Here is a 72,089-nt window from a genome sequence, read left to right as displayed (position 1 = left end):
TTTGTAGTCAGGCCTAGTCATAAAATGTAAACAATCATTAATCAACATGCCCAGGATCAAGTTCGATATCTGACACATTCATTTTTTACAATGTAACTGTATACAGTAGAGTTTCATTGGATTACAGATAAGACCTACTATTCTGTATACTGTAGTTTGTGTCATTATTTTATTTCTTTATTATTCTGACTTTTACTGTTTTGTATACCCCTGCTGTCAACAGCAACACACCCGCTGCATGTGCAATATGATATTTTCTCTGGAGGGTGGCACCTGCTTTATTTTCTGTAGCAATTGTTTCCAGGGCCTCTCCCTATGGTCTTGACATTTTTGTGCCGAAGTAATGTTTCCTTGCTTTGATAGGGTAAATAGCTGCCTGTCCATTGTGCTCAATGTTAGCTCCACATGGAATCATAAAAGAGAAGACCGGACCTCGACAGGAGGAGGGGAATTCCGGGGAATTCCTGTAGCATTCCGATTGTCTTCCGAGTTTGACTATTAGTAATCATTGTAGGAAAAGCTCAGTGCCATGGAGTCAAGTGATTGTACTCCTCACCTCCATGTTTACATTACCAGTTGTAAAGCTTTTAATGCCTCTGTGTTTACTGTTCAGAGGAACAACTGATGTTCTATAGGAAGAGTCCCTAAAGAAACACAATCTCAGAACCTTGGGCAACTTGTAAAAATAGTCCTGCAATTCATTTTCATATTCTTTCACTCTCAACAATTAACACATTCCATTTTTGCCTCTCCTGAAGAAAAGCTATAATGAAGAGCGAGGGGACCTGATGGATTGGGTTTCAGCACGTTGAGGAAAGAATCTCAGAAAAGTGCCAAAGAGTAGTGCTCCTCGTGATCTTATCGACAGAGAAAAAAAAGACAAATAAACCGATGTGGGCTAAAATGCCTCTTATCTGTGTTTATAGTCACAGAGAACTGAAAGAGCAGAGGGGAACAGCTAAGGAGCTCCAGGAGCTCTACAAGGTGTCGAAAGCATTCCACAGGGGTGCTGAGCCATTTTGACTCCAATGCTTCCCACGGTTGTGTCAAGTTGTCTGGATGTCCTTTGGGTGGTGGACCATTCTTGATACACACGGGAAACTGTTGAGTGTGAAAAACCAAGCATCGTTGCAGTTCTTGACAGAAACTGCTGCACCTGGCACCTACTACCATACCCCTTTCAAAGGCACTTAAATATTGTCTTCCCCATTCACCCTCTGAATGGCACACATACACAATCCATGTCTCAATTGTCTCAAGGCTTAAAAACCTTTAACCTGTCTTCTCCCCTGCATCTACAATGATTGAAGTAGATTTAACAAGTGACATCAATAAGTGATTATGGCTTTCACTTGGATTTACCTGGTCAGTTTGTCATTGAAAGTAGAGGTGTTCTTAGTATTTTGTATACTAGTGTATATATGTACAGTATCAGTCATCCCATCTGCTTTGCGCTTAGTAAGACTATCATATGTTTTTCAACAGGACAATGACCCAACACACCTCCAGGCTGTGTAAGGGCTATTTGACCAAGGAGGGGGATGGAGGGCTGCATCAGATGACCTCGCCTCCACAATCACCTGACCTCAAAACAATTGAGATGGTTTGGGATGAGGTGGACCGCAGTGTGAAGGAAAAGCAGCCAACAGGTGCTCAGCATATGTGGGAACTCCTTCAAGACTGTTGGAAAAGCATTCCTCATGAAGCTGGTTGAGAGAATGCCAAGAGTTTGCAAAGCTGTCATCAAGGCAAAGGGTGACTACTTTGAAGAATCTCAAATCTCAAATATATATTTTTATATATTTATATATTTGTTTAACACTTTTTTTGGTTACTGCATGATTCCATATGTATTATTTAATAGTTTTGATTTCTTCAGTATTATTATACAATGTGGAAAATAGTAAAAATGAAGAAAAACCCTTGAATGAGTAGGTGTGTCCAAACTTTTGACTGGTACTGTATATACAAAGCGCATTGGTAAAGTATTCAGAGCCCTTGACTTTTTCCACATTTTGTTACGTTACAGCCTTATTTGAAAATGTTTGAAATATTTTTTTTCCCTCATCAATCTACATACAATACCCCGTAATGACAAAGCAAAAACAGCTTTTTAGACATTTTTGCTAATTAATTCAAAATAAAAACAGAAATACCTCATTTACGTAAGTATTCAAGCGTCACGACTGGAGGAAACCAGGCACCGCTCATTACCTGGCCAATACCATCCCTATGCTGAAGGATGGTGGTGGCAGCATCATGCTGTGGGGATGTTTTTCAGCGGCAGGGACTGGGAGACTAGTCAGGATCAAGGGAAAGATGAACGGAACAAAGTACTGAGAGATCCTTGATGAACACCTGCTTCAGAGCGCTCAGGAGCTCAGACTGGGGGCAAAGGTTCACCTTCCAACAGGACAACAACCATAATCAGAAGGCAAGACAACGCTTCGGGACAAGTCTCTGAATGTCCTTGAGTGGCCCAGCCAGAGCCAGAACTTGAACCCGATCGGACATCTCTGGAGAGCTGAAAATAGCTGTGCAGCGAAGCTCCCCCATCCAACCTGACAAAGCTTGAGAGGATCTGCAGAGACGAATGGGAGAAAGTCCCAAAATACAGGTGTGCCAAGCTTGCAGCGTCATACCCAAGAAGACTTGAGGCTGTAATTGTTTCCTAAGGTGCTTCAACAAAGTACTGAGTAAAGGATCTGAATGCTTATGTAAATGTGGTATTTCATTTTTTATTTTTTTTATAAATTAGCAAAAATGTTTGTCATTATGGGGTAATGTGTGTAGACTGATGAGGGGAACAAATTATTTAATACATTTTAGAATAAGGCTTTACCGTAACAAAATGTGGAAAAAGTCATTTAGAACTACATTTATAATCATCATAGTGAAATTACACCATCCCTGCCTTAGATCTGTAAAGGTGCCTGGTTTTAGTCATTGTCTGTGGAGCCTTAGATCAATTTCCCTTTAACCGTTGTCTTCATATGACGGTTATGGGTTAATACTTTTGAAGTGTCTGTGTGTGTTTGTATGTGTGTGCGTACATGAGGTGTATGTGTGTGTGTGGTCATGGGGACTGCGGTGGGGGAGGCTGGGTAATAATAAAGCACATAATAAAAATGTCCAACTGCTTGTGGAGCCACAGTTCGGTTGTCTGGGTTGGGCAGCCACGTTGGGCATTGTATTTGGGTCCTGTGTATCACTTCCTTAGTGAGATTGTGGATTGTTAGGGGAACAATGGTGTGTTTCGCCTTGAAAGGACACTTCAATCACTCGCTATGCTATAAACCAGAAGTATACAGTTGTTCTGAGACAAAAAAGTACTTTTCCCACTGTTATCATTTGAATGCAGCTCATACAACAATCGTAAAAAATTAATCATAATGCATATATGTAATATATATAGATTTGGATGTTACCGAACAATTAGTAGTCATAATTGTGATCTGTTTCAGGAAGCTAAGCCTATGTCACGTCACTACTTCACTGGAGAGGCATTTAAACTTTTTGTAATAGTTTTTTTAATCAAAATGCGTTTTTTGGCAGAAATGCCTTCTGGAACATGTGAACTTTCATGTGCCTTAATAAGAAATGTGCATTCCTTCTGTAAATACAAAAACAAAATGTTAAATTACGAGCATAGTTGGTTTAGCCACGTAAAAAGACAGGAATCTTCCCACTAGCCATGATTGGCTGAGATAATGGTTGGGCTGGACATGCCGGTAGATGTATTTGGATTGGTCTACCATGTAGCGCTCTTCTGTCTATAACGTGAGCTGCTCAGTATGCGTTGATAATCCTTTCTACTGTGGCCTTTTTGAAAGATATAACGTTAGCCATCAAAAACAACTAAAGTTTTGCCACCTTTTCTCAACAACATTGATGCTCTTAATTTAGCAGGAGCTATCGACAGATCAGTTGGAAAAGTTGTGATGGGCTACTTTCTGCACATGCCACGGGAAGTGTGAAACGGAGAGATTTGATGCAATGCTGGTCAAACAAGATGTAGCTACAAACAAAACATAATGCATGTGTTCAGGTAAGAGTCTAGCTACATTCTGAGATATTGTATGCTTTACATTTTTGTCAGAAAGTGGTTTTCATTGCAAGTTAGAGCGTACTGTTCGCTAGCTAGAGAACATTAGCTTTCTGACTCGCTATGATCTGTATAGTAATAATATTCTAATCAGAAATCCATTTGCATTGCTAGTTATAGCCTAATGTTTTTTTAATGTATTTTTTTTTTACCCCTTTTTCTCCCCAATTTCGTGGTATCCAATAGTTTTTAGTAGCTACTATCTTGTCTCATCGCAACCTTGGTTAGCGCGCACTGCGCTCGGCCCGCCACAGGAGTCGCTGGTGCGCGATGAGACAAGGATATCCCTACCGGCCAAACCCTCCCTAACCCTGACGACGCTAGGCCAATTGTGCGTCGCCCACGGACCTCCCGGTCGTGGCCGGTTACGACAGAGCCTGGGCGCGAACCCAGAGTCTCTGATGGCACAGCCATTAACCACTGCACCACCCGGGAGGCCCGTTATAGCCTAATGTTAGCTAGCTTGCTCCCTCTCTTCCCCCTTGGCACTCGAGGGCGCCAAGCTCCCCAGCATTTTGCACTCCTGCCACCATCATTACGCACACCTGCCTTCCCCCCATCACGCGCTTCAGTGATTATTGGACTCACCTGGACTCAGTCACCTCTATCATTACCTTCACTACATATGTCTGGTTCCCCGCTCTGTTCCCTGCTTCAGCATTGATTGTTGTCCTTAATGATCTATTTGGCCTTCCTGTGCTTTTAGTGTCCTGGAGGGCAGGTAGTTTGCCCCCAGTAATGCATTGTGCAGACCGCACCACCCTCTGGAGAGCCCTGCGGTTGTGGGTGATGCAGTTGCCGTGCCCAAAAGGTTTGTGAGGGTTTTAAGTGACAAAACACATTCCTTCAGCCTCCTGAGGTTGAAGAGGCGTTATTGCGCCTTCCTCATCACACTGTCTGTGTGGGTGGACCATTTTAGTTTGTCCGTGATGTGTACGCAGAGGAACTTAAAACTTTCCACCTTCTCCACTGCTGTCCCATCGATGTGGATAGGGGGGTGCTCCGTCGGCTGTTTCCTGAAGTCCACGATAATCTCCTTTGTTTTGTTGACGTTGAGGGTGAGGTTGTTTTCCTGACACCACACTCTGAGTGCCCTCACCTCCTCCCTATAGGCTGTCTCGTGGTTGTTGGTGATCAGGCCAACTACTGTTGTGTCATCTGCAAACTTGATGATCGAGTTGGAGGCGTGCACGGCCACACAGTCATGGGTGAACAGGGAGTACAGGAGGGGACTGAGCACTTACCCTTGTGGGACCCCAGGGTTGAGGATCAGCGAAGTGGAGATGTTGTTTCCTACCTTCACCACCTGGGGGCGGCCCGTCAGGAAGTCCTGGACCCAATCGCACCGGGCAGGGTTCTGACCCAGGGCCTCAAGCTTAATGATGAGCTTGGAGGATACGAAGGTATTGAATGCTGAGCTATAGTCAATGAACAGCATTCTTACATAGGTATTCCTCTTGTCCAGATGGGATAGGGCAGTGTGCAGTGTGATGGCAATTGCATCATCTGTGGACCTATTGGGGCGGTATGCAAATTTCAGTGGGTCTAGGGTGACAGGTAAGGTGGAGGTGATATGACCCTTGACTAGTCTCTCAAAGCACTTAATGATGACAGAAGTGAGGGCTACATGGTGATAGTCATTCAGTTCAGTTACCTTTGCTTTCTTGGGTACAGGAACAATGGTGGCCATCTTGAAGCATGTGGGGACAGCAGACTGGGATAAGGAGAGATTGAATATGGGCAAGGGATGGTTCTCTGTGATGGGTATATGCTAGCGCACAGATTGCCTCAAACCTGGCAATGGGAACAAACAAATACAATAGCCTAGTTTGTAGCCAGCTATTGCCTGACAAAAGTAGAGCAGCAACATGGTTGATCCTCACAATGAATGACATCCCCACAGCAGACAAACATTGCAACATGAGCATCTGCAATGACTCGAGCGAGGTTCAAACAACTAGTGAATATTCGCAAAGAACGTTCTTAGCAGAAACAGCAAGCATAGGGAGTAACAGCTACTAACAGCAGCAACACAGCAAGAAACACCAGCGCATGCATGTGCTTGAAATCTGGCATTGAGGAATCATGTGTAGAACTGGCCAACTTAAATAGACCGCATGTATATAGAGTGTAAATCCAATACCGGCGGTGCAATAAGATGGCAGCCCCCATGCACTAAATTCTTTGTTTTGCTAAGTTGTACATTGCTCTCCTTTACTCTTTTTTGCATGGTCATTATCACAGTATGCATGATCCGAATTCTAGCTTCAAGATGCTGGCGAAGAAAAAAAAAAAAATAGAATATGTTGATTTATTGGCACATTGAAGTATATCGCGCGCCATAGTTTACAAACTTAGTGGATGGTGCTAAAACAATTAGGTCGTATCTGAATTCAGCCATATTTATGCACGTTTCCATTCTGAATTGGCTACACTTTATGACATTGATTGATTGATCCATTGTTTTGACAATTGACTCATCATTTAATGTAGAATGAAGTCGTTAACCTCTCTATTGAAGTGGGAATAGCAGAGTAATGCTTAAAGAGTAGGATTGACACCAAACTATCCAAATCCCTGGGAATGGATTATGTAATGAAGGCCTAATATCAGGCCAGTCTGTTGGCTCTCCTAGCTTGTATGTGAGTGAGTTCAGACGAAATAGTCTGCTCTGAGTGACATAATGTGCATGACAAAGGAACAGAAACGAGGGGATGGATGGAGGGGACATGTGAACATTGGCTACTGGAGGGTGATTATATTGTTTAATAGGTTCATCGAAGTGCATTATTTGGCTGTAGACACATCATCACCCAGACCAAGGCTGTGTCCTATTGATCCTCTCATCTACCACCTGCTAACACAATAGACCAGGAGGAGCTGCTGGATCCTTTAGACCTGCATTTGTTTGGATCACGTGACTGCAGTTCTTTGTGGCTCCAGACCTTTGGATCCCCCCAGCACCAGTTTTAAGGGTGTTCCCTTAAAACTGAAGTATGTGATCAGGCAGGGTAGTCTTGTGGGCAGCACACCAGTGAAACTGGGCTCTCATAGGTAGGACCTTGGATGAGGTCAGGGTTCAGGCCAGGGCTCTTGCTCTGGGGTTTGGGTTAGTGGTGGGATAGTTTAGGAGCTCTCTTTTCCAGAGAGAATAAACCAGGTGGGAGAGGTTGTTGAGTGGAGTGGTCACCTCCAATGCCTTTGACCCACTTAGCACAATGCTAGCTGGCTCTTAAAGCCCCTCCAAACTCATGCATCCTTTACTTCTCCCTCTTGGTCATTGTATCCAGTGTCCTCTCCCCACTGGAATCCCATCATAGTGAGACTCTTTGGAGCACAGTCACAAAGGCTGGAGAAAGTAATCTGGCAACCCCCTCTGTTGCCCCTGTGACAACTCCCAACCACCAATTATCAACAGTACTGCACTGCAAACCTGTCTTTCAAAGAGTTGAGATTGTGTATGGTGGTGTGTGCATGCGTGGATGTGTGCGTGCACGTACAGTGCCTTAAGAAAGTATTCAGACCCCTTGACTTTTTCCACATTTTGTTACGTTTTTTCCATATTTTAGCGTTATTCTAAAATGTATTAAATTGTTTTTTTCGTCATCAATCTACACACAATACCCCATGATGACAAAAATTTGTAGAAATATTTGCTAATTTATAAATAAAAAAAACTGAAGTATCACATTTACATAAGTATTCAGACCCTTTACTCAGTACTGTGTTGAAGCACCTTTGGCAGCGATTACAGCATTGGTGATTCTTGGGTATGACGCTGCAAGCTTGGCACACCTGTATTTGGGGAGTTTCTCCCATTCTTCTCTGCAGATCCTCTCAAGCACTGTCAGGTTGGATGGGGAGCGTTGCTACACAGCTATTTCCAGGTCTCTCCAGAGATATTCGATCAGGTACAAGTCTGGGCTCTGACTGGGCCACTCAAGGACTTGTCCCGAAGCCACTCCTGCGTTGTCTTGGCTGTGTGCTTAGGGTCGTTGTCCTGTTGGAAGGTGAACCTTCACCCCAGTCTGAGGTCCTGAGCAGGTTTTCATCAAAGATCTCTCTGTACTTTGCTCCGTTCATCTTTACCTTGATCCTGACTAGTCTCTCAGTCCCTGCCGCTGAAAAACATCCCCACAGCATGATGCTGCTACAACCATGCTTCACAGTAGGGATTGTAACAGGTTTCCTCCAGACGTGACACTTGGCATTCAGGCCAAAGAGTTCAATCATGGTTTGATCAGACCAAAGAATCTTGTTTCTCATGGTCTGAGAGTAATTAATGGACTTTTGGAAAACTCCAAGCTGGCTGTCATGTGCCTTTTACAGAGGAGTAGCTTCCGTCTGGCCACTCTACCACAAAGGCCTGATTGGTGGAGTGCTGCAGAGATGGCTGTTCTTCTGGAAGTTTCTCCCATCTCCACAGAGGAAGTCTAGAGCTCTGTCACCTCCTTGACCAAGGCCCTTCTCCCCCGATTGCTCAGTTTGGCCGGGTATCCAGCTTTAGGAAGAGTCTTGGTGGTTCCAAAAATCTTCCATTTAAGAATTATGGAGGCCACTGTGTTCTTGGGGACCTTCAATGTTGCAGACATTTTTTGGTACCCTTCCCCAGATATGTGTCTCGACACAATCCTGTCTCAGAGCTCTATGGGCAATTCCTTCGACCTCATGGCATGGCTTGGCACTGTCAACTGTGTGACCTTATATAGACAGGTGTGTGCCTTTCCAAATCATGTCCAATTAATTGAATTTATCACAGTTGGACTCCAATCAAGTTGTAGAAACATCTCAAGGATTTTCAGTGGAAACAGGATGCACCTGAGCGCAATTTCGAGTCTCATAGCAAAGGGTCTGAATCCTTATGTAAAATGTCTACAAACCTGTTTTCGCTTTGTCATTATGGGGTATTGTGTGTAGATTGCTGAGAATTTATTTTTATATAATCCATTTTAGAATAAGGCTGTAATGTAACAAAATGTGGAAAAAGTCAAGGGGTCTGAATACTTTCCGAAGGCACAGTATGTGCTGGAGACGCAGCAAGAACTTCTGTCTTATCTTTTAAAGCTTTTCACGGTGTACAAGAAGCCCCTAAGCCTTTGTGTGCTGTGTGGGTATTAATATGAGGTGATTACCTTACTTTACCTTTGCAGGGACTCCGTGGTGGAGCAGCAGCTCCTGGGCAGCAATCACTGCCTGAAGCTTAATTGACAGTCTGTCTGTGGGGGGCTGCTGGTTTGTTCCTGGCTGTGTTTTATGACAGCATAGCCTCTCCACCCCAGTGCTTCGTGAGATGTTTACATAGAGTAGTGTGTGGGAACGGGGCCCATATGCTCCAGCGTTAGATGACAGGGACTGGGTTTGAGGAGTCAAATCAAATTGACTCCTCAAATTCCTCCGTCCGTACTGGTGACTCTCTTTAGAACTAGTCAGAAAGCCACCTTTTCTGTACTCATCGTAGCCCTGGAGCTTCCACTCTTATTCTCCCCTCTCCTAGGATTCACCATGCTAAAGTTGTAATGTCTGCTTCCAACTCACACTCTCAAACACGTAGATCCCCTGAACGCAGCTCACTTTCCAGCTCACATTCTCAAACACATAGATCCCCTGAAAGGCAGCTCACTCTCCAGATCCCAATCTCCTGAATTCTGATCACCTGTTCACACACCTGTATGTCATTTACACAAACTATTTAGTTTAGTTCTTTGCACCCCATCAATGTGAGGTATTGTTTGTTTTGATACACATTTCTATTCGGAGCTTTGTTTTTCCCGTATTAGTCCTCATGTGTATCATAGTTTTTGCCATTACTAACAACGCTTTTTTGCCTATTCACTGCCTGTACGTTTGCCTATTGGATTTCCTGTCATCAACCTCTTCCTGATCTCCCTACACTACATTACTAGCCTTTTCCCTGCCTGTATCGTTGCCTTTTTGGACCCTCTATGTATGACCTTCTCCCTGCCCTGGACCCAGCTACCTGCCTCCTCCTGTGGTCCTTTATAAATAAACACCTGCGCTTGAAACCAGCTCTCTGTCTCCCATCGTATTCATTACAAAAGTAATGTACTTAATGGGAGGAAGGACTTCTATTCAATGTAATAATTTTCTAGAAAAAGCTTTTTGGATTTCATATAAAACAATGGTATTCAACGTTGTTGGTGGTTTCATTTGTTTTGGGTTCAGCCACTCCTAATTTCAAGAATTGTTTGATGTAGACTTATTGTGCTATAAAAATGTTTTTAGAATTCATTGTATATTCTGTGGATTAAATTGGGATTTTGTAGTTCATTTAAAATAAATGTTTTGCTGCATATTTTAGGATACATGTGAAATAAAAAAAAGTAAAATAACGTATAAAAAAATATTTCTTACATTTGAAATACATTCCAACATAAATTACGGAAATAATGGCACCTACAGAGAGGGCTGCCATGCTTGTAGCTCTTAGGAAACTTAGCAGTATTTTGTTTTTTTCTGTATTATTTCTTACATTATTAGCCCAGAATTGTTTTTGTGTTATTACATACAGCCGGGAAGAACCATTGGATATCAGAGCGGTGGTAACTCACCAGCACTACCAGCATTACGACCAGGAATACGACTTTCCCGGATTGGTTCCTTTGTTCGCACCCCCCAGGGCAATTGAACTTATTCCAGAGGCCAACCCAAAACCCCGCCCGCAGAGGTGAAATACTCAGAGTGGTCTTCTTGTCCGACTTAGGATGCGCACACACCACCCACAGCTTCTGAGTATATTACACGCTAATGTTCAGTCTCTGGATAATAAAGTTAATGAGCTCAGGGCGAGGATTTCTTTCCATACTCTGTTTCACGGAAACATGGCTCGCTCGGGATATACTGTCTGAGTCCGTCCAGCCAGTTGGGTTCTCAGTTCATCGCGCAGACAGGAATAAATATTTCTCCGGGAGAAGAAGGGCGGGGGTGTATTTTTCATGATTAACAACTCAAGGTGTGATTGTGATAACATACAGGAACTCAAGCCCTTTTGTTCACCCAACCTAGAATACCTCACAATCAAATGCCGACCATATTATCTCACAAAACAATTCTCTTTGGTTATAGTCACAGCCATGTATATCCCCCCACAAGCTAACACCACGACGGCCCTCAAAGAACTTCACTGGACTTTATGCAAACTGGCAACCATATATCCTGAGGATGCATTCATGGTAACTGGGGATTTTAACAAAGCAAATTTGAGAAAAAGGCTGCCAAAGTTTTATCAACACATTGACTGTAGTACTCGCGCTGCTAAAACACTTGACCACTGCTACTCCAACTTCCGGGATGCCTACAAGGCCCTCCCACGCCCTCCTTTCTGCAAATCTCATCATGACTCCATTTGGCTCCTCCCGTCCTATAGGCAGAAACTCAAACAGGAAGTAGCTGTGCTAAGGACTATTAAACACTGGTCTGACCAATCAGAATCCATGCTTCAAGATTGTTTTAATCACACGGACTGGGATATGTTCCTGGTAGCCTCTGAGAATAATATCGACAAATACACTGATACAGAGACTGAGTTTATCAGGAAGTGTATAGGAGATGTTGTACCCACTGTGACTATTAAAACCTACCTTAACTAGAAACTGTTGATAGATGGCAGCATCCGCGCAAAACTGAAAGAGCGAACCATCGCATTCAACCATGGCAATGTGACTGGGAATATGGACGAATACAGACAGTGTAGTTATTCCCTCCGTAAGGCAATCAAACAGGCAAAACGTCAGTATAGAGACAAAGTGGAGTCGCAATTCAACGGCTCAGACACAAGACATATGTGGCAGGGTCTACAAAGGGAAAATAGGGAAAATGCTTTGAGGTTAACACAGTGCCACCGACGAGGCCCGCTACCAAGGACTGTGGGCTATCTTTCTCCATGGCCGACATGAGTCGGAAAGCAAAGGTAAGAAAGCAAAGGTAAGAAAGCAAAGGTAAGAAAGCAAAAGTAACTGAACTAAATGACTATCGCCCATAGCACTCACTTCTGTAATCATGAAGTGCTTTGAGAGACTAGTCAAGGATCATCAATCAATCAATCAAATTTATTTACAAAGCCATTTTTACATCAACCCATGTCACAAAGTGCTATGCATAAACTCCAAACCCCAAACCGCACGCAATGCAGATGTAGAAGCACAGTGACTAGGAAAAACTCCCTAGAAAGGCAGGAACCTAGGAAGAAACCTAGAGAGTGTCGAAATCAACAGGTCCTGGAGAAGGTAGCACATCCGGTGAACAGGTCAGAGTTTCATAGCCGCAGGCAGAACAGTTGAAACTGCAGCAGCACGACCAGGTGGACTGGGGACAGCAAGGAGTCATCAGGTTAGGTAGTCCTGAGGCATGGTCCTAGGGCTCAGGTCCTCCGGGAGGGGAGGGAGAGGGAGGGAGAGAGAATTAGAGGGAGCATACTTAAATTCAAACAGGACACCGGATAAGACAGGAGAAATACTCTAGATATAATAGACTGACCCTAGCCCTCCGACACATAAACTATTGCAGCATAAATACTGGCTGAGACAGGAGGTGTCAAGAGACACTGTGGCCCCGTCCGACAATAGCCCCGGACAGGGCCAACCAGGCAGGATATAACCCCATCCACTATGCCAAAGCACAGGCCAACACCACTAGAGGGATATCTTCAACCACCAACATACTACCCTGAGACAAGGCTGAGTATAGCCCACGAAGATCTCCCCCACGGCACAAACCCATACAGTGACGCACCCCTCCTAGGGATGGGATGGAAGAGCACAAGTAAGCCAGTGACTCAGCCCCCAGAACAGGGTTAGAGGCAGAGAATCCCGGTGGAAAGAGGGGAACCAGCCAGGCAGAGACAGCAAGGGCGGTTTCACGCTCCAGTACCTTTCCGTTCACCTTCACACCCCTGGGTCAGACTACACTCAATCATAGGACCTACTGAAGAGATGACTCTTCAATAAAGACTTAAAGGTCGAGACCGAGTCTGCATTTCTCACATGGATATTCAGATCATTCCATAAAAATTGAGCTCTATATCACCTCTACCTTACCTGACACCCTAGACCCACTTCAATTTGCTTACCACCCCAATAGAGCCACAGACGATGCAATCGCCACCGCACTGCACACTGCCCTATACCATCTGGACAAGAGGAATACCTATGTAAGAATGCTGTTCATTGACTATAGTTCAGCATTCAACACCATCGTACCCTCCAAGCTCATCATTAATCTTGAGGCCCTGGGTCTGAACCCCGCCCTGTGCAACTGACCAGTTCTACACATGCTTCCTCAATGCCGGATTTCAAGCACATGCATGCGCTGGTGTTTCTTGCTGTGTTGCTGCTGTAACTAGCTGTTACTCGCTATGCTTGCTGTTTCTGCTAAGAACTTTCTTTGCAAATATTCACTAGTTGTTTGAACCTTGCTCGAGTCATTTCAGATGTTCATGTTGCAATGTTTGTCTGCTGTGGGGATGTCAGTGATTGCGAGGATCAACCATGTCGCTGCTCTACTTTTGGCAGGCAATAGCTGGCTACAAACAAGATAGCTAACTAAGTAGAATTAGTCTCGGGAGTAGGCTATTGTCCATTGTCCCTTGCCCATATTCAATCTCTCCTTATCTCAGTCTGCTGTCCCCACATGCTTCAAGATGGCCACCATTGTTCCTGTACCCAAGAAAGCAAAGGTAACTGAACTGAATGACTATCGCCCTGTAGCACTCACTTCTGTCATCATGAAGTGCTTTGAGAGACTAGTCAAGGGTCAAATCACCTCCACCTTACCTGTCACCCTAGACCTACTGCAATTTGCCTACCACCCCAACAGGTCCACAGATGATGCAATCACCATCACACTGTACACTGCCTTATCCCATCTGTACAAGAGGAAAACCTATGTAAGAATGCTGTTCATTGACTATAACTCAGCATTCAACACCATTGTACCCTCCAAACTCATCATTAAGCTTAAAGCCCTGGGTCTGAACCCCGCCCCGTGCAACTGTGTCCTGGACTTCCTGACGGGCCGCCCCCAGGTGGTGAAGGTGGGAAGAAACACCTCCACTTCACTTATACTCAACACTGGGGCTCCACAAGGATGCATGCTCAGTCCCCTCCTGTACTCCCTGTTCACCCATGACCGCGTGGCTACGCACTTTTCAACTCACTAATCAAGTTTGCAGATGACACAACAGTAGTAGGACTGATTACTAACAATGACGAGACAGTCTACAGGGAGGAGGTGAGGGCCCTGTGAGTATGGTGCCAGGAAAATAACCTCTAACCCAATGTCAACAAAACAACGGAGCTGATCATGGTCTTCAGGAAACAGCAGAGGGAGCACCCCCCCATCCACAGCAACTGGACCGCAGTGGAGAAGGTGGCAAGCTTCAAGTTCCTCATTGTACACATCACTGACAAACTGAAATGGTCCACCCACACAGACAGTGTGGTGAAGAAGGCGCAACAGTGCCTATTCAACCTCAGGAGGCTGAAGAAATTTGGCTTGACACCTAAAACCCTCACAAACTTTACAGATGCACAATTAAGAGCATCCTTTCGGGCTGTATCACCACTTGGTACGGAAACTGCACCGGCCGCAACCGCAGGGCTCTCCAGAGGGTGGTGCAGTCTGCCCAACGCATCACAGGGGGCAAACTACCTGCCCTCCAGGACACCTACAGCACGTGATGTCACAGGAAGGCCAAATAGATCATCAAGGACAACAACGTCTATCATTCCGAAAGCGAGGTGAGTACAGATGCATTAAAGCTGGGACCGAGAGACTGAAATACAGCTTCTATCTCAGGGCCATCAGACTGTTAAATACTGTTAAATAGTAATCACTAGCACATTAGAGGCTGCTGCCCTATATACATTGACTTGGAATCACTGGCCACTTTAATAATGGAACACTAGTCACTTTAATAATGTTTACATATTTTGCATTACTCATCTCATATGTATATACTGTATTCTATCCTATTCTACTGTCTCTTCGTCTATGCAGCTCTGACATTGCTCGCCCAAATATTGATATTTTCTTAATTCCATTCCTTTTCTTAGATTTGTGTGTATTGTTGTGAAATGGTTAGATATTACTGTACTGTTAGAGCTAGAATTAATGTGACTAATAACATTTGATTTTATTTGAAATTAAGTAATGCATGTACAATATATGTTTAATACATGGGAAAATAATGTATTTTAGAATATATTATCACATTAATTTATCAATGTATTTGGTATTTTTTTTAAGTATTTGGAAATGCTTCATAAAATATATTTCAACATGCATTTAAATATATAAATTAAAATGTATGGCATATCAAAAAAAAATGGACAAATCAAATTGTAACAAAATGGTAACTCTAATCAATAGATCTTTAGTACACTTCGATATCACATGCAGTTTGGTCAGTCTCATTAAGACTGCAGAACTGGCAGTGTAGAAGTTTAATCTTTAAATTATAGAACACAATATAACACAACTGGCATGATAATCAATCTCATGGGAGGCCAAAATGCACTAACTGAAACAAAGCCACGCCCCCAATAAGCCATGCATCCAAGTCTTCTTATCGGCTGCTGCTGTTACAATATATTTTGTCAGAATGCATTTTTATGGTACTTAACACATACCAAAAGCATACCAAAAGCACCAACATGTATTTAAATGCATTCAAATGACTACTAAAATGACTGCAAACGTGATACATTATGGTGATACACTTTCATGGGAATATGACAAATAAACAAATAAACTTGACGAGAGCATTGCAACCAACATCCAACGGTTAGAACTTAACATGTACTGGGTATTTTGCGCCCCTTTTGATATGTTAAGTAGAAACTATGCTTATTATTTAAAAGCCTGATATATGGAATCGAGTTCCCTTTAATATTGACCACATGGAGAATTAAATTAATCTTATTTTCAATATGAAGAAACTCTTGCTAAAGTGCAAAAATTCAGCATTTCGACATGTCCCTTGGTGCACCCTCTGTGACTTCTAGGAAGATTTGAACCCACTAACCCCCCCAAAATACTCAAAGTTTTCACCTTCATTGAAAAGCCCTAGTTATTTAGTTGCTTTGACAAAGTTATTCCTGAAGATTATTATTTATTTCATGTGATTAGTGATTCATTTATGCCTGTCCCTCATTTTAAGGTCAACCCTGTTACGTGAACTGAACTCTTGTTTTAATATGGTGAAACTATTCATTTTAAAACATTTATTTCAAAAGAAACATTGAACATCTAATAGTCACATCATAGTGTAAAAGCAGGTGAGCTGATTCTACTCTTTTTTTTTTTGCAATTTTCTGGTGTTTTGAGGTGAACAAGTGTTACCCATAGATAGACAGCCTAGAGATATTTTAACAATTATATATTTTTTGTAAATCTTGCATTCAATTGCCCCTCCCTGTTAAACACAAAAAGCTTCAATTTCCCCTGTCACAAGGGTTTATGGCTGATTTAAATAGTAATTACCAGTTGGAGGGCCATTCCAAGTGAATTCTTCCCACTTCCCACTTGGTTAATACCACTCAATGGAAGCACAAGACCTACACCTTCACTGTGACATAGTTGTGGAGCGTTGTACGATGTACAGTTTTTGTTTAAACTGATATCGGACACTTTATTTGTTTCATTATTTAATTTAGCTGAAGAGAGGCACTTATTTTGCTAAACAATGGGAACATGTACGTTTTGAACATGTACTTTTTATGACAAAAAATGTGGTCCTGGAAGTCTTTGATGGCCACACTACATCTACATACCAGTCCAAACAAACAACAATCACCATGATTATAATCATCCTTAATGTCACAGATTAGGTTCAACCCAGATTCCAGTAGACTAGAGAAAGACGATGGATTCCAGCATAGCAAGAGAGACAGGTGAAAACGCTGCTCTTATCAGTCCTAAACTATGTTGTGGGACTATAAAGGATATAAAGCCATAATGGGCTATTTCACACACCTTTGTGCAGGTGCACCTGCTGCTGTTCACACACTGAACCTGTAGGACTGCCGGTGGTCTGCCAGCCACTGATCACCTGCTGTGTGTATGTGTGTGTGTGTGCGTGGCTGTGTGTTTGTGTGTAAAGTGTTGTGAGTGCTCCTATTTATCAGACTTGTGGGGTGAGGTTGAGGTCAAGTAGTTTAGGTGGCATGGCTCAGCTTGGTCAGCTGGCTGTCAGGTGATCAAACACTCAGGTCCTCCAAAGGCTTCTGCCCTCTTGAGCAGAGGTGAGATAAAGATGCCAGTGAGAAAAATGCTCCCTCTTTCCTCTCTTCCCCTTCTCCTCTCCTCTTACCCGTGGGGGAATGGTCTGTTATTGTCAAGCTCCAGTCACTGTTTTTATGGTTATTTTATATGATCTCCACACCACCTGTAGGAAAGACAACAAAGGCAAGCCACAACAAGACTAACGTTGACTATTTATTAAAGATGAGACCTTGGTTTGTATTCTTCAGGATTTAAGACAGTTTCCTACAGCAGGAAAATAATTGTGCACCAACAGGAAAGGTGAATTATTATTAATTTACATTTTTGTAGGGGTTGATACAATTTTAGAAGGGAAGATGAAGTCTGAAATGTCAAAGTGGAAACTTCAGAAGCTTTTTTAAACATAAAATACACTACATGTTTTACATTTCCTGCATTGCAGTAAAGTTCTCCTGATCAAATAAAGATCCTATGTCTGTAGGATTTGTAAACGTTCATATGGCACCCCTCTATGTGTGTGTTCATGTGCTGTATGGTGTGCATACGTTAAAGGTGACTGTGTACAGTACTGTATATTTGCAGACATGATAAGGAAATGTATATGTTTAAAGTAATAATAAGAGAATCTGAATGACATTAAGAGTAATGACTAAAGTATTTCACCCTAATTGTTACAGAAGCTTAGACAATGTGTTTAGACATAATACTAGAATATTGTGACAGTGGGAACATTGTGTTTGTGTGTGATATAGAGGAACTGACAACAGACATGCTTTGGTACTGTGAGACCAAGGACAGGAGATAAAGTTCCTCCACCCAGGGAGGAACAGATGCGCTTGTAGACTTGTAGGAGTTATATAAACGTCTATGCGCATTACATGATTTTTAGAGCTCTCATTAATAAACTATGAACCTTTTGCAGAATCTGAGTCTTTGCCTAATTGTTATTAACCCTAGCTTTACAACCTCGGGGGAATTGGTCAAAGCTATAGTGATTTTTATCATCATTGGGATTGAAAATTCTCGTGACAAGGCACTCATTCTTTCTAATTTTCTTCAAGCCACTATACAGATGTAGGACCTTAATTCGAGCTAGTTTGCTACAGCAGGAAAATAATCCTGCAGCAACAGGAAATATAATTTATTATTGTCACGCCCTGACCGTAGAGAGACGTTTCATTTCTCTATTTGGTGAGGTCAGGGTGTGATGTGAGGTGGGCATTCTATGTTTTGTATTTCTTTGTGTTTGGCCGAGTGTGGTTCCCAATCAGAGGCAGCTGTCTATCGTTGTCTCTGATTGGGAATCATACATAGATAGCCTTTTTCCCACCTATGTTGTGGGATCTTGTTTTTGTACAGATCTTGTAGCCTACGGAACATTACGGTCGTTTTGGTTTCAAGTTCTTATTTTGTTGCTGGTTCTCATTTAATAAATATGATGACCACAAATTACGTTGCGCTTTGGTCTCCTTGAAACAACGGACGTTACAATTATGTTGATAATAATGAACAGACTTTTTGTTGGGGTTTATACATTTTTTAGTATGGTAAATCAAAGTGGAAATGAAACTTTAGAAGCCTTTTTAAACCTCAAAAACACAAGAAAAGAGTAAGGAAATGAAGACCCTGCATTTGTAAGGCTATGCAATATATGAACACAGAGGGAGAGGGACAGAAAACATCAGTGAGAGGGTAGATCATAAGAAAACAGGTGTGATACAGGCACGTGCAGTCAAAAAATGTGATTTTCATGTGATTTATATAACCACCCTATGAGGTTGGAATAATACTGTGAAATTTTGAAAATTATGATAATGTCCTTTTAGTGTAGGAGCTGTTTGAAAATAATGCATTTTGATGGGATTGAGTTCTGACCTGCCTGGTGACATCAATAGACCAATAAGAAAGAGAGTTCCAAACTTCTCTGTCAATAACAGCTAGTTTTCAGTTTTCCACTCCCCACTCAGACCACTCCCAGACAGTCCTAACAAAATTCTTGCTTGAGAAATTAAACTTTGCTAAGAAGCTATTTTTGTTTCTTTTTGACCATTTTAATTTAAAACAATCGCATTAAGATACTTAATTGTTACCCAGAAATGACTTGATATTGACATATTTTTTTTTACATTGGACCTTTAACGACCGGATGCATGAAGAAATCAACATGGCAATACAGAATAGAAGGAGTGAGGGAGAGAGAGAAGGAGAAAGGAGACTCCTCCTGTGCAGGTACATACACGCCAGGCATGTGTAGCAGTATTTACTCAGATATCTGATTTAAGGATTTGCAAAACTGAACAAAATGGTTAGAGATGGCCACTCACCCTTGAACAATGCAGTAAACACAAAGTGTTTCACATTGATGACAAATTAGTACTATTTCACTGCTTGAACAAATAAATAGTATTGTGTCTGAATTGCACAACATCTCAGATCTTTAACACTGAAAGAGCAGCATATTACTGGGCCTATCTGTGCAGACTTTAGTGGACAGATATTTATGTTGCTTTGTCTTTGTTCCGCATTAGAGCAGGCCAGAAATGTAAAGGGGACTTTATATTGTTCTACATTTCTTGATCCCTCAGACATTCAGCTCCACAAAACAAGTTTTCAACAGTTGGTCATGAAGGGTAGGTTTTGATGACACTCTCCCCAGGTTTCCTTAGCAACTTAGACAGATACTTGTCTGTATAACAAACAGCACTGCACATGGATTGTCAGGATAGCTGTAGTTGTAGTTGTGCATACCATAAGTGTTACTTAACGTTGTAATTTACCATAACTCACAAATCCTACAAGAGGAGTAAAGTTGTGTAACTTTGTCAAACAAATGACCCTCATTCCTTTATCCAGTTTATCAGGACCACCAGTGTTTCCCATGGTTCTTTTATCATGTGTGATAAGAGTCATTATAAAGGGCTGAACAGGGGAGATCCAAGGAGAGGAGAGGGGTGTAGGGAGAGGAGAGGGGTATGGGGAGAGTATAGGGGTGTGGGAAGAAGAGAGGAGACACAAGGCAGCTGTCTGCACCTGCTTCCCTGGCCGGAAGGGAGGAAACATAAAGCATGGTGCTGGAGGAGATGGTTGCCGTTTTACAGGCTCCTAACCAATTGTACTATTTTGTGTGTTTTTTCGCATTGTTTGTAACTTATTTTGTACATAATGTTTATGACCAAAAGAGCTTCTGGATATCAGAACAGCGATTACTCACCTCCAACTTGACAAAGATTTTTTCTTTAAAGAGTCGGAGGCGAAGGATTTACTCCAGATACCCGACCAGGCCCAAATCCCCGCCATTTGCATGAAGAGAAGACGTTGATACAGGGGACGCTGGTCCAGGTACCTTGTGAGAATTCATCGGCGAGTGGGTAACCCGCCTCTACCATCCGTCCTATTGGCCAACCTGCAATCATTGGAGAATAAACTGGATGAGCTCCGATCAAGACTATCCTACCAACGGGACATTAAAAACTGTAATATTTTATGTTTCACTGAGTTGTGGCTGAACGACGACATGGATAATATACAGTTGTCTGTTTTTTTCCGTGCATCAGCCAGATAGAACAGCTGCCTCCGTTAAGACAAGGAGTGTCGGTCTGTGTCTATTTGTCAATAACTGCTGGTGCGCAAAATCAAATATTAATGAAGTCTCAAGGTTTTGCTCGCCTAAGGTAGAGTTTCTCATGATAAGCTGTAGACCACACTATTTACCAAGAGAGTTTCCATCTGTATTTTTCGTAGCTGCCTATTTACCACCACAAACCGATGCTGGCTGTCACACCCTAATCTGTTTCACCTGTCTCTGTACTTGTCTCCACCCCCCTCCACGTGTCGCCCATCTGCCCCATTATCCCCAGTGCATTTATACCTGTGTTCTCTGTTTGTCTGTTGCCAGTTTGTCTTGTCTCGTCAAGCATACCAGCGGTTTTCCCTGTACTCCTGTTTCTTGTTAGTTCCCGTTTTCTAGTTGTCCAGGTTTTTGACCATTCTGCCTGCCCTGATCCTGAGTTCTGTACCTTGCGGACTCTGCCCTGGATTACTGATCTCTGCCTGCCCTTGACCTGTCGTTTGCCTGCCCCCTGTTTCGTGAATAAACATTTGTTATTTTGAACTGTCTTCATCTGGGTCTTATCCTAAGGTCTGATAGCTGGCACTAAGACCGCACACAACCAGCCGTATAGAGGTATAAGCAAACAAGAAAATGCTCATCCAGAGCCGGTGCTTGTAGTGGCCGGGGACTTTAATGCAGGGAAACTTAACTCTGTTTGACCTAATTTCAACCAGCATGTGCAACAAGAGGAAAAAACTCTAAACCACCTTTTCTCCACAAACAGAAATGCGTACAAAGCTCTCCCTCGCCCTCCATTTGGCAAATCTGACCATTATTCTATCCCCTTGATTCCTGCTTACAAGCAAAAACTAAAGCAGGAGGTACCAGTGACTCGCTCAGTATGGAAGTGGCCAGATGACTAACATGCTAAGATACAGGACTGTTTTGCTAGCACAGACTGGAATATGTTCCGGGACTCATCCGATGGAAATGAGGAGTATACCATATCAGGCACTGGCTTCATCAATAAGTGCATTGAAGACATTGTCCCCACAGTGACTGTATGTACTAGAGGTCGACCGATTATGATTTTTCAACGCTGATACCGATACCGATTATTGGAGGACCAAAAAGCCGATACCGATTAATCGGACGATTTAAAAAAATAAAAACATGTATTTGTAATAATGACAATTACAACATTACTGAATTAACACTTATTTTAACTTAATATAATACATCAATAAAATCAATTTAGCCTCAAGTAGATAATGAAACATGTTCAATTTGGTTTAAATAATGCAAAAACAAAGTGTTGGAGAAGAACGTAAAAGTGCAATATGAGCTATGTAAGAAAGCTAACGTTTCAGTTCCTTGCTCAGAACATGAGAACATATGAAAGCTGGTGGTTCCTTTTAACATGAGTCTTCAATATTCCCAGGTAAGAAGTTTTAGGTTGTAGTTAATATAGGACTATTTCCCTCTATACCGTTTGTATTTCATTAACCTTTGACTATTGGATGTTCTTATAGGCACTTTAGTATTGCCAGTGTAACAGTATAGCTTCCGTCCCTCTCCTCGCTCCTCCCTGGGCTCAAACCAGCAACACAGCGACAACAGCCACCACATTGAAGCAGCGTTACCCATGCAGAGCAAGGGAAACAACCACCCCAAGGCTCAGAGCGAGTGAAGTTTGAAACGCTATTAGCGCGTGCTAACTAGCCAGCCATTTCACTTGGTCACACCAGCCTCATCTCGGGAGTTGATAGGTTTGAAGTTATAAACAGCACAATGTTTGACGCACAACGAAGAGCTATGCGTTTGCTGTTGGCAAAACGCACGAAAGTGCTGTTTGAATTAATGTTTACGCGCCTGCTTCTGCCTACCACCGCTCAGTCAGATACTTAGATACTTGTATGCTTGTATGCTCAGTCAGATTATATGCAACACAGGACACTTTAGATAATATCTAGTAATATCATCAACCATGTGTAGTTAACTAGTGATTATGATTGATTGTTTTTTATAAGATAAGTTTAATGCTAGCTAGCAACTTACCTTGGCTTACTGCATTTGTGTAACAGGCACGTTTGTGTAACAGGTCTCCTTATGGAGTGTAACGATGAGAGGCAGGTCGTTATTGCGTTGGACTAGTTAACTGTAAGGTTGCAAGTTTGTATCCCCCGAGCTGACAAGGTGAAAATCTGTCTTTCTGCCCCTGAACGAGGCAGTAAACCCACCATTCCTAGGCCGTCATTGAAAATAAGAATGTGTTCTTAACTGACTTACCTAGTTAAATAAAGATTAAATAAAGGTGTAAAAAAAAAAATCGGCGCCCAAAAAATAATTTCCGATTGTTATGAAAACTTGAAATCGTCTCTAATTAATCGGCCATTCCGATTAATCGGTCGACCTCTAGTATGTACATACCCCAACCAGAAGCCATGGATTACAGGCAACATATGCACTAAGCTAAAGGGTAGAGCTGCCGCTTTCAAGGAGCGGGACTGTAACCCAGACGCTTATAAAAAGTCCTGCTAGGCCCTCAGTCGAACCATCAAACAGGCAAAGAGCAAATACATGACTAAGATTGAATCATACTACACTACACGACGCTTGTCAGATGTGGCAGGGCTTGCAAACTATTATGGAATACAAAGGGAAGCCCAGCCGCGAGCATCCCAGTGACACAAGCCTACAGGATGAGCAAAATTACTTCTATGCACGCTTTGAGGCAAGCAACACTGAGGCATGCATGAGAGCACCAGCTGTTCTGGACGACCGTGTGATCCTGCTCGCCGTAGCTGATGTTAGTAAGACCTTGTAACAGGTCCAGAAGGCTGCAGGGCCAGATGGATTACCAGGACGTGTATTCCTAGCATGCGCTGACCAACTGGGAAGTGTCTTCACTGACATTTTCAACCTGTCCCTGGCAGAGTCTATAATACTTATATGTTTGAAGCAGACTACCATAGTCCCTGTGCTCAAAAACCTCAACCTGCCTAATGACTACCGACCCGTAGCACTCACGTGTTTATCCATGAAGTGCTTTGAAAGGCTGGCCATGGCTCACATCAACACCATTATCCCAAAAACCCTACACCCACTCCAATTTGCATACCGCCCCAACAGATCCACAGATGATATAATCTCTATTGCACTCAACAGTGCCCGACACACCGATCTCGACAAACAAACCATTTCGCTTTGTGCACGGGGGTATTGTCATGCTGAAACATGAAAGGGCAGGTAGCATTCACTTGGCATCCGCCAAACCCAGATTAGTCCATCGGGCTGCCAGATGGTGAGGCAATATTCATCACTCCAGAGAGCGTGTTTCAACTGCTCCAGAGTCCAATGGCGGTGGGATTTGCATCACTCCAGCCAACGTTTGGCATTACGTATGGTGATCTTAGACTTGTGTGCGGCTGCTCGGCCATGGAAACCAATTTCATGAAATGGGTTTTTCCACCGAGGACAGACAATTTTTACGCGCTACACGCTTCAGCACTCAGTGGTCCCACTCTGTGAGCTTGTGTGGTCTACCACTTCGCGGCTGAGCCGTTATTGCTCCTATACATTTCCACTTCACAATAACAGCATTTACAGTTAACTGGGCAGCTCTAGCAGTGCAGATGTTTGATGCTGACATGTTGTAAAGGTGGCATCCTATGACGGTGCCACACTGAAAGTCACTGAACTCTTCCGTATGGACCATTCTACTGTCAATGTTTGTCTATGGAGATTGCATGGCTGTGTGCTTGATTGTATACACCTGTCAGCAATGGGTGTGGCTGAAATAGACGAATCCACTAATTTGAAGAGGTGTCCACTTACTTTTGGCCATGTAGTGCACATGGAGTTCACTATGCTTTGGTCCTATTATTGCTCACACAATTTCTGTTTGGTGCAACATTTTAAAACATTGTAACTGGGAATCAAAATTGCATGCCCATACTCCAATATTTCACAATAATGCCTTGCAGTCTGGAGGGCAGCCTTTTGTATCCCCCCAATTGTCCAAATGTGGAATCTGTACCCTTAAAGATATCATGGGCAGTAATGGTTTGAGAACATTCCAATATTTGAAAGACATACTGTACACATCCCCAGGCAACTCCTTTTAAAATATTTACAACAGCTACTCTGTATGCTGGCCTATGGAGTCCCTTGATGGGATTTATAAATACATTATCTGAGCTCCCAAAAGGACTGATCTCTATCATATAAAAACAACTTTTGGAAAGCTCATATTCTGAGCTAGCCATTAAACAAGTATGGTCCACAGATTTAAGTGAATCTGAACAACCCTTTAACTGGAACAGAATATGGAAAAATATTACCTTTGCATCCTGTAATCCGAGCCATCAATTAAAACATTTTAACTTTGTTCACATGTTGTATTTAACACCAATACATTTTTTACGATGAAACTGGCCCCAACTCCCAACTGTTCAGTGTCCCCTAAATCAGGTAGGCACATTCCATCATATGATGAGGGAGTGCCCTGCAGTTAAATGCATGAAGGAAATATTGAATGCGTTGCATCTGCTATGTTACTTAACGATGATAGCTCCTTGAATCTCTCAAATACTACTGGCAGGCAGCGCTACTGCGAAAAGGATGTTGACTATTAGGTTGAAATCACCCCACTCTCTCTCAATCCGCCAATGGATACAGTTACTATATGAAGTTATAACATTAGAATTATCAACAGCGAGAATGAATAGTGCTAGTCAAGGAACAATTGAGGCCTGGACAAATATACTCTCAGCTAAAGCCCAACACATACATACAGTGGGGAGAACAAGTATTTGATAGACTGCCGATTTTGCAGGTTTTCCTACTTACAAAGCATGTAGAGGTCTGTAATTTTTATCATATGTACACTTCAACTGTGAGAGACGGAATCTAAAACAAAAATCCAGAAAATCACATTGTATGATTTTTAAGTAATTAATTTGCATTATATTGCATGACATAAGTATTTCATACATCAGAAAAGCAGAACTTAATATTTGGTACAGAGACCTTTGTTTGCAATTACAGAAATCATACATTTCCTGTAGTTATTGCCCAGGTTTGCACACACTGCAGCAGGGATTTTGGCCCACTCCACCATACAGACCTTCTCCAGATCCTTCAGGTTTCGTGGCTGTCGCTGAGCAATACGGACTTTCAGCTCCCTCCAAAGATTTTCTATTGGGTTCAGGTCTGGAGACTGGCTAGGCCACTCCAGGACCTTGAGATGCTTCTTACGGAGCCACTCCTTAGTTGCCCTGGCTGTGTGTTTCGGGTCGTTGTCATGCTGGAAGACCCAGCCACGACCCATCTTCAATGCTCTTACTGAGGGAAGGAGGTTGTTGACCAAGATCTCGCGATACATGGCCCCATCCATCCTCCCCTCAATACGGTGCAGTTGTCCTGTCCCCTTTGCAGAAAAGCATCCCCAAAGAATGATGTTTCCATCTCCATGCTTCACGGTTGGGATGGTGTTCTTGGGGTTGTACTCATCCTTCTTCTTCCTCCAAACACGGCGAGTGGAGTTTAGAGTTTAGACCAAAAAGCTCTATTTTTGTCTCATCAGACCACATGACCTTCTCCCATTCCTCCTCTGGATAATCCAGATGGTCATTGGCAAACTTCCGACGGGCCTGGACATGCGCTGGCTTGAGCAGGGGGACCTTGCGTGCGCTGCAGGATTTTAATCCATGACAGCGCAGTGTGTTACTAATGGTTTTCTTTGAGACTGTGGTCCCAGCTCTCTTCAGGTCATTGACCAGGTCCTGCCGTGTAGTTCTGGGCTGATCCCTCACCTTCCTCATGATCATTTATGCCCCACGAGGTGAGATCTTGCATGGAGCCCCAGACCGAGGGTGATTGACCGTCATCTTGAACTTCTTCCATTTTCTAATAATTGCACCAACAGTTGTTGCTTTCTCACCAAGCTGCTTATGGTGGAAAATAAGTATTTGGTCAATAACAAAAGTTTATCTCAATACTTTGTTATATACCCTTTGTTGGCAATGACAGAGGTCAAATGTTTTCTGTAAGTCTTCACAAGGTTTTCACACACTGTTGCTGGAATTTTGGCCCATTCCTCCATGCAGATCTCCTCTAGAGCAGTGATGTTTTGGGGCTGTTGCTGGGCAACACGGACTTTCAACTCCCTCCAAAGATTTTCTATGGGGTTGAGATCTGGAGACTGGCTAGGCCACTCCAGGACCTTGAAATGCTTCTTACGAAGCCACTCCTTCGTTGCCCGGGCGGTGTGTTTGGGATCATTGTCATGCTGAAAGACCCAGCCACGTTTCATCTTCAATGCCCTTGCTGATGGAAGGAGGTTTTCACTCAAAATCTCACGATACATGGCCCCATTCATTCTTTCCTTTACACGGATCAGTCGTCCGGTCACTTTGCAGAAAAACAGCCCCAAAGCATGATGTTTCCACCCCCATGCTTCACAGTAGGTATGGTGTTCTTTGGATGCAACTCAGCATTCTTTGTCCTCCAAACACGACGCGTTGAGTTTTTACCAAAAAGTTATATTTTGGTTTCATCTGACCATATGACATTCTCTCAATCTTCTTCTGGATCATCCAAATGCTCTCTAGCAAACTTCAGACGGGCCTGGACATGTACTGGCTTAAGCAGGGGGACACGTCTGGCACTGCAGGATTTGAGTTCCTGGCGGCGTAGTGTGTTACTAATGGTAGGCTTTGTTACTTTGGTCCCAGCTCTCTGCAGGTCATTCACTAGGTCCCCTCGTGTGGTTCTGGGATTTTTGCTCACCGTTCTTGTGATCATTTTGACCCCACAGGGTGAGATCTTGCGTGGAGCCCCAGATCGAGGGAGATTATCAGTGGTCTTGTATGTCTTCCATTACCTAATAATTGCTCCCACAGTTGATTTCTTCAAACCAAGCTGCTTACCTATTGCAGATTCAGTCTTCCCAGCCTGGTGCAGGTCTACAATTTTGTTTCTGGTGTCCTTTGACAGCTCTTTGGTCTTGGCCATAGTGGAGTTTGGAGTGTGACTGTTTGAGGTTGTAGACAGGTGTCTTTTATACTGATAACAAGTTCAAACAGGTAGCATTAATACAGGTAACGAGTGGAGGACAGAGGAGCCTCTTAAAGAAGAAGTTACAGGTCTGTGAGAGCGAGAAATCTTGCTTGTTTGTAGGTGACCAAATACTTATTTTCCACCATAATTTGCAAATAAATTCATTAAAAATCCTACAATGTGATTTTCTGGATTTTTTTTCTCATTTTGTCTGTCATAGTTGAAGTGTACCTATCATGAAAGTTACAGGCCTCTCTCGTCTTTTTAGAAGACAAGAGAGAACTTGCACAATTGGTGGCTGACTAAATACTTTTTTTGCCCCACTGTACATACATAAATACATACATACATACATACATACATACATACATACATACATACATACAAAAAATGACTTGTGTTATGTTTACAGCCTTATTCTAAAATGGATCAAATTGTTCCCCCCCCAAATTCAACTACATACAATAATGGCAAAGCAAAAACAGGTTTTAAGAAATTTTGCAAAAGACTCCAGCCATTCAAGTCATAGACTGTTCTCTCTGCTACCGCATGGCAAGCGGTACCGGAGCGCCAAGTACAGGTCCAAAAGGCTACTTAACAGCTTCTCCCCCCAAGCCAAAAGACTGCTGAACAATTAATCAAATGGCTACACAGACTATTTCCTATGTCCCCCCCTTTCTTTTTTACATTGCTGCTACTCGCTGTTTATTATCTATGCATAGTCACTACCCCTACCTACTGTACATGTGCATATCACTTTAATTACCTCGACTGACCTTTACCCCCGCACATTGACTCAGTACCGGTACTCACTGCATATAGCCTCGTTATTGTTATTTTATTGTGTTCTTTTTTAACTTTAGTTTATTTAGTAAATATTTTCTTAACTCTTAGTTTCTTAAAAATGCATTGTTGTTTAATAAGGGCTTGGAAGTAAGCATTTCACAGTAAGGTTGTATTTGGTGCATGTGCATTTGGTGCATGTGACAAATAAAATGTGATTTGATTTGATAGGGGAGAAAGCAAATTAATCTTTGTTGCCTTTTATTTAAGTCATTGCACATCAAGAATGCATGTGGAGTATGTGTGAACGGGGGTCAAAAATGCTCTTCCTGGCTATTCTTTGGCAAGCTTGAACAATTTCATTAGGAGATAACTGAGAAATGTACCTAAGGCACATAATAGAGTTCATGGGTACCTAATGGAAATTTGAATGAGTAATATTTTTGGTGGGTTATTTCCAGTCTCTATTTTCAAGTGTGTACAGGATTTGTCATTAATTGTACAACAATACTATACGTATTGTGTGTATGGTCTTACTCTTGACTTATATTCAGGCTACTTAGTGTGTCCTCCTAATAAGACATAATAAAGAATATGAATTCATTGTGAGTATAGAGCTAAACCCAGTGGTCCTGCAACATAAACAGTAGAGGGGGCTGATAGATGTGTTTCCCTACTTACATGTAAGAGAAGATGCCTTCTCGGGTGTCATGTATCTGTATCTTGGACCACTCTCCACATACTTTGGACATCAATGTCTTGTAATTGTAAATACTGACAATTGATTCAAGCCACATATCATGCCAGGCTATTTTTGCAACAATCATCCGCACCGTAACTTCAACCTTTATTCTGTAGTAACATAAGCAAGCATTGTTTGTAAGAAATAGTCAGGTATAAAACTGTGGACTGATCTTGAAAAGGAAAAACATACAAATATATGTTTAGACAAACTATGTTTTCTTATCAAAATCGTACCAAACTCAGGCGTAATTTGCATGGCACTCCGCCCCCCGCCTCTATGGTTGGCTCGTGGCGGTTCCTCAACTGGTTAAGCCAAGAGTTTGCAAGTGGTTTGTTTAGCTGTCAATCAAAGAGCCATACCCGGGCTTGGCTTCAACAGTGAAACCATGAGTGAAACCGACCGCTTGCCTTGCTGTCGAGTGATTCGACCGTGTTTCTGGTCTGGACCAGCAGTGCGCTGCCTCGGCTGTCCGTAGTAGTACGCATCTTATGTTTCTGCTTCATTCGGAGAGAGAGTAGGGGGATAGATCACGCTTTCTCATTGTGCATGCCAGGAGAAGAGGATACAATCACCGGTCAACGGCAGATTCTTAGAAATAAAGACATTTTCCTAATGCTATCATACACTAATCAAACGGAGACATGTGGAATTGTATGGGGATTTCGAAGTGTCTGTCAATAGTGTGTCTTCTGATGGTGTGGACTGAGGTAAGAACTTTTTTCTTTTTATATTGACAGATCAAACGAATTGATCAGCAGTTGCGCGAGTGCACACAACGAGGTCTCATTCAGTTTGTGAATTTAATTTTTAGAATTCCATTCCTAATGAAATTACGTAGTTAAATCATGTGATCTTGGAATTCTACTTTGGAGCTTCCCTATGGATGAATTCGTTTTGCATTCTTCTTGGATCAAGGCAATCAGCGCAATGTATAGACAGTGTGTTATTACATGCCTGTGTTATAGGCTAATCTAGGTATGTATTTCCTTGGATAAAAATCGGATGTTTAAAAAAACATACATTTGTTGTATAAAGCAGCATTAATCATATCAAATAATTATAAATGAAAAACAAACAATTGCCCAAAACCTCTGTCATTACTATAAATATAATGTGCAAGTAGGTCTAACACCACTAGCATCACTTAAAATGATGTGTAGAAAAGCATTCAGACTGAAACATCTAAACATTTCGAAAAAAATAAAAGTTCAGGTGTACAACATGCATAACCTTCTGTAGCCTACTTAAAAATGGTACGCGCTTCGTGTATTTATTTTATATTCAAATGCTATTCGTAGGTGTCCCAGTCTTCGGGCTCTTTTGAGCTGCAGTTGATTGCTGTACAGAACGCTAACGGTCAGTTGTCGGACGGGGACTGCTGCGACGGTGAAAGGAACGCGCAGGATCTCCACTGTAGCAGGGATGAGTGTGATACGTACTTCAGAGTGTGTCTAAAGGAATACCAAACGGAGGTCACGACCTCAGGCTTGTGCATCTATGGAACTGGATCTACTAACGTTATCGGTGGGAATACTTTTCAATTTAAGAGCACCAAAAACAACCAAAACCGAATCAACGACGGTGGAAAGATTGTCATCCCATTCCAGTTCGCTTGGCCGGTAAGTTGACGACAAGTCATTATTACATCTGTTGATCCACTGCATATGTCCTGCTTTTATTCATTTACTTATTATTAGTCAAATATAGTCACTAGTCAAGTCCAAACCGGATGAGGTTGTGAGTGTGCCATCTTCATTGCCAGTGGCCACTTGGCAACTTTGGAGAACACCTCAGTTTATGAGACTTGTCTGTAAATTATAATGTATAAAACGTTTTCTCATGGCATACATGGTTTCTGGCTTAGTGCATTCCACAAAAACTCATTTTTTTTGTGTGCCTATTTTACACAGTACAAATGTCAAGAACACATACACTTTTACTCCTATCTTTTCAAATTACATCTATTATATTTGCTTTTGCTTTGATTCCATAAATCACTGGCTACTGTGCCTTTCTCCTAAGGTCTGAACATCGAAATAGCTGACAAAGTACAATTGTGCACATGGTGGTTGCAATCATTCATTTCTACATCATCATAGTAACATAGTACTAATCTGCAATTCCTATATTTGGCTGCTTCTACCAAACAAAGATAGGCCTACAGTCCAGCACATAGACATGGAAGCTCTCAAGTCATCAAGAGTGATATTGAACAAATACCTCTCCCCATGAACAACATCTCGCTGCACATTTTGGACCAGATATGTGAGGATTGTTGTGTGGTTGGTTGGCTGTGTGACCTATCCATTCATCAGTCCTTGTGGTCAGCTGTCAGGGGAGGGAAAGATGGAAGTAGTAACTGGGGCCCTGGGCAGATACGGTTACCACTAAGTTGTGTGTGACATAGGGAGTGGATATCGGTGACACCACTATACTCAAACAAGTGAGATCCTAGAAGATCCCTATAGATCTGTGCTAGGGGATGCCTTTACCTCTGGCCTCTCAGGTTCACTGAGTCGGGTCAGTATTATCCTCAATGTAGACAGGACAAAAGAGAGGATTGTAGTGCCGAGAAAACCCTTTCAAGTTTTCCATTGTTGTGATGGGCCAGTCAAGGGCATATTAGTGGATGAGCTTTTCAATGTCCAGACATTGATCTCGAAATTGTTTTTAAAAGTCCAGAAGATGGTAAATAATGTTTTCTCCCATTAATAACTGTAACTGTTGGTTTATTGTAGCAGCATGTCTAGTGTTGTGTACTTTTGGCCTGAAACCATCAGGGTGTGCTAAGCTGGCCAGCAACCTCACACTCCTAACACTACATGACCGCTGCAGTTTAAATTTGATTTGATGCTTGCTGTCAGTTGCTAGGAGACCCCTAATAGTCTTAGTATACCCCCTCTTTCCACATATATTTTTACATGAAAAAGAAAAGCTACCCAGTTTGCTTTCAAAGCAAATGACAGACCTCTGTAGTAAACAACATATAAAGCATACTGGTATGTTGTTGACTGATAACCCTAATAGAGTTCATATTATCAAGGCATGCCTTGTAGCCTATGACAGTATGGTCAGAATTTCTGGGCCACTAGCTCCTGACATGAATTAAAGAGAAAAATGCATTTTTTCTGCCACTCGATCATTTCCTCATGGTTAACCTCTCACCCTGTGTGTGTTTTTAGTGAAATCTTTCTCATGAAATGGAGGGGGGAGGGATGCCGGTAAAAGAGAGAAAGGCTGCCTCTTCTCTTTCCTCTGTGAGAATTCAGTCACGACTCATGAGGGAGAGATATTTTTAGGATCCGGCTCAGTCACTTAAGACTCTGTGTTTGACTCCACAAGAAAAACATCCATTTAATTTGCTCCCTGCTCCTCCTTATTCTCTTATTTGTAGTATATTTAGAGGCAGTCTGTCCTTCCATCCCCCCATTTTTCTCATCATAGGAATGAGGGGCAGTTACTCTCCATTTTTGTGGTTGTTTCCGTGCCCCTCTAACCCTGGCCATATTTTTCCACAACCGTCGGTTAAACGGTTATATGATACCAGCCCTGTCAACAAAGTCACTTCTTGTGATAGGGTTTAGTTTGAATGACCATGGTGGCTGAAACGAATCTCGTCAGAGGTCTGATGTCAGTCAGAGGCCATACAGTATTGGGGTGTTGTTGTTGGGTTGACGTGCTTCACAGCATCTAATCCTCTGTCCCTGCCTCCTACCCCTCCTCTCTGTCTCTAGGTCACTTTAATAAGCCTAAAAGCATTGGTAGCGCTTCTCTAGTTGGGAGAGGCAGGGCTACATTACGTGAGTGTGTGTGAGGTAAGGAAAGGTGAGGGATAGTGTTGTTTAAAGCCCTGTGCTCCTTTAATTGTGGTCAGGAAAGGTCTGCTCATCTTTCTGCTGCCTCCATGACCCGACTCGAGTGACTCCCTCTGGTTTCACTTTAGATGACCTGATTTTGCCTGTAGCCCAGCCGTGTAAAATGTCTGATTACTGGCTGCATGTTTAATGTTTTGGAGACACTGTTATGAGGTTGGGATAAGGGATATCACAATGATGAATTTCTTATTTGTTTGTGTGTTTTATTCTGTGGATAGGTGTGCATGCGTGCCTGTTTTCGTGTGTGTGTGCGCATGCTTGTATGTATGCTTGGGTGTGTGTGCTTGCTTCCCCTTCCTCGTGTTTTGTGTATGCACTTTTGCACCCATTTGCGTGTGCATGTGTGTGATAAATGCTAATGGAATGCATGTATTGCAGCCAGGTGCTGCTGAGCTCAGTGCAGCTGTGATTAAAGCATGTTATTTCACAGCCAGTAAGTTTCATTTCCACTTGCCCTCAGTACCTGTTCACATGACTGTTGGAGCTCTGCTGGAGCCAGCCAGCCCACCAGGCCAGGAGGACTACAGCAAAGCCTCCCTCCCTCCCTCTGTTGCTTTGTGTTCAGGGCTAATTAAATCCTAGACTTTATGTATATCATTAGCTGAGACCTCCCTTTACACACCACATCTCTCTATCCCAATACCTCAGCAGATGCCCACTGTAACAGCATTGAATTGGCATTTCGTATGCATGTCTGTCTTATACTTTGGTGGTGAAATATTCGGATAATTTGTCATCAGGTTGTATTTTTGATCGTGAAATGGTTAGGTCATAATTGACTGTAGTGTGGTCTTTCCAAGAAATGAGTACCTTTTGCATCCCTTTGATATTTTAAGTACAAATTGTGCACCAACATTGCATTTTAAAAGCCTGTCATATTAAATTAAGTGCCCTTTAATTTAGACCATATGGAGAATTCAATAAATCATGGGATTAAAGACTTGCTAAAGTGCTGAAATTCAGCATGTTGACTTATCCCTCCATCAACCCTCTAGGAAGATTTTAACCCCCTTAACCCCAACATTTCTCCAAGTTTCACCATCATTGTAAAGCCCTGGTTATTTTGTTGCTTTGATAAAGTTATTTCTGAAGATTATTATTTATTTAATTTGATAAGTTATCCATTTATATCTGTCCCTCATTTTAAGGTCAACCCTGTTACCTGAACTGAATTCTCATTTTAATATGGTGAAACTATTCCTTTTTAAGTATTTCTTTTTTTACAAAAGAAACATTGAACATCTAATAGTCAAATCATAGTGTTAAAGCAAGTGAGCTGCTTCTACTCTCTTTGGCCATTTTCTGGTGTTTTGTGGTGGAAAACTGAGTGGGTCTGGCATAACATGTCAACACTCTTACCCATAGACAGACAGGATAGAAATGTTTGAACAATGTCACTCCCTGTTGCACACAAGCTTCCATTCCTCCTGTCACAAGGGGATTTATGGCTGATTTAAGATGAAATTGTCAACCATGTTACTTGATTTGGCACTTGATAGGCACTTACTACTTTGTATGTAAAATAATTTATGAAATGGGAAAACATGTTTTTATTTAATGAAGTTGAACATGTGCTCTTTATGACAGAATGTAACATTTTTACCAAGTTCCACTTCTCAAATGGCATCGAATTGGTGGAATGACCCAGTTGAGTGGTTTAGTGAGCTTGTCTGTGTGTCACAGAAACTCAGGAATGCTGTTGTAACTCTGCTCTCTCCTCTGGGGTGAAGGGGGTGAGGGTTCATCCACATTAGGGTTTCTCAATTGTTGGTAGCCTAGTTACTCAATCCTTGTTGTTGCAGGGAACCTCTGTAAAGTCAGGATTTAACTCCAATTTATCATCCAGCAGTTATCAGGCCGTTTGTGTGTGTGTGTGTGTGCTTATTGTCTACAGATTTTCTATTGTGTTATTGACTGTATGTTTGTTTATGTGTAACTCTGTGTTGTTGTTTTTGTCGCACTGCTTTGCTTTATCTTGGCCAGGTCACAGTTGTAAATGAGAACTTGTTCTCAACTGGCCTACCTGGTTAAATAAAGGTTAAATATATATATTTTTTTAATTGCTTGAGAGCCTCACAGTTTGCCAGTCCAGTGGGTGCACATTAATACATGTGCAAGAATACATGGTTTGATAGTGATTCCAATGTGATTGGGGTCTTAAACCCAGCTGAGTTTGCTCTGCTGTGCTGAGTGATTGGGGTTTTCCCAACCTGGGTTATCAGTTTTCCAAGCCCTTGGAGAACAGGAGGCTTCCCTTTTGTCACTGAGCCTTTCAGGCCAAACAATGAGTTTATACCTATGTTTTTATCTGCATTTATGGTGTTATAAAAACAACTGGAGGGATGGAGAAAGAAGATGGTGTTGGGTTTCCTGTCTGAAGTGATGGGCTGTTGGCAGAGGAGGCTGATTTATGGCTGCATTGATGTCCTGGGAAAACTAAAGACAATGCTGCTCTATAGAGAGGGATGGCAGAGGGTGTGTCAGGCTGTCTTTATCAGGATATCATCAAGGGCACTCACTACTTGGTGCATATATGTAGAATTTGAGCATGCTGCCATTCTCCAAAAGTTGTCATTGCTTGTAATCTTGGTGTCAGAATAATCTGAGATGTTAATCATGAAAAGTGTTAACCACTGAGGATAAAACAACGTTTTGTTTTTCTTGTTACTAAATTGGAAAAGATGATGCAAGACCTACTGTACCATGTGGAAAGCTCAATTATGTGACTGAAGGAAACCCTGAGAAATAGAGTTTCAACAGCTTGGCTAATAAGAATATACTGGTTCATTTAGCATATTTTTATTTGATTTGTTTTGATGTAATTTGTAGAATGAGGATCCTGTGTAGGAGATGCCTTATTTAGAGTGGGGCTTTTTTGTTAATAACATGCTAAATTAGCCAGCCTCACTGTACCCTACTGGGACCCACATGTTTTATTCATTTCAATATCCTAACAGGTGTGAGATGACAGGTGTTGCTGTTTTTCCCCCTCTCATCTCAATATTTTACTAAAGTTGTTAATTGGGTGTTAGAATGATGTCAGGCATACTTTCTGTGAGACCCTATTGCTATTAGTGTTAAAGGTCCAATGCAGCGGTTTTTATCTCAATATCAATTCATTTATGAGAAACAATTAAGTACCTTACTGTGATTGTTTATTTTTGACCCTTTTAATTGAAAACAAAGGGCAGTTTCTCAAGCAATACTTTTGCTAGGACTATTTGGAAGTGGTCTGAGTGTGGAGGGGAAAACTGAACGTTTCCTGTTGTTTTCAAAAAGGTTTGGAACCCTTTCTTATTGGTCTATTAACTAATTTATGCCAAAGGTCCATCCCAACTTAACAGGCAGAAATTTCAGGATGTCTTTTAAAACAGGTCTTAAACAAAAACGTCATTAACATAATTTTCCCATCTTCACAGTTTTATTCCAACCTCATAGTGTGAAAATATACACTGAGTTTACAAACCATTAGGAACAACTGCTCTTTCCTGTATCAGGCTGTATCACAACTGGCCGTGATTGGGAGTCCCATAGGTCGGCGCTCAATTGGCCCAGCGTCGTCCGTGTTTGGCCGGTGTAGGCCATCATAAGAATTTGTTCTTAACTGACTTGCCTAGTTAAATAAATAAAAAAATAATTCCATGACAGACTGACCAGGTGAATCCAGTTGAAAGCTATGATCCCTTATTGATGCCATCTGTTAAACCGACTTCAATCAGTGTAGATGAATTGGAGGAGACAGGTTAAAGAATCATTTTTAAGCCTTGAGACAATTGAAACATGGATTATGTACATTCAGAAGGTGGATGGGCAAGACAAAATGTTTAAGTGCCTTTGAACGGGGTATGGTAGTAGGTGCCAGGTGCACTGGTTTGAGTGTGTCAAGAACTGTAACACTGCCTGTTTTTTCACGCTCAACATTTTCCTGTGTGTATCAAGAATGGTCCACCAACCAAAGGACATCCAACCAACTTCACACAATTGTGGGAAGCATTGGAGTCAACATAGGCCAGCATCCCTGTGGAACGCTTTCGACACCTTGTAGTCCATGCCCCAACGAATTGAAGCTGTTCTGAGGGCAAAAGGGGGTGCAATTGAATATTAGGAAGGTGTTCAGGCCTCCAGTCTCTCCTCAATGATACATACACACAGGAAGCCCACCAGTGAGTCAGAGCCCAGAGAGACTACTGGCTGATTGGAAGTCAGTCTTTGAGACATTCATGATTTAAGGAAGATTGAATAAGATATCACACTGTTATTATCACTCCATATCATAGATGACGCCCTGGGCTCCCCAGCCTCATAAATCATAGCCAGTCATATTTGACTGACAGGGCAGGAAGGAGAATGGGAGGCAGTAGTCTGATCACTCAAAGGCCAGTAGTAGTGGGGAGACACGAGAGGACAGCAGAGGGGCAGGGAGGCAGCCTCTCACTGTGCTATGCCCTACACTGAGCTTTTCATGAAGAATGCTCATTGTATGATGTAAAAATATGTATTGTAGATGTAATACTCCATCTACTTTTATCACATCACACACTGTGGTGATGAACTAGTTTATGTGACTCAGGTCTGGACCTATCTGTGGCTGTGTAAAAGAGATGTCTGTGGTCAGATTGTCTCCTCCTCCTATCTGTCTCCTGGGGGACTGACTGAGGGCCCATTACTGGGACAGCTGATGATGCAATGGAAGGTTTACTTTTGGGGGAAGGTGAAGATAAAGCCAACTGTATGTCCTTGGACCTTTAAAGAGTTAATTATTTGCATTCGGAAAGGGCCAGAGTTAGTGGCATGTGTTTTCGGATCAATCTGGAGAGAGGCCATACAAGCTAGATTAATGCAGACTTCAGTTATATACAGGGTTTGTTTAAATAGAAGTGATAAAGGGGGACTGTGGTATAAGTCACTACTGGGGGACGGGAGATCAAAGAACGAGACTTCTCTGCCTTCCATATACTCAGCAGTTTAGCATTATTAGAAGTCATATTTGTGAAATATACAGTTTCCTCCAACAGCTTTGAGCATCCAAGAATCCAAATGACAGAAATGTTTAGCTCCTTTTTCACCCCTTCTCTCTAATCTGACCAGTACTGTGTAATCTAGCTCGCCGACCTTCTTTTGGTGGAATGGGCTATACTGGCCACAATCACCTGACAGAAAGCTAGCTCCTTTCTGGCTTTGGTGTACTGGTACCCAAATAACTCCCCAGGAATTTCAGTTTAAGAAACCTGCTGCTGTTAGATTTGGAATTGTTTCAGTATGTGTGTGCCACTTCAGGGGAATGATATCACTGTACAGTAAGTACAGCAGCGAGACTTGAGCTAACAGCTTAATCACCTGTTTTGTATTAGAATGTGTTCAGTGCCGGTGGTTCAACTTCAATTTGTTATCCCTACAGTAGTAGTTGCACTTGTTAACTTCTCTCGGGCTTATATCCAGCTAATCAGTGACAGCAGTGTGGGAACCAAGAGCTATTTTCTCACCAGCAGCATCCACATTCACTCACAAACGGTGTGTGTGTGTGTGTGTGTGTGTGTGTGTGTGTGTGTGTGTGTGTGTGTGTGTGTGTGTGTGTGTGTGTCAGAGGAGGCTGGTGGGAAGAGCTATAGGAGGACAGGCTCATTGTAATGGCTGGAATGGAATAAATGGAATGGAGTCAAACACGTTGTTTCCATGGGTTTGATAGGTTTGGTACTATTCCTCCTATAGACTTTTCTGGTGTGTGTGTGTTATCATCATTTGTTCCTTGTGTAATGCATTCTGTGTGTGTGTGTGTTTGTCAGTGTGTGTGTGTGTGTCTGTCAGTGTGTGGGACTAGGGAGTACGAATTCTTACAACCTCCTAATGATCCCGTCTGTGTCTCTCTTCCAGCGGGCATACACTCTGATTGTGGAAGCGTGGGACTGGGACAATGGTACACACAGCAGCAGTGGTATGTACAGTATACTTCACCTTTCCAGGTATTTACTACCACATGAAAGGAGAGCCAGCCAGGCCTCAGTGTCTCCCATCAAATAAGTCATTAGGTGAGGGGTGAAGGATGTGTGTAGTGTTTATTTAGAAGTGACAGGGGTATTTACTTTGACATAAAAAGACGGGGAGGTCCATGGCAGCATCTCAGAACCAAGGTTACAGGTGATGTCAAAAAGGAGATTTGCGTGATTTATGTGATTTATCTACTCTAATTTAGACTAAGGACCTTTCCTCTCTCATTAGTAGCTGTAGTGATTGAAGAAAAAAATCTATACAGTTACATATCGCAAAATAATTTTGGACAATATTATATCGATACTTTATCCGCAAGTATCGGTTTGAACATTTTTTGAAAAATATATTTCAAAAAATTTGCTAGGTAGCGTCAGCAAGTCGGCTGTACCTGCGCCAAAACTCTGGGATTTTTCATCAGCTTGGCTTGGCCTCAATCTTCTTTTTAAATAGCGAACCAAAATGTTTTCAACACTTTTATTTCCATGACTGATAAAAACTAATTTTCTCATGCTTTTTCTAGTCTCTCTTTAGCAGACACACCGTATCGTGAGCATGTTTGGAACATCAAATCGCAATAAAATCGCAGTATTGAATAGCAATACAAAAATAATTGTGAGAATTGTGAGAATCTCAATACATATCGTATCAGCACCTATCGTGATAATATCGTGAGGTTCCAGGCAATTCTCAGCCCTAGTCACTGCAGGGATGGGGCATGTGAAGATGTGTGTCTCTGTGAGAAGAGCTTCATTAAAGGTGACTAATTGTCTCAAGGGGGAACAGGGAGCTCCTTCCGCGTCAGGCCCAGTTTGGATGCGGGGTGCCTAGTCACTGCTATTTGGAACACAGCTGTATCCTGTTTTTACTTGCTTCTCTCATTTCAGTCCTGTTTGGCTTTGTTTTGGAAGCTCTGCTCAGAGGAAGAAAGGTTAATTGTGGAATGTGGAATGTAATCTATGTCACTCAAGTCAAGTGTGTTAGATTTAGGGCAACATTGAACCTCAGGCGAGATCAATGGCTGACCTAACCTGACAAGGTTGTTGTGTTTTTCTCTCCGGTGAACAGGCGATACACACCAATCCAAGCTTCTATAACAAGCTGTCCAGTTTTCACTGCTGCATAACTCTTAGAGAGTCAGCTCTATATATTCCCAGGAACAATGCAGCTTCACACAAAGCAGCTTCTTAGCAGCACAAGAGGAAGAAAAGTCCCCAATACAAAGCCCAGACTCCAGATGATTGAAATGGACTGTCAAGTTGAGCTGCCATATACCAACCACAGCAAACAGATCCATACAACAACTACAGTGGCAAGAAAAAGTATGTGAACCCTTTGGAATTTCCTGGATTTCTGCATAAATTGGTCATAACATTTGTTCTGATTTTCATCTAAGTCCCAACAATAGACTTGCTTAAACTAATAACACACAACAATTAGACGTTGTCATGTCTTTATTGAACACACTGTGTAAACATTCACAGTGCAGGGTGGGAAAAGTATGTGAACCCTTGGATTTATAACTGGTTGACCCTCCTTTGGCAGCAATAACTTCAACCAAACGTTTTCTGTAGTTGTGGATCAGACCTGCACAACGGTCAGGAGGAATTTTAGACAATTCCTCTTTACAAAACTGTTTCAGTTCAGCAATATTCTTGGGATGTCTGGTGTGAACCGCTCTCAAGGTCATGCCACAGCTTCTCAAATCGGGTTTAGGTCAGGACTCTGACTGGGCCACTCAAGAAGGCGTATTTTCTTCTGTTGAAGTCATTCTTTGGTTGATTTACTTCTGTTTCCGGTCGTTGTCCTTTTGCATCACCCAATTTCTGTTGAGCTTCAATTGGCGGACAGAGAGCCTTACATTCTCCTGCAAAATGTCTTGATAAACTTGGGAATTCATTTTTCCGTCGATGATAGCAAGCTGTCCAGACCCTGAGGCAGCAAAGCAGCCCCAAACCATGATGCTTCCTCCACCATACTTTACAGCTGGGATGATGTTTTGATGTTGGTGTGCTGTGCCTTGTTTTCTCCACACATAGTGTTGTGTGTTCCTTCCAAACAACTCAACTGTAGTTTCATTTGTCCACAGAATATTTTGCCAGTAGCGCTGTGGAACATCCAGGTGCTCTTTTGCGAACTTCAGATGCGCAGCAATGTTTTTTTTGGACAGCAGTGGCTTCTTCCGTGCTGTCCTCCCATCCAATAAACCATTCTTGTTTATTGTTTTACATATCGTAGACTCGTCAACAGAGATGTTAGCATGTTCCAGAGATTTCTGTTAGTCTTTAGCTGACACTCAAAGATTCTTCTTAACCTCATTGAGGATTCTGCGCTGTGCTCTTGCAGTCATCTTTTGCAGGACGACCACTCCTAGGGAGAGTAGCAACAATGCTGAACTTTCTCCATTTATAGACATTTGGTCTTACCGTGGAGGACTGATGAACATCAAGGATTTTAGAGATACTTTTGTAACCCATTCCAGCTTTATGCAAGTCAACAATTCTTCTGAGATCTCTTTTGTTCGAGGCATGGTTCACATCAGGCAATGCTTCTTGTGAATAGAAAACTCAAAAATGTTGTGAGTTTTTTATAGGGCAGGGCAGCTCTAACCAACATCTCAAATCTCATCTCATTGATTGGACACCAGGTTAGCTGACTCCTGACTCCAATTAGCTTTGGGAGAAGTCATTAGCCTAGGGGTTCCCATACTTTTTCCAGCCTATCATGTGAATGTTTAAATGATGTATTCAATATAGACAAGAAAAATACAATAATGTGTGTGTTATTAATTGAAACACACTGTATTTGTCTATTTTTGGGACTTAGATGGATATCAGATCAAATTTGATGACCAATTTATGCAGATATCCAGGTAATTCCAAAGGGTTCACATACTTTTTTTTGCCACTGTATAGCTCACCTCTCTGTCTCAGTGTTTGACCCCATCTCAGGTCAGTATGTCAGCTGTAACCCCTCCACTTTTAACTTGGCTAACTTTTAGTGGTGGTAAGTGATAGTACCAAACCTCTGTCCCTCTTAAAGTCACAAGGATGTATAACACATTTAACCTGTTGATCTACACAGTCATTCTCTGAGATGCTGTACATTCCTATGCACCAAGCTGCCTGGTCGTTCATATTGCCAGTGTGATGGTTAGCATGGCGAGGTTAGTTCCCGCCTGGCTGGCCTGAGGGACTGACTCACTGGGAGACTGTTTGTGCTCCATGTCCATGTCTCTATATAAAGCCTGTGAGCACATCACCTAGTTAAGCCATTCATTATGGACCACAGCCCTTTTTCTTTCCACTGATGTCTTTCTGCTAATTACTGTCCCAGCAGTTGCTGTGCTACTGCATGTCACTTCAATATCCCAGCCTGAACTGCTGCTTCAGCCTGGTCTCATAGACTAGATGTAACATAGTACATGTAAATCCGGGACACTCAAATTGTATGATATGTCACTTTTGCTATGGTTACATAAGACAAAGTTACTTAAGGCAAAACACTAAAGTAGGGTGGTTGGTCGGGATGGATGGATGGGTAGACGTGACCGAAAGTTGCGTGTTCGAATCTCCTCACGGACAACTTTAGCATTTAAGCTAATAAGCAACTTTGCAACTACTTACTGCTTTTTAGCTCCTTTGCAACTACTTAGCATGTTAGCAAGCCCTTCTCCTAAGCGTAAAGTTAACAATTTTGTCTAACTCCTAACCTTAACCCTAACCCCTAACCCTAACTCCTAGCCTGGCTAACGTTTGTGTTAGCTACTTAGCTAAAGTTAGCCACACCAAATTGGAATTCGTAACATATCATACGTTTTGCAAATTCATAACATATTGTAAGAATTGCAATTTGTAACAAATCCTACCCACTGCTATTCGTAACATATCGTACGAAATGAATGATGGACATCCACAAATTAATACATTCCATACGAAATGTAACATATCATACTAATTGGAGTGTACTGGATTTACCTTTGCTATGTTACGTCTACCCCTGAGTCCAGGTTGGCTCCTCATACAGTATAGCCTTGACACAATGACAGGCAGCCTATTACAGGGCGGCTCTGGACTGCTGCTGAGTAAGCTTGGACTGTTGCTAATGTAGCCCGCACAATTGCTGTGAGCTGAGTGAGCACTGTATTGGTTTGGAACAACTTCAATTAATATGTAGAAGTGAGCAATGGGTTGGATGGGGTTGGACATGGCAGTGGAATATGGCAGTGGGTTGGACTGGGCAGTGGGTTGGACTGGGCAGTGGGTTAGATATGGCAGTGGGTTGGATAGGGCATGGAGTTAGATAGGGCAGGGGGGCAGTAGGTTGAATAGGGAAGTGGGGGCATGGGGTTGGATAGGGCAGGGGGTTGGATAGTGCAGGGGGACATGGGGTTGGATAGGGCAGTGGGGGCAAGGGGGCATGGGGTTGTATAGGGCAGGAGGGTGTGGAGTTAGATAGGGCAAGGTGTGCAGTAGGTTGAATAGGGCAGGAGGGCGTGGAGTTAGATAGGGCAAGGTGTGCAGTAGGTTGAATAGGGCAGGAGGGCGTGGAGTTAGATAGGGCAGGGGGACATGGTGTTGGATAGGGCAGGGGGACATGGGGTTGTATAGGGCAGGAGGGTGTGGAGTTAGATAGGGCAAGGTGTGCAGTAGGTTGAATAGGGCAGGAGGGCGTGGAGTTAGATAGGGCAGGGGGACATGGTGTTGGATAGGGCAGGGGACATGGGGTTGAATAGGGCAGGAGGGCGTGGAGTTAGATAGGGCAGGGGGACATGGGGTTGGATAGTGCAGGGGGACATGGGGTTGGATAGTGCAGGGGGACATGGGGTTGGATAGGGCAGTGGGGGCAGGGGGCATGGGGTTGTATAGGGCAGGAGGGTGTGGAGTTAGATAGGGCAGGGGGCATGGGGTTGTATAGGGCAGGAGGGTGTGGAGTTAGATAGGGCAAGGTGTGCAGTAGGTTGAATAGGGCAGGAGGGCGTGGAGTTAGATAGGGCAGGGGGACATGGGGTTGGATAGGGCAGGGGGATGGGGTTGGATAGTGCAGGGGGACATGGGGTTGGATAGGGCAGGGGACATGGAGTTGGATAGGGCAGTGGGGGCAAGGGGGCATGGGGTTGTATAGGGCAGGGGACATGGGGTTGGATAGGGCAGTGGGGGCAGGGGGCATGGGGTTGTAAAGGGCAGGGGGCATGGGGTTGGATAGGTCAGTGGGGGCAGGGGGCATGGGGTTGTATAGGGCAGGAGGGTGTGGAGTTAGATAGGGCAAGGTGTGCAGTAGGTTGAATAGGGCAGGAGGGCGTGGTGTTAGATAGGGCAGGGGGACATGGGGTTGGATAGGGCAGGGGGACATGGGGTTGGATAGGGCAGGGGGACATGGGGTTGAATAGGGCAGGGGGGGACATGGGGTTGGATAGGGCAGGGGGACATGGGGTTGGATAGTGCAGGGAGACATGGGGTTGGATAGGGCAGGGGACATGGAGTTGGATAGGGCAGTGGGGGCAAGGGGGCATGGGGTTGTATAGGGCAGGGGACATGGGGTTGGATAGGGCAGTGGGGGCAGGGGGCATGGGGTTGTATAGGGCATGGGGTTGGATAGGTCAGTGGGGGCAGGGGGCATGGGGTTGTATAGGGCAGGAGGGTGTGGAATTAGATAGGGCAAGGTGTGCAGTAGGTTGAATAGGGCAGGAGGGCGTGGTGTTAGATAGGTCAGGGGGACATGGGGTTGGATAGGGCAGGGGGACATGGAGTTAGATAGGGCAGTGGATTGAATAGGGTAGTGGGGGCAGGGGTTGGATAGGGCAGGGGGACATGGGGTTGGATAGGGCAGTGGATTGAATAGGGTAGTGGGGGCAGGGGTTGGATAGGGCAGGGGGAACATGGGGTTGGATAGGGCAGTGGGGGCAGGGGGTTAGATAGGGCAGGGGGCAAGGAGTTAGATAGGGCAGTGGATTGAATAGGGTAGTGGGGGCAGGGGGTTGGATAGGGCAGGGGGACATGGGGTTGGATAGGGCAGTGGGGGCAGGGGGTTAGATAGGGCAGGGGGCAAGGAGTTAGATAGGGCAGTGGATTGAAAAGGGTAGTGGGGGCAGGGGGTTGGATAGGGCAGGGGGGACATGGGGTTGGATAGGGCTCAGAAAAATAGTCTCTGGTAGGGCTGTTTATCCTCCAGGATGCCCCAGCGACTGGTTCTGTGTTTAAACACTAAACAGACAGGCTGCACCATTGTTTCTCTATTAGGTGGTAGCATGGTTATTAGTGTTAGTGTTTCTTAACACACAGTTTAACATTATAATCAGAGAACAATAGAGGGGATGGAGAAATCAAATGAATATGAAGGGATTAGAGGAAATTGTGAGATCACTGAGCTGCTATCAGGAGTACCGGTAAATTAAGTTTAGAAAAGGTTGTCTTGTGGAGTATTTTTTAAATCAGTCAATGAGTGATTTAATATTACTTGACTACTAATGTTGTGTCCATATCCAAGTTTAGCATGCTGAAAACAGCCTGACAACAGACATTGGCTTATGACAACAATGCCACTAGTCACGCGCGACTAAATGATGTGGCTGTTTGAAAGCACAGAAAATGATGTCGCTCTTGACTTAGTCAACTGCTCGGTGTTGAAGCCTCCTCATTGTTTGTGTAAGCCCGTGTCATAGTCACCACACACACACCCCTCCGCCTGCTCTCCCTAGTAACAGCGGCCTCTCTCTGAGTGTCTCCTTCAGCACTGAGAGAGACAATGATTGGTCTGTATTTTTATATCTAATTGTTGGAAATGAGCAGAGTGAGTGCTTGAGTTTAAATGAACTCGCAGTTAAATTGAGAAAATCAGGACAGCAAGTAAAAACATTTTCTGTGTTTTTTAACTCCTTTATAATTGGTAACAGTTGGAAGTAAACTGGACTGTACAGTAAATAGGATAGACATTTTAAGAAATAATAAAATAGTAATACCTGGACAACTGAAGGTAGGTTATACAGAATCCTTCTCATGAAAAGGCCTAGATTTCCTCCTGGCTACCTGTCCAATAACAGGCCACCATCCAACTAGGGGAGAGGGCCTGTTGTTTGGCCCCTCCTCAGTGCTCAGTCCTGGGCTGTGTATGTGCCTGCAGCAGCCAAGCCAGTTGGGTCATGATGTTTCTGTTCCTTGAGAAAAAGCTAAAGGCCCTTTCCTATGTCGCCCTTCCTCGTCTGTTCCCGTCTCTTATTATTTCCGCCCTGGCTCCGGAGGAGAGGGGAGAGAGGGAGGGAGTGCCACAAAAAGCATTTCACAAAGCAGGAAAACTGAAAAAGGATTTGGTTATCAAACTCCTGCAGCCCTGGCCCTACACCCTGTATTTGTGTTTGGTTTATTGTCCTTATTTTTTCTTTCATGCTCTTGGAAACAGAGTGGTGTTTGACTTTGGGTTGCCCTCTCTGATCTCCAGCAGCAGATAAACACCAGTGTTCTCTCATATGACTTTCTCCTGCTTCTCGACACTACTAGAACTTGTACTGAGGCATACTGGTTCTAACATTGAATAAGTGGCTAGTTAGCCTGAACTACCTCTTTGACTGTTTAGTTGTATGCATGTCAAGTGTCCATTATATAATGGTGAAGAAATGTCTTGGTTTCTGTTTGTTGATGCAGGTGAGGATCTGTTAATTGAGCGGAGTGTCCGTAAAGGAATGATCAACCCTGGCGATGACAGACAGACTATCCAACACAACGGTCCTACAGCCAACTTTGAGTATAACATCCGTGTGCGCTGTGACGAGAACTACTATGGCAACAAGTGCAACAAGCAGTGCCGGCCACGCAATGATGACTATGGCCACTACGTGTGTGACCAGTTTGGGAACAGAGGCTGTTTGGAGGGCTGGATGGGGCCTTACTGTACAGCTGGTGAGTAGAGGAGCAGGCTAACACAATCCATGTACAAGACACTTCAGAGTCAAAATACACACATTGAAACTAATGTTTAGATATCGCTCTGATGATACTAGAAATGAATGGGTGAATCCTTTTGTCTTTGTTTCACAGCTATCTGCAAGCAGGGCTGTAACCTGCTGCAAGGATTCTGCAATGCCCCAGGAGAATGCATGTGAGTCTGGGTTAACTTTCTTCTTTATACCATCGTGTCTATGTTAATAAGATACTGAAATATTACTCCCTTTTCAATTGAAATCCCTTTGACTGAGAATTGTGTCTGGGTGTATTGGCTGGTTAATGGGCAGTAGCTCTTTTTGTGTTCAATGAGGATGATAATGATGACACGGGGGGTTGATCGCATTCCAGAGCTCGACCCCCACATTCCCCCCTCCCTGTCCCCCCTCTCTATGGAACGTACAGTGTATTAGCCCCCCCCACCAGTCTGATTCAGGAGCCATTGTTCTTTTTCCTGTCCCAGACCTGGCCTGTAGCTGTAGCCTGTTTTTCACACAGCGTTTCCTCCCCTCCTCCAGCGGTGTGTCAGGGCCCCTCTGCCCATTTCTACTCTGCAGCCCCATTCGCCTCTTCCTATCCTGGGCCTGTTTTGGCTGTCATACCCCTCATGGGAGTATGGACTCCATCCAGCAGCCTTAGTCACGTACATGTTATTCTGCACGGCTGAACCAACCAAGTATTCCATGTCAAATCCTCTTGCAAGACCACCTTCTTGTGCAACTCTCTGAGGTGCATTCTGTAACACACCTATGGATCTGTTCAATAGGGATAGGGATCTGTTCAATATGGATAGGGATCTGTTCAATAGGGATAGGGATCTGTTCAATAGGGATAGGGATCTGTTCAATAGGGATAGGGATCTGTTCAATAGGGATAGGGATCTGTTCAATAGGGATAGGGATCTGTTCAATAGGGATAGGGATCTGTTCAATAGGGATAGCCGTGAGTGAGACGGGATAGATTTAGTTCTCATCTCATAAAATAATGAATTTTCATGGCTGGAAGACAAGAAAAGACTGGAATGTGCCTCGACATGTGATTTGAAGCTCAGGAGGAGGCTGTGTGTATCCCGACCGTGAACAAACAACACGCCTTCTCCTGGAGTAACATTCCATGCCTGGTGCCTGCGAAGGAAAACAAAAAATGTGTTGGTGGTACAGTATCTGGTTTCCTTACACACAGAGCATTCACAACCTACCCCCTTACAAAAATAATTTAAACTAAAAATGGTTTTCGGACACATGTAACATTTCACATTTTAATGTCAACTAGAGCGTCTGCTAAATGACTTAAATGTAAATGTAAATGTAATTTATCCATGTCAAAATCCTCCAAATCCACAATTGCTCAAATTGACCTGTAATTTTCATTTTTTTTTTATACAATTACAAGAATATTGCTGTTTTGATATTGTGACCTCTAAATATTCACACTCTAAATAATATGGTTTCACAGCTCAACATGTGAAAACAGCTATTTCACATGTGAAAATGTGATTTCATGTGTTAAAATGCGATTTTCACATAGTTTTTTTAAGGGACCTCAATCTGCATGCATGTTAACATACAGTTTGCTATACAGTAGCACACCACTGCACACTTCAGTACTTTTATACCTGTACATTAGTAGACTACAATACAAAGTTGTACTGCACTGTGTGTTGTGTTTGACTGCAGTGCTGCTTACTAGCGAAAATGTTAGCACACAGCAGTACACTGACTCACTCCAGTACAGTATATCAACTACTAGTGTAGGGTTTGGTTGGCATCTATTTACAGGAGAGTGGTCTTTAAATAACCCAGGGCGAGAAGTGACAGCACAGGTGGGGCAAGGTTACCGCTGGCCTTGGAATAACAGAGTGCAGCTATAAACCAACAGATTAGCTAACCGTTCGCCGGCTGCCTCCGCTCGCAAAGCTGCTTGCCTAGGGGCTTCAGGAGGCCCCCACTCCTAGACTTCCTCTATCCCCGTCCCTGTCCCACACGCCATGGGAACAGGCTTGACCCCATCACTGCCCTGGAATGTCCCTGGTGCTCTGTCTAAAGATTAGGAGCCCCAGAAGGGAAGGGGTGTCACTGGTCACCTTGATGAAGACGTTGTGTCTGTCTGGCTCCTGATCGAGATCACCTTGACTTTTACATGGACACATAGGTCTGTCATGTGGTTGACGTATTGTAGAAGGCCTTGTCCTATTACACGAGTCCTGGCTTATTTATGAGCCATCTCTTCATGGGACTGATGTTTTTAAAGTATTTCACATACAGTATGACCACACAATAGGTCCATTCCCTATGTGTCTCTAATGGATGTCTCTGATATGTCTTGCAGGTGTAAATACGGTTGGCAGGGTCCGTTCTGTGACGACTGCCTGCCCTACCCAGGCTGTGTCCATGGGACCTGCGTCAAGCCCTGGCTGTGCAGCTGTGAGAAGAACTGGGGAGGCCTGCTGTGTGACAAAGGTGAGACATTAGAGCAAACCAGACCAGACCTGGCCCACTGTACTATTAACACATCCTCTACAGCGACCTTTGACCTCCCTGTAGTGTCACACAACACAAGGTCAAATCAAATCAAATTTTATTTGTCACATACACATGGTTAGCAGATGTTAATGCGAGTGTAGCGAAATGCTTGTGCTTCTAGTTCCGACAATGCAGTGATAACCAACAAGTAATCTAACTAACAATTCCAAAACTACTGTCTTATACACAGTGTAAGGGGATAAGGAATATGTACATAAGGATATATGAATGAGTGATGGTACAGAGCAGCATACAGTAGATGGTATCGAGTACAGTATATACATATGAGATGAGTATGTAGACAAAGTAAACAAAGTGGCATAGTTAAAGTGGCTAGTGATACATGTATTACATAAGGATGCAGTCGATGATGTAGAGTACAGTATATACGTATGCATATGAGATGAATAATGTAGGGTAAGTAACATTATATAAGGTAGCATTGTTTAAAGTGGCTAGTGATATATTTACATCATTTCCCATCAATTCCCATTATTAAAGTGGCTGGAGTTGGGTCAGTGTCAATGACAGTGTTTTGGCAGCAGCCACTCAATGTTAGTGGTGGCTGTTTAACAGTCTGATGGCCTTGAGATAGAAGCTGCTTCACCTCTGAGTTCCCCTCAGCATCAGGTGGTCAACAGAAGTCACTGAAGAGTGACTGCTAGAAACACTTCAGAGTAACAAGATGGAGAGGTGGATGGAGAGGCTACATTTAGCAATATGTAACAGTGTGCTTTCATGTCTGATCCTATGAAGTCGTGTGATGACAATTGATTTAATCTGTAACATATCATTTACCATCCTAATCCTTTAGATGTGTTCATATGAGACCATTAAAGTGTGTAAATGTAATCATTCCTGTATGATTCTCTCCAGATTTGAACTACTGTGGGACGAACAAGCCGTGTAAGAACGGAGGAACGTGTATGAACTCAGAGCCAGATGAATACAACTGTGCCTGTTCTGACAGCTACTCGGGCAAGAACTGTGAGATAGGTGAGTCAGTCAAGAAATTCAATTCTGTTTGTGCCAATGAGCACGGTTACATGCGCACAATAATAGGATTATTGTGGATAATCAGATTAATATAATAGTTCATTTAAAATGTTCACATGCTTTGCAAGTAGAACAATTTCCCTAATAATTATGTTTTTATGGACACATCTGAAATCAGGCTACCGATGGGACTTTAGATAAATTGCACAAAATCGCCAATAAAAATAAATATTCTACCACAGTGACCATGTTATTTTTGCGAAAACTTTTTGATTCTGAGTTCGGACCAATAAAGTTTGTATGTGAATACTTTTTCTAAGATGCATATTTTCAGTTTTTCCGAACTCACTTCACTTGTAATAAGAGGGAGGCTCGCTCGGATGGTGCTAGCACATGCGCAGATCAAACACACAGCTAGAACGCTGATTAAGGTTTTCTAATCATTTGAAACATTTGCTCTGAAAACCAGGTGTTTTAATCGGCGTATGCTTACTTCGATTTTGACCGCACGCCGATCAAAATAAGCAGAGTGAGGTGTTTACATGACTATTTCCATACTCGGCCTACTGCCACAAGTGTTAGTGTGCATGTAAACATACCCAATGTTTAATAGTTGATCATTTGCTTGTGTATTTTGTTGTGCTATTTATGTAATCCGTCACTCTGACTCGTGGCACATTTGTCTCCCCATGTCATCCTGTTATCTTCAGTGGAACACTCATGTGTGTCCAACCCTTGTGCCAACGGGGGCACCTGCCATGAGATCCCGTCTGGGTTTGAGTGCCACTGTCCTGCAGGCTGGTCAGGGCCCACCTGCGCTAAAGGTGAGTGAGTCACGATCTTGCCCCTCCCAAGGTGTGTGTGTGCCCCCATGTTTTTACAAAGCTGAACCCTTACATCGTGTGTGTGTTCCAGACATAGACGAGTGTGCGTCTAACCCCTGTGGTCAGGGTGGGACCTGCATCGACATGGAGAACGGATTTGAGTGCCTCTGCCCCCCACAGTGGGCTGGGAAGACCTGCCAGATAGGTAAGCCTGGGAAGGAGAGGTGGCGGGGGGTCTGTAGTTTATCATTCACACTAGAGAATTCTGAGGGCACAGTCTCTGCCTGGGAAACTGGAGCAAAGCACGTCCAAATGGCTAAAGATGAATATTATGTCCTGGGGAGCATAACTTGAGACTATTTGCATGCTAAATTAAATTGTGTTTGATTTGAATTGAATGTGATGTGACTTGAAGTGTTATTGAATCTCTCCTTGTTCGATCTTATGCCAGGAATCTCCGTGCTCGTCCAGTATCTGTTTTTTTGTGTCTCACCCTGTTGAGCCAGTCCTATTACTATGGTGTGGATACTAATTTAAAATGGATGCATGCATGTCCATGGAGAAAGCTGGATATTATGTGCAACCTGAGCCAGGTTTCTTGAGTAAAACTATAAATAACACCTAGCCTGGCAACTGCTAACCTTGGGCCCTGATGTAGCCTGACAGTGGGTTATCTTTGGCTATAGACTGGGATAAAAGGGGTATGTATACTAGTCTCTACCAAGAGTAGGGCCTCACCCCAAAACCACTATTTAGCTCCCTGGAGTAGCAAAGGAAAGGAAACACTTTATAACCTGTAAACATGCTCAGGGAGGAACCCAAGCTCCGGGTCTTGTGTTACGTGGTCCGCTATTCTCAGTGCGCAGGTGGTTCCCCTTTCAGTGAGCAGGCGGTACCTGAGAGAGGGGTGTCGGATGTCCGCAGCCCAACAGGTGCTCCTCACCTCTGGGGAAAAGCGGTTGTGTTCTGGTCTGTCCAGGGAGAGGGTGTTAGTGACCATTGCCTTGTGAACTGACCTCTGGGAAGCTCTGGATGTCAGAGAATAGATCAGTTCAGAAATAGGGTAGGCAACTGAAATAAATGTTTAGGGTAGGAGGCAGAGCCAGCTAAATAGATGGCAAAGATGGCAAAAGAAATTACATTTCATTTAATAGAGTTTAGAAAGTTTTCTAAAGACCGGTTTAAGGTTAGAATTCTTATCAGGGGCTTTAGTTTCTGTGTAGCCTTGCACTGTAGAGATCTGCTTGGTGGTGCGGCTTGGAGGCTGGTTCTTAGATCTCTCTCATCTCTCTGTTTTCACTCCGCAGACGCTAATGAGTGTATGGGGAACCCATGCCTCAATGCTTACTCTTGCAAAAACTTGATTGGTGGATATCACTGTGCCTGCTTTCGAGGATGGGCCGGCCAGAACTGTGACATCAGTCAGTATCCGTTAATCATTTGCCTCTGTCCCCTTTGCCTGCACCTAGCTCTGACACTTACCTGGGCCACTGGCCTACTGTTCTGTTCCTATCTCAGGCTTTCTGCTTTATTATGGCCCAAATACTTGTCGAGATCCATGGATAGTGTTTTTACATTACTATGAGAAGCACATCCTGTAGATATCGTTGACGGTTGTGTAGTTGACCTCACTGGCTTTCACGGCATGCACTAACCAACAGCATCATGTCTTCCTGCACCTTGAGAAAAATCTTATTTTGAGTTTCTTTGAAGCATTAAGCATTAACCAAGTTGCACATTCTATGTTTTGTTTGTGTATCACATGCATGCAACACCTGCATGTTCCCCTGTCCTATCTGTAGACCTGTATTAGTAAGTTCTCTCTTTTACACTCTGCAGATGTCAACAGCTGCCATGGACTGTGTCAGAATGGAGCGACTTGCAAGGTAGGAAATTGTATTCAATAAGGCAATCTAGCCACCATGTTTGATGCCCTCCTTTCATATTACATCTATGGTTAGCATTATTCTGGGTACAAGAGCCTCTGAGTGGCAACTTGTTCCCTTACGCTTTGTACAGGAGGGGCGAAGAGGCTACGTGTGTGCCTGCTCACCGGGGTCTGTGGGCCGGCACTGTGAGGTCCAGAGGAACAGCTGTGTCAGTGGCCCGTGTAGAAACGGGGGCAGGTGCCACACCCTGCTGGACGGCTTCATGTGTGAGTGCCCACATGGATACACTGGCACTACCTGTGAGGTGAGCTATGGTCCAGTCCAGACCTTTGACAAATTTTATACATAACAATGATCTATTTATCCATCCATTCATCTTTCCATCTGTGCATTCGTAGGTGCAAAGTAACCCGTGCAGCCCTAACCCTTGCCAGAACAAGGCCCAGTGCCACAGTCTGATGGAAGACTTTTACTGTGCCTGTCCTGATGACTATGAGGGCAAGACCTGCTCTGAGCTCAAGGACCACTGCAAGACCAATCCCTGTGAAGGTACAAACCAATCTATAAACCTATTGATGTCATCTCAACTAAAATAATTCAAACCCCTGTAAAAGTACTAACCAGGCAGTAATCTTTCTAGCCTAAACTGAAACCTGATCTTAAGATGCTTATTCCTCAGGTCAACCTCAAGATCAACCCTCATTTCAACCCAATCCTCTCAGGTGTATCTCACTAACAGTCTCTTGTTGTTCCTTCTGTTTTGATCCCAGTTATTGACAGTTGTACTGTCGCTGTGGCCACCAACGACACACAGGAAGGGGTGTGGTACATCTCGTCCAATGTGTGCGGCCCCCACGGACGCTGCATCAGCCAACCTGCTGGGAACTTCACCTGTTCCTGTGAACCGGGCTTCACTGGAACATACTGTCACGAGAGTGAGTAGACACACACACCATCATAATCAGACATCATTGACTTTATCATCATAATCATCACCATCATCATACCATGAGACTAAACATCCCATTCCTTACTGTAACACACCACTGATTTCATCAGTCTCATTATTGTCTTCCTCATCATTCCCATCCTCATTCATAGTTTCTCCCCTCTCCCTCCCAGATGTAAACGACTGTGTGTCGTCTCCCTGTAAGAACGGAGGAACTTGCATCGACGGGATCAGCTCTTTCCAGTGCTTTTGCCCTGACGGCTGGGAGGGCACGCTGTGTGTCATGGGTATGTGTGTGTGTCCCTGGGTGGTTTTACTCTTATCTCTCCATGGTGTGTGTGTTTCTCTAACTGATCCGTGGTGGTGGTGTTCCAGATGTGAATGAGTGCAGTAGGAACCCCTGTAAGAACGGAGGTCGCTGTGTGGACCTGGTCAATGACTTCTACTGTCAATGCCAGGACAACTGGAAGGGCAAGACCTGCCACTCACGTGAGAGCCAGTGTGACTCCAGTACCTGTAGTAATGGGGGGACGTGCTTTGACCACGGGGACACCTTTCGCTGTACCTGTTTGTCAGGGTGGGGCGGCAGCACCTGCAACACAGGTAAGAATCTATTATTGCTTGGTTTTAGCTATGTCATTCAGGGGAAAGTCCAATAGATCTCTGGTCCATATACGCTCCATAGGAGTAATTTTGTTGTAGTTGCTGAAACATGAATATAGGTTCCTATTTGATTTCTCTTGTCAGGCAAGAACAGCACGTGTGACTCTAACCCATGTGAGAACAGAGGGACCTGTGTCGGAGGGGGTGATGCCTACACCTGCATCTGCAAGGATGGCTGGGAGGGGCCCACATGTGCTCAGAGTAAAGCACAATTTACTGAATTATTTTCAGGTTATAATCATAAACTAAAACATAGGTCTGATTTTTATTCTGTGTCATCCCCTCTCTTCACAGATACTAATGACTGCAAAACTACCCCCTGGTAAGTTGAACATATTGAATAAACCAAAATACTTTTAATATCTTATAAGTCTATCCCATCTCTTCACAGACCCACACGCACTGATATCAGAGCATAATCTCTCAGTGTTCTGGTTTCAAAACAGGAACAAATTACTCCCACACACTGCTCATCTCGCAAATTTAATTTAACGCTTAGAGATTTCCTGTTAAAGTTTGTTCCGTGGAGGTGTATGTGTGAAAGGGGAAGTGTGTGTATCCCTGACACCTCTACAGAACAGTGCAGGGCCTGACAGCTGGGTATTCCAGGATCCATTAGATCAGAGGGACTGAGTGGACAAAGGCTCCCGCCACCACAATGACTGACAGGAGGATAAGCAGAGTGGGTGGGGGGACGCCCCTCACCCCTCACCCAATTCTTCACTACTTACCCCTGAGCATGGGTTGGTGTAGGCAATGGGGGCGGGGGGGCTGGGGAGCAGCATATAGGGCCAGCACAGTATGGGGTCATTTTGGGATTTGCATCTGAAGATGGACATTGATAAGGGATCAGCTTTAGTGACCACAGTCTCTGTCTCTAGTCTCCTACCTTGGGATTCTGCTGCTGGGATCGAGACCTGAGATTGTGAAGGCTTTCTTCTCTTTGTAGTCTGAGTCTTCAGCCTTTTGTATGCTGCTGCACGTGTGCCAATGGTATGGGCTGATGTATTGATGTGTGGTTCTGTTTCCTTCCTCCAGCTATAACAGTGGTGTCTGTGTGGATGGTGTGAACTGGTTCCGCTGTGAGTGTGCCCCAGGATTCGCTGGACCAGACTGCCGGATCAGTGAGTCCCTGGGAACCAGAGGGGTGCGGTGGGGTCAGATTGGAGGGTTCAGGGGTGAAAGGTGACGGTGGAATTTTGAGCTGATTGTTTGTGAGGGACAGATTAGGAAGCCTATCTTAACCTCCAACCTCTCTTGTGAGGACAGGTCAGCTGTATTCTGCAAACAGGTCAGTTCAGTCTGACATTCTCAGACACAATCCTCTTTCCTTTTCCCCTTTTCAGAGAGGGTCTATTTTTCACGTGGGGATGCCAGATATGAGAACCAACCAGTCCCTACCCTGTTGTGATGATATTATAGCTAGGTGCCTTGCAGTAGACTAGAGATATGTGTGTAGTAATGTACTCGTTTCCCCATCAGACATAGATGAGTGCCAGACGTCTCCCTGTGCCTATGGTTCTACCTGTGTGGATGAGATCAACAGCTTCCGCTGTGTGTGTCCCCTGGGCTGGGCTGGGCCTCGCTGCCAAGAGTGTGAGTACACTGCAGCAATAGAGAAAAGGCATTAATTACTGTATCCATGGAGTAGGGGAACTTTCTTCCATTCAACCCATGTGTGGTAGGAAGAGTTTCTAAGGGCTGAGCCTGATATTGCCTTAGTCCTAAACCTGCTCCTCTCTCCCCTCTGCAGTCATAGGGATCGGGAAGGCCTGTCGTTACTCCGGCCTGCAGTTCCCTCATGGCAGTCAATGGGAGGAGGAGTGTAATACCTGCCAGTGTGTCAACGGCAGTGTGCGCTGTTCTAAGGTGAGACTTGCATGGTTTTGTTACACACAGTGAAGGTGTGTGTGTGAGCTGCCTTTCTGACATCTGTTTGTGTGTGTGTGTGTGTGTGTGTGTGTGTGTGTGTGTGTGTGTGTGTGTGTGTGTGTAGGTGCAGTGTGGCCGACGGCCCTGTCTGCTCCATAGAGTTGCTTCCGGTCCAGACAGCATTGCCCCCTGTCCTAGAGGACAGGAGTGTGTAGAGCACAAATTCCTCACCTGCTTTGCCCCGCCATGCCACCAGTGGGGCGTGTGTTCTACCCCTGACCCCCCACCGGCCCTCCACACTCAGTGTGAACCCAATTGTGGTTATTTGGACAACAGCTGTGCCCGCATCACACTCATCTTCAATAGAGACAAAGTTCCACAGGTGAGTGCACGACATCATTACCTGACTAACATTAAAAAGATATACGATTCTACGATTATTGACTTAAAGTACAATGCAGCAATAGAGAAAATTACTGTATCCATGGAGTAGGGGAACTTTCTTCCATTGGACCTGAATCTCCGACCACATCCTCTGCCAGAGAATTAAAGTGTGTGTGTGTGTGTGTGTGTGTGTGCTGATCAAAGGGTACCATTGTGGAGAACATCTGTTTGGAGCTGAGGTACCTTCCCATCACCCAGACCCTGGCTAAGGAACGTACGCTCCTCATTCTCTGTGACCTGTCCTACTCCAACAGTGATGCCGTGGAGGTTGCCATGGTGAGTGCCTCACCCCCCCTACCACCACTACGACCTCACCTCAGCCCCCCACCTCAAGACTATGAACTGTTGCCATCTGCCAATGATCCCCTCTTACCTCCTCCTCACCTCTGTCACCCGCCAGAACAGGCACTCTCTCCTCTCTTTCAGTTAGCCACGAGGGCCTTGACCCATTTTGTTCTCTCTTTCACTTTATTAAATCACATACATAATTTGTCATTATAAATGGGTTCCAGAGTACACTTGTATAATTGGAAGATTTTCTTTTCCTCTTTGTAAGTGTGGAGAGCATTTTTGAAGCACGACGCCCTTCGCCTGAACATCTGGATGACATTTAGCTTTACTTTGGAACACCTTACTGTTTCTCTCTATGTTGGCAGCAGCCACTCAATGTTAGTGGTGGCTGTTTAACAGTCTGATGGCCTTGAGAAAGAAGCTGTTTTTCAGTCTCTCGGTCCCTGCTTTGATGCACCTGTAATGACCTCGCCTTCTGGATGATAGCGGAGTGAACAGGCAGTGGCTCGGGTGGTTGTTGTCCTTGACGATCTTTATGGCCTTCCTGTGACATCGGGTGGTGTAGGAGTCCTGGAGGGTAGGTAGTTTGCACCCGGTGATGTGTTGTACAGACCTCACTACCCTCTGGAGAGCCTTACGGTTGTGGGCGGAGCAGTTGCTGTACCAGGCGGTGTTAAAAGTTTGTGAGTGCTTTTGGTGACAAGCCAAATTTCTTCAGCCTGCGCCTTCTTCACAATGCTGTCTGTGTGGGTGAACCAATTCAGTTTATACGTGATGTGTAAGCTGAGGAACTTAAAATGTACTACTGTCCCGTCGATGTGGATAGGGGGGTGCTCCCTCTGCTGTTTCCTGAAGACCACAATCATCTTCCTTGTTTTGTTGACGTTGAGTGTGAGATTATTTTCCTGACTTCACACTGAGGGCCCTCACCTCCTCTCTGTAGGCCATCTCGTCGTTGTTGGTAATCAAGCCTACCACTGTAGTGTCGTCCGCAAACTTAATGATTGAGTTGGAAGCGTGCATGGCCACGCAGTCGTGGGTGAATAGGGAGTACAGGAGAGGGCTCAGAACGCACCCTTGTGGGGCCCCAGTGTTGAGGATCAGCGGGGTGGAGATGTTGTTACCTACCCTCACCACCTGGGGGCGGCCCGCCAGGAAGTCCAGTCCCCAGTTGCACAGGGCGGGGTCGAGACCCAGGGTCTCGAGCTTGATGACGAGTTTGGAGGGTACTATGGTGTTAAATGCTGAGCTGTAGTCGATGAACAGCATTCTCACATAGGTATTCCTCTTGTCCAGATGGGTTAGGGCCGTGTGCAGTGTGGTTGCGATTGCGTCGTCTGTGGACCTATTGGGGCGGTAAGCAAATTGGAGTGGGTCTAGGGTGTCAGGTAGGGTGGAGGTGATATGTCCTTGACTAGTCTCTCAAAGCACTTCATGATGACGGAAGTGAATGCTACGGGGCGGTAGTCGTTTAGCTCAGTTACCTTAGCTTTATTGGGAACAGGAACAGTGGTGGCCCTCTTGAAGCATGTGGGGACAGCAGACTGGGATAAGGTTTGATTGAATATGTCCGTCAACACACCAGCCAGCTGGTCTGTGCATGTTCTGAGGACACGGCTGGGGATGCCGTCTGGGCCTGCAGCCTTGCGAGGGTTAACACGTTTAAATGTCGGCTGCAGTGAAGGAGAGTCCGCAGGTTTTGGTAGCGGGCCGTGTCAGTGGCACTGTATTGTCCTCAAAGTGAGCAATAAAGTTATTTAGTCTGTCTGGCAGCAAGACATCCTGGTCCGCGACGGGGCTGGTTTTCTTTTTGTAATCCGTGATTGACTGTAGACCCTGCCACATACCTCTTGTTTCTAAGCCTTGAATTGCGACTCTACTTTGTCTCTATACTGACGCTTAGCTTGTTTTATTGCCTTACGGAGCGAATAGCTACACTGTTTGTATTCGGTCATGTTTCCGGTCACCTTGCCCTGGTTAAAAGCAGTGGTTTGCGCTTTCAGTTTCGTGCGAATGCTGCCATCAATCCACAGTTTCTGGTTTGGGAATGTTTTAATCGTTGCTGTGGGTATAACATCGTCGATGCACTTTCTAATGAACTCGCTCACAGAATCAGCGTATTCGTTAATGTTGTTGTTGGACGCAATGCGGAACATATCCCAATCCACATGATCGAAGCAATCTTGAAGCGTGGAATCAGATTGGTCGGACCAGCGTTGAACAGACCTGAGCACGGGAGCTTCTTGTGTTAGTCTCTGTCTGTCGGCTGAAAGCAACAAAATGGAGTCGTGGTGCGTTGCGGAAGTTAGAATAACAATGATCCAGGGTTTTACCAGCCCTGGTTGCGCAATCGATATGATAGAATTTAGGGAGTCTTTGTTTTCAGATTAGCCTTGTTAAAATCCCCAGCTACAATGAATGCAGCCTCAGGATATGTGGTTTCCAGTTTACATAGTGTCAAATAAAGTTTGTTCAGGGCCATCGATGTGTCTGCTTGGGGGGGAATATATACGGCTGTGATTATAATCAAAGAGAATTCCCTTGTTGATAATGCGGTCGACATTTGATTGTGAGGAATTCTAAATCAGGTGAACAGAAGGACTTGAGTTCCTGTATGTTGTTATGATCACACCATGTCTCGTTAATCATAAGGCATACCCCCCTGCCCCTCTTCTTACCAGAAAGATGCTCGTTTCTGTCGGCGCAATGCTTGAAGAAACCAGCTGGCTGTACCGACTCCGATAGAGTCTCTCGAGTGAGTCATGTTTCCATGAAGCAAAGAACGTTACAGTCTCTGATGTCTCTTTGGAATGCTACCCTTGCTCGGATTTCATCAACCTTGTTGTCAAGAGACTGGACATTGGGAGTAGTATGCTAGGGAGTGGTGCGCGATGTTCCCGTTTCCGGAGCCTGACCAGAAGACCGCTTCGTTTTCCCTCTTTTACGGCGGCGTTGTTTTGGGTCGCCGGCTGGGATCCGATCCATTGTCCTGGGTGGAAGGCAGAACACAGGATCCGCTTCAGGAAAGTCATATTCCTGGTCGTAATGAGGGTGAGTTGACGTTGCTCTTATATTCAGTAGTTCCTCCCGACTGTATGTAATGAAACCTAAGATTACCTGGGGTACCAATGTAAGAAATAACACGTAAAAAAACGAAATACTGCATAGTTTCCTAGGAACGCGAAGCGAGGCGGCCATCTCTGTCGGCGCCGGAAGTATAAGTTAGGTCGAACAATAGGTAAGTAAAGAAATAAAACAACAGTAAAAAAACTGTGAAAAATAACAGTAGCGAGGCTATATACAGTAGTGAGGCTATAAAAGTTGTGAGGCTACATACAGACACCGGTTAGTCAGGCTGATTGAGGTAGTATATACATGTAGATATGGTGAAAGTGACTATGCATATATGATAAACAGAGAGTAGCAGCAGCGTAAAAGAGGGGTTGGGGGAGGCACACAATGCAAATAGTCCGGGTAGCCTTATGATTACCTGTTCAGGAGTCTTATGGCTTGGGGATAAAAACTGTTGAGAAGCCATTTTGTCCTAGACTTGGCACTCCGGTACCGCTTGCCATGCGGTAGTAGAGAGAACAGTCTATGACTGGGGTAGCTGGGGTCTTTGACAATTTTTAAGGCCTTCCTCTGACACAGCCTGGTGTAGAGGTCCTGGATGGCAGGCAGCTTAGCCCCAGTAATATACTGGGCCGTATGCACTATCCTCTGTAGTGCCTTGCGGTCAGAGGCCGAGCAATTGCCGTACCAGGTAAATATGCAACCAGTCAGGATGCTCTCAATGTTGCAGCTGTAGAACCTTTTGAGGATCTCAGGACCCATGCCAAATCTTTTTAGTTTCCTGAGGGGGAATATGCTTTGTCATGCCTTCTTCACGACTGTCTTGGTGTGTTTGGACCATTCTAGTTTGTTGTTGATGTGGACACCAAGGAACTTGAAGCTCTCATCCTGCTCCACTAGAGCCCCGTCGATGAGAATGGGGGCGTGCTCTGTCCACTTGGTTACGTTGAGGGATAGGCTGTTATTCTGGCACCACCCGGCCAGGTCTCTGACCTCCTCTCTATAGGCTGTCTCGTCGTTGTCGGTGATTAGGCCTACTACTGTTGTGTCGTCTGCGAACTTAATGGTGGTGTTGGAGTCGTGCCTGGCCATGCAGTCGTGGGTGAATAGGGAGTACAGGAAGGGACTGAGCACGCACCCCTGGGGAGCTCCAGTGTTGAGGATCAGCATGGCAGATGTGTTGCTACCTACCCTCACCACCTGGGAGCGGCCCGTCAGGAAGTCCAGGATCCAGTTGCAGAGGGAGGTATTTACTCCCAGGATCCTTAGCTTAGTAATGAGCTTTGAGGGTACTATGGTGTTGAACGCTGAGCTGTAGTCAATGAATAGCATTCTCACGAAAGTGTTCCTTTTTTTCCAGTTGGGAAAGGGCTGTGTGGAGTGCAATAGAGATTGAATCATCTGTGGATCTGTTGGGGCGGTATGCAAGTTGGAGTGGGTCTAGGGTTTCTGGGATAATGGTGTTGTGAGCCATGACCAGCCTTTCAAAGCACTTCATAGCTATGGACGTGAGTGCTACGGGTCTGTAGTCATTTAGGCAGGTTGCCTTTGTGTTCTTGGGTACGGGGACTATGGTGGTCTGCTTGAAACATGTTGGTTTTACAGACTCAATCAGGGACAAGTTGAAAATGTCAGTGAAGACACCTGCCAGTTGGTGAGCACATGCCTGGAAAGGTCTTAATCATGTCGGCTACGGAGAGCGTGATCACACAGTCATCCGGAAAAGCTGATGCTCTCATGCATGCCTCAGTGTTGCTTGCCTTGAAGCGAGCATAGAAGTGATTTAGCTCGTCTGGTAAGCTCGTGTCACTGGGCAGCTCGCGACTGTGCTTCCCTTTTGTAGTCTGTAATAGTATGCAAGCCCTGCCACATAGGACGAGCGTCGGAGCCGGTGTAGTATGATTCAATCTTAGCGCTGTGTTGATGCTTTGCCTGTTTGATGGTTCGTCGCAGGTCATAGCAGGATTTCTTGTAAGCTTCCGGGTTAGAGTCACGCACCTTGAACGAGGCAGCTCTACCCTTTAGCTCAGTGCGAATGTTGCCTGTAATCCATGGCTTCTGGTTGGGGTATGTACGTACAGTCACTGTGGGGACGACGTCCTCGATGCACACAATTGATGAAGCCAGTGACTGATGTGGTGTACTCCTCAATGCCATCGGAAGAATCCTGGAACATGTTCCAGTCTGTGATAGCAAAACAGTCCTGTAGTTTAGCATCTGCTTCATCTGACCACTTTTTTATAGACCGAGTCACTGGTGCTTCCTGCTTTAATTTTTGCTTGTAAGCATGAATCAGGAGGATAGAGTTGAGGTCGGATTTACCAAATGGAGGGCGAGGGAGAGCCTTGTACCCGTCTCTGTGTGTGGAGTACAGGTGATCTAGAATTGGTTTCCCTCTGGTTGCACATTTAACATGTTGATAGAAATTTGGTAGAACGGATTTAAGTTTCCCTGCATTAAAGTGTCCGGCCACTAGGAGTGCCGTCTCTGGGTGAGTGGTTTCCTGTTTGCTTATTTCCTTATACAGCTGACTGAGTGCGGTATTAGTGCCAGCATCTGTCTGTGGTGATAAATAAACAGCCACGAAAAGTATAGCTGAAAACTCTCTAGGCGAGTAGTGTGGCCTGCAATTCATCACAATATACTCTATTTCAGGTGAGCAAAATCTCGAGACTTCGTGCACCAGCTGTTGTTTACAAATATGCACAGACCGCCCCCCCTCGTCTTACCGGAGTGTGCGTGTGCTGTTCTATCTTGTCGGTGCAGCGTATATCCCGCTAGCTGAATATCCATGTCTTCATTCAGCCACGATTCCGTGAAACATAAGATATTACAGTTTTTGATGTCCCGTTGGTAGGATATTCGCGATCGTACCTCGTCTAATTTATTGTCCAATGATTGCACGTTGGCGAGTAGTATTGACGGTAACGGCAGCTTTCCCACTCGCCTTCTGAGGGTTCTCACGAGGCATTCGGCTCTTTGTCCTCTGTACCTGCGTCGCTTCCTCTTGCAAATAACGGGGATGTCGGCCTTGTCGGGTGTTTCGAGAATGTCCTGTGCGTCCTGCTTGTTGTAGAAAAAATCTTAGTCTAATCCGAGGTGAGTAATCGCTGTCCTGATATCCAGAAGCTCTTTTTTTGCCGTAAGATACGGTTGCAGAACGGCTGCCATTTCTTCCGGCACCATTTTGGTTTAGTCCTCTCTGAAGCCTAGAGGCTGTTAGATGTCAGAATGGGGTGATGGGCTGTGTGTCACAGTGTGTGTGTGTGTGTGTTTGAATGAGCAGCTGCTTTCCCAGAGAGAAGAAAGAGGAGTCTTGCTGACTGACTGACTCTCTTCTCATTCTTCACACTGACTGGCTGGCTGGCCTGGGAGCCACAGCTGGCCTGTTCTCCATTGTTCATCCTAATTAAAGTGCACAGCATCCAGCTAATCTCCCTCTGCCCCCCCTGGACTCTCTGGTCCACTTATTAGGCAATTAACTAGACCTGCTTTGTGCTCTATAGGGGCGCATGTGAGAAGTTAGGACTAGGAGTGAATCTAGGAGTGAATCTCTCTCACCTATTGTGTTGACTCACCATTTATCCTACTCTCTCCCAGTCTTATGATCAGGATGGTCAGGAGCGGGATGGAAACCGTGATCAGATTCAGGAGGCTGCCAGTGCCATCATCGGTGCCCTGTCCAAACGACACAACAGCACTGTCATGCTGGCCGTGGTGGAGGTCAAAGTGGAGACGCAGGTCATGTCCCAGTCTGTGGGTGAGTGACTGGACTCGACTTGGTTTAACTTTAGCATGTTTTTATACTGTGCTTCGATTAGGTAGCATTACAGTACATGATAGTAAAGTATAATTTTATGGTCTTTCTGTCTCCAGACCACCTGGTGCCAGTGCTGTGCGTGGTGTTCAGTGTGCTGTGGATCTTCTGCATCGTGGTGTGTGTGTGGTGGACCCGTAAGAGGAAAAAAGAGCGTGAGAGAGAGTCTGCAGTGGAGGACAGCACTGTCAATAACCTTCTGGAGCCACTGAGGGTCATCTTGCCACAGCGCATAGACAACCTAGACAAAGACATTCAGTACGAATGCAAGAAACTCATGAGCCCTCCAGACCGGACGTGTGACGGGGCTGAGGGAGAGGAGGAAGAGGAGCTGAGGAGGGGAAGGATGGAGCTAGACAAGTGCTCCACACAAAAGTGCTCATTGGCAGGAGTGCAGGACAGAGTGATGTGCAAAGGGGGGGTGATCTGTACGATGCGTAGCACCCCTGTTAAAACCCCCCACCGGACAGTGCACAGTCCCAAAGACAACCGGTGTAAAAACCTCAGCGCTGCCAACTTCAGTGAGGATGTCAAAGATCATTATGTATGAGCACAGCTAGAGGTGGGACTTCTCAAACTAAAGATGATGTCTCTATGTAATAGAAAAAGACAAGCACCAATAGTAAAGATTTAAGACATGTTTTACATTTCATTTGACTTTATTCTCTGTCTGCAACATGGAGCCTTCTTATTTACTTAAAACATTGCAAATTCACATTTCAGTGACCAAAAGAGACCTTCATTTTCTTCCTTTCTTTTTTTGGTTTACAAATTGTTGCTTCCTTTAAAGGAGAGACCTTTTTTTCACATTGTGTCACTGAGAAGATTGTGTATCATGTGACTTTGGCGAGAGCACTGCCATTGGAGGCAGGCGTTGCACTACTACATTACTACTAGTGCATTTAGTCCTTATCTGCCTTAACCCGCACTGTGGGCATTTACTTTGTTCTCTTGGTATAATAATGTAATTTGTGTAAGTAAAATTATGTAAAAGGTTTTATATATATATATATATATACACTACCGGTCAAAAGTTTTAGAACATCTACTTATTCAAGAGTTTTTCTTTATTTTTACTATTTTCTACATTGTAGAATAATAGTGATGACATCAAAACTATGAAATAACACATATGGAATCATGTAGTAACCAAAAAAGTGTTAAACATATCAAAATATATTTTATATTTGAGATTCTTCAAATAGCCACCCTTTGCCTTGATGACAGCTTTGCACACACTTGGCATTCTCTCATCCAGCTTCATGAGGTAGTTACCTGGAATGCATTTCAATTAACAGGCGTGCCTTCTTAAAAGTTAATTTGTGGAATTGAATGTGTTTGAGGCAATCAGTTGTGTTGTGACAAGGTAGGGGTGGTATACATAAGATTTGGTGAAAGACCAAGTCCATATTATAGCAAGAACAGCTCAAATAAGCAAAGAGAAACAGCAGTCCATCATTACTTTAAGACATGAAGGTCAGTCAACACGGAACATTTCAAGAACTTTGAAAGTTTCTGCAAGTGCATTCACAAAAACCATCAAGCGCTATGATGAAACTGGCTCTCATGAAGACCGCCACAGGAATGGAAGACCCAGAGTTACCTCTGCTGCAGAGGATAAGTTCATTAGAGTTATCAGCCTCAGAAATTGCAGCCTAAATAAATGCTTCACAGAGTTCAAGTAACAGACACATCTCAACATCAACTGTTCAGAGGAGACTGTGAATCAGTTCTTCATGGTTGAATTGCTGCAAAGAAACAACTACTAAATGACACCGATAAGAAGAAGAGACTTGCTTGGGCCAAGAAACACGAGCAATGGACATTAGACCGGTGGAAATTTGTCCTTTGGTCTAGAGTCCAAATTGGAGATTTTTGGTTCCAACCGTCTTGTCTTTGTGAGACTCGATGTGGGTGAACGGATGATATCCGCATGTGTATTTCCCACCATAAAGCATGGAGGAGGAGGTTTCGTGGTGTGTGGGTGCTTTGCTTGACACTGTCTGTGATTTCTTTAGAATTCAAAGCACACTTTACCAGCATAGCTACCACAGCATTCTGCAGCGAAACGCCATCCCATCTGGTTAGGCCTTAAACACACTATCATGTGTTTTTCAACAGGACAATGACCCAACACAATTCCAGGCTGTGTACGGGCTATTTGACCAGAAGGAGAGCGATGGAGTGCTGCATCAGATGACCTCAAACAAATTGAGATGGTTTGTGATGAGTCGGACCGCAGAGTGAAGGAAAAGCAACCAACAAGTGCTCAGCATATATGTGGGAACTACTTCAAGACTGTTGGAAAAGCATTCCAGGTGAAGCTGGTTGAGAGAATGCCAAGAGTTTGCAACACTGTCATCAAGGCAAAGGGTGGCTATTTGAAGAATCTCAAATATATTTTTGATTTGTTTAACACTTTTTTGGTTACTATATGATTCCATATGTGTTGTTTCATATTTTGATGATAACAAAAAACTCTTGAATGATTAGGTGTTGTAAATATTTTGACTGGTAGTGCATATATATATATATATATATATATAAGACCTTTGGAAAGCTATAAGCTGTATAACACCTGACATCAGCATTAGTTTAGAAACAAACATATTTTCCATGATATGTCAATGCTTCTAAAGACCTTGTGTATATCCCTATAACATGCCTTTTGCTCACTTCCTGCAGGCCTATGCTTTATTATTTCACTATTTGCTTTGGTAGAAAGTTCCTTCAGCCCTTCTTTTATTATTTCATCTCATTCAAAGAATTGATCCAGAACTTAACAATTCATATAAAGGGAAAAGATGTCCTTTCACAACTCTTCATATTACCATAAAAGTGTTTCTTTGAACAATGTATATATGTAAATATAAACATGTCTGTGTATATTTGAATTTAGTAACTTAAGTAATCCTTTTTATTATAGTTATTCTAAAGAATAAGGTTGTTTATGTTTTGTTCGTTTGTTATTCCGTTTTATTAGTGTCTGTTGACACAGGCCAGGTTTTATACAGATTTATGGACAATATCCAGGGTCCCACATAATCACAAAAGCATTGACAGAAACACATTATTCTAAGTGCTTGTTTGTTTTGCTTTCTGATTTGATTATGTTCTAACACTTAAAATTGTCAGTAAGCACAGATGTTAGTTCTAGTTCTAGGCTTGTCCTTGTCTGCTGCTTAAGTCAGAGCTATCGATTGGGAGTTTCCCTTGTGAATGCTGGCTCACCATCTCCCATTCGCCATGCTACTGTATGTGAATGTTAGAATGTCCTATTATAATGCAGGGGTCAGAGGAGGCTGGTGGGAGGACCTATAGGAGGATGGGCTCATTGTAATGGCTGGATTGGAATTAATGGAACAGTATCAAACATATGGAAACCATGTTTGACTCGGTCCCATTATTCCATTCGAGCCATTACAATGACCGCGTCCTCCTATAGCTCCTCCCACCAGCCTCCTCTGGCATCGGGTGTACCAGTGAATGGATGGTTTGTGTTGATCTGATACAGAAGCAGTGCTAGCGTGCTCTTAATCATCGTGATTTGGGTCAGAATCAGGAGTAACTACAATTAAATATCAAGGCCATTAAATTCATGATCAGAGCAATCCAGTGGTTTAATCTTTGTCTGGGCAGGATCACTCAGTTACCCAGCCCTACAGTGGTGCATTGGGTTTCTGCTTTCAATACTGGTCTAATGAAGGGAACACGTTTTATTATTGTTGTTGTTGTTGTGGTTGTTGTCCAGTGTTTGTATTGTATTCTGCTTCTGCACTAAGAAAGAGGAAGTTAATCTGTTGAGCATTACCTCAGTGGTGGTAGTGAAAATTATTTTTGTTGTTCTTTACAGTTTAATATTGTAATTCTCTGACAAGAATTGTGTTTTCAATTTTTTGATGATGCAAAAAGAAAATAATTCAAATCATTACCCATATCCAGCCAGCAGAATCCCACTAGCCCCAGAGAATGGGCTGAATGTGCAGAACATTTTTATTATTTTGTACAAAAGAACAGTTGCGTCTTGGTTTGTTAGTGGAATTTTTGTTTGTTTTTAGAACAATCCAATTATTTATTAAAGTATTTTATACCAATATCTTTGTTTTGTCCTGTTTATAGCATTGGAATTTGAACTTCTGTTTCAGTTTTTCAATTTGATCACCATTAGCCTGTCACGGATTCCTCCGGAACAATCATTACGCACGCACACCTGTCCCCTATTCCCACTGATTAGTATTTGTATATATGTGCCCTTTGGTTTCCATTGGGCTGTCGATTATTGTTACAATGTCCATTGGTGCGTGTGAGAACCTGTGCTGTGTGTTTTGGGCTTTGTGTTAATCATTGTGCGTGTGTTATTTATTCGAGGTACTCCTCGCTCTTTTTTTTGGGTTTCAACCCTTTGTTTTGTGTATGTGTTTGTTTGGTCTTCGCCCCCGTGCCTTTACACGGCATGCCGTCATTTTGGGTGTAATAAAAAACTATATTATGCATTCCTGCTTCTGTCTCCCGATCCTTCTTGCCAACATGACAAGCTCTAGCACTGGAAAACAAATTGAAATGTGTTGAAATGTAGTTTACGAAAGTTCAATCGGGAAGGCTGGTCTGAATGGCTTGTCACATTTAATTAATCTAGTAAACACAATATAATTCACATTGCTTGTCTTACCTCATCAGCATTGCAGGTATTTACTGTAGATGGTAGTGTTTATAATGTTACCTTGTCAGCATAGCAGGTATTTATATGGTAGTGCCATAATGTTACCTCGCCAGCATAGGGTCACGTCTCTCCTTTTACTTTACTATTAGCAAGCGTGCGGAATGTCATTCATCTATTAACTTCAGCCTATGAGCACGGCACACTAAGGCAATTCCACCATGCTTGATGATTAACCTATGGGCTCACTCGTGAAATAATCACTTTCCTTTCTTTCAACTAATGGGCATAAATCTAGGGGAGTATCCATATGTCAACTTAAACCTTGTGTCTCTCACTTGCTGTTTTGCAGCGACAGTCTTCTAACAAATTTCCACCTTTCCACCACCACCAACTGAAGGCCCCACCACCACCAGCTGCCCCACAGAGCAATATGTCATCAGCATCTGGCTCAGAGGAGCATACCTCAGAGACGAGGTCTACCCAAAACTATTCAATAAAAATCCATATTTCATTATGTCTCTTTTGTCATTCAGTTAAGCCTGTACTCAACTGAATTTGATTTGATGTGCTTTCACTTTATCAATGGAGCTGAATCTACTGTTTCTATAGGATTCATCTTTCTGTAGCTGATTGGCTATCTATCTACAGACGCCCATTCAGAACCACCAATAAGGTAAGTCCCTTGCATGCAGACTCCCATTCAGAACCACCAATAAGGTAAGTCCCTTGCGTGCATTCATCTGCCCTAATGCTTTACATTAGTAACATATAAACTACATGATGGCAGTAATGCAGCTGCATAGGGACTCTGTAATGCTCCATGGTTTGATATGTTCTGTTCTGTGATCGTAAACCCATCAGTCGTCTGGGAAGGATGGGAAACATGTCTGGAATCCAGGATCAGATATCAGTTAAGTCACGTGTGTACAGCACAGCATTTACTTACCTACTTGGTAGTACAATAAAGGAGAGAGAGAGGAGAGGGGGGAGGAGAGAAGGAGCCAATGGCACCCATTACAGTATATGTCACTGTACAGTATGTGTTCCTAGCATTCATTATGTAAGTCAACACCAGATTCCACGAGATACTGGCTTCGGTCAAGGGTATCTGTCCAAGACAGGTTACCCTCATCCACTCCACATAGTATCACACTGTTTTAGCTGTGATTGCAACCCCAAGAATGGTACCGAAGGAGATGTCTGCCGTTTTATGATCCCGTAACCAATTGTCCTATTGTGTATGTTTTATAACCGTAAAGCGGTCTTATAACCATAAAGTGCTTCTAGATATCAGGACAGCGATTACTTACCCCGTACTGGAGGAACACTTTTTCTTCAACGAGTCGAACAGGAAGGATTTACTTCAGATGCCCGACAAGGCCCCCATCCCAGTAATTCGCAGGAGAAAGAGTCAGAGGTATCGGGGACGAAGGTCCTGGTACCTTGAAAGGAATCGTCGCCGAGAGGGTAATCTACCTTTACCATCGGTCCTATTAGCCAATGTACAATCAATCGATAATCAAATAGACGAACTACGATAACGTACATCCTACCAACGGGACATTAAAACTGTAATATCTTATGTTTCACCGAGTCGTGGTTGAACGACAACATGAATAACATACAGCTGTGGGGTTTAAGCTTTTTTGGCAGGATAGAACAGCGGTCTCTGGTACTGTAAGACAAGGGGTGGCAGTCTATGTATATTTGTAAACATCAGCTGGTGCACGAAATCTAAGGAAGTCTCAAGGTTTTGCTTGCCTGATGTAGAGTATCTCATGATAAGCTATAGACCACACTATTTACCAAGAGAGTTTTCATCTGTATTTTTAGTAGCTGTCTAAACCAATGCTGGCATTAAGACCGCACTCAATGAGCTGTATACGGCCATAAGCAAACGGGAAAATTCTCATCCAGAGGCGAAGCTCCTAGTGGCCGTGGACTTTAATGCAGGGAAACTCAAATCTGTTTTACTCAATTTCTACCAGCAAGTTAAATGTGAAACCAGAGGGAAAAAAAACTCTAGACCACCTTTAATCCACACACAGAGACGCGTACAAAGCTCTCCCTCGCCCTCCATTTGGCAAATCTGACCATAATTATATCCTCCTGACTCCTGCTTACAAGCAAACCTAAAGCAGGAAGCATCAGTGACTCAGTCAATAAAAAGTGGTCAGATGATGAAGATGCTAAGTTACAGGACTGTTTTGCTAGCACAGACTGGAATATCTTCCGGGATTCTTCCAATGGCATTAAGGAGTACACCACATCAGTCACTGGCTTCATCAATAAGTGCACGTTGTGACCGTATGTTCCCCATTCCGTATGTTCCCCATTCAGCCATGGATTACAGGCAACATCCGCACTGAGATAAAGGGTAGAGCTGTCACTTTCAATGTGTGGGACTCTGACCCAGAAGCATATAAGAAATCCCACTATGCCCTCAGACAAACCATCAAACATGCATGTTTGATGGTTTGTCTGAGGGCATAGTGGGATTTCAGGCTTCATCAATAAACATGCATGTTTGATGGTTCGTCTGAGGGCATAGTGGGATTTCTTATATGCTTCTGGGTCAGAGTCCCACACATTGAACGCGAAAGGGTCGAGCTTAATGACAAGTTTGGAGGGTACTTTGGTGTTAAATGCTGAGCTGTAATCGATGAACAGCATTCTTACATAGGTATTCCTCTTGTCCAGATGGGTTAGGACAGTGTGCAGTGTGATGGCGATTGCATCGTCTGTGGACCTATTGGGGCGGTAAGCAAATTGGAGTGGGTCTAGGGTGTCAGGTAGAGTGGAGGTGATATGG

At 43.8% G+C, this 72,089-nt stretch overlaps 1 protein-coding gene across 4 annotated transcripts; it reads left to right on the top strand.

The window, feature by feature from the left end:
- The first annotated feature begins 29,907 nt into the window (after positions 1–29,907).
- LOC115138579 (protein jagged-2-like) lies at positions 29,908–69,116 on the top strand. Of its 4 annotated transcripts, XM_065025730.1 has the most exons (26): positions 29,908–30,191; positions 30,783–31,103; positions 39,231–39,291; positions 46,982–47,236; positions 47,375–47,435; positions 49,607–49,737; positions 50,677–50,796; positions 51,507–51,620; positions 51,712–51,825; positions 52,928–53,041; positions 53,460–53,506; positions 53,640–53,813; positions 53,908–54,058; positions 54,280–54,444; positions 54,632–54,745; positions 54,834–55,061; positions 55,206–55,322; positions 55,416–55,443; positions 56,160–56,245; positions 56,604–56,717; positions 56,875–56,990; positions 57,118–57,375; positions 57,582–57,713; positions 64,401–64,560; positions 64,677–65,179; positions 66,739–69,116. In XM_065025730.1, exons 1-25 carry the CDS (start codon positions 30,126–30,128, stop codon positions 65,165–65,167), a joined length of 3,738 nt encoding a protein of 1,245 aa, XP_064881802.1. In that variant the 5' UTR covers positions 29,908–30,125; the 3' UTR covers positions 65,168–65,179; positions 66,739–69,116. The 4 variants fall into 4 exon arrangements, with proteins under 4 accessions (XP_064881802.1, XP_029531409.1, XP_029531410.1 ...); XM_029675549.2 differs by having other exon boundaries at positions 64,677–69,116; XM_029675550.2 differs by lacking the exon at positions 52,928–53,041 and having other exon boundaries at positions 64,677–69,116.
- The last annotated feature ends 2,973 nt before the right edge of the window (positions 69,117–72,089 follow it).

Source organism: Oncorhynchus nerka, linkage group LG12 (assembly GCF_034236695.1).
Source record: "Oncorhynchus nerka isolate Pitt River linkage group LG12, Oner_Uvic_2.0, whole genome shotgun sequence".
In the NCBI taxonomy this organism is placed as follows: Eukaryota; Metazoa; Chordata; class Actinopteri; order Salmoniformes; family Salmonidae; genus Oncorhynchus; species Oncorhynchus nerka.
This window is presented reverse-complemented; position numbering and strand designations above follow the sequence as displayed.

What these genes read in the sequence shown, in the direction of transcription:
- LOC115138579 (XM_065025730.1), top strand. Translation starts at nt 30,126, where the DNA reads ATGTGGAATTGTATGGGGATTTCGAAGTGTCTGTCAATAGTGTGTCTT. An exon ending in GACTGCAAAACTACCCCCTG is followed by an intron (nt 55,444 to 56,159) that starts GTAAGTTGAACA and finishes TCCTTCCTCCAG; the next exon opens with CTATAACAGTGGTGTCTGTG. An exon ending in ATGCCGTGGAGGTTGCCATG is followed by an intron (nt 57,714 to 64,400) that starts GTGAGTGCCTCA and finishes ACTCTCTCCCAG; the next exon opens with TCTTATGATCAGGATGGTCA.